The 72089-nt window shown below is 47.1% G+C and overlaps 1 long non-coding RNA gene across 1 annotated transcript; it reads right to left on the bottom strand.

Annotated features, from left to right (window-relative positions):
- Window positions 1-22217: 22217 nt before the first annotated feature.
- On the bottom strand, window positions 22218-49683 carry LOC146870522 (uncharacterized). The gene is made up of 5 exons (XR_014978311.1): window positions 49629-49683; window positions 48945-49009; window positions 48799-48858; window positions 23489-23759; window positions 22218-22324 (listed from the first exon to the last, which is right to left on the bottom strand). It is a non-coding gene; the product is annotated as an uncharacterized LOC146870522 (long non-coding RNA).
- Between the last annotated feature and the right edge of the window lie 22406 nt (window positions 49684-72089).

Here is a 72089-nt window from a genome sequence, read left to right on the forward strand (position 1 = left end):
CATAAGCCTTTAAACATCAGCAACAAAAACTTCAGAATAAATGGTTGGACAGAATAATACACAATGCAGTATAAGATAATAAGCACAGATAGCTAACTGCACTGGTATGGATTAAAAAAAAAACAAAAAAAAAAAAAACCTTCCAAGTGAACAGCAGCCCTTGGTAAGAGAAGAGAAGGGGCCCAGCCCGGCCTCATCCGACCTCGGACGGCCACAGACGGCCCGCCCTTTGCCCGTGCTTAGCCCGGCGCGTCCCGCGACACGGAGGGAGCTTGTCCGCTTTTAGCGCCTCCGGGCGCGGAAGTAAAGTTGGTTGTGGGCGGACCCACAGCAGGGAACTCTGGGGGCTGTAGTCCGGAAGGTCCACCAGCTCCGCTCCCCGCACGCCGCGACCAAGGCTCTGTGCAGCCGCGGGGGAAGCGAGCGACAGAAGAGGCCAGAAACACCCAATTCCACCGGTAAGGAGTCAGCAAGCTGGTCCAGTGAGGAGGCAATCCTTCAGTGCAGATCACAAGTTTAAAGCTATGAACGCAGATTTGTCAGGCATCAGTGGGTCAGGAGACTTCCAACATGCTCACCTGTTTACCATCCCAGATCCTCTAATATTATCAGGAACAACATTTTCATCCATGCAGCTGGGAACAGAAATAGCATCACCTTCCTCTCTATTCCCTTTGTTTAGTCTGAGGACCCAGTTCGTCTGTTTACTTTACAGCCAGCCTCTGCATTAACGGAATATCTCGTTTACTTCTGGGGACCCAGTTCATCAGCTTTGTTCAACGGGGATTTCCGCCAGTCTTCGAGGCAAAAGAAACGCTTCTTCCGTATTTTCTCTTAGCAGCGCTCGGCGTTCACCATACACATCGCCATTGCACTAAAGTCCAGACTCGGCTGAGCAGTCTCTTTCTGAGGTAGTTCAGCCCAATGATGTGAATTGCCCGTAAAGCCAAGGTCAAGGCCTTAAATTCGATGTGTTTTGCAACCAGGAGCCAGTGGAGGCACCTAATGTAAGGGGAAATATGCTGACAGAAAGGCACTCTGTGAATAAGCCTTGCAGCCGCGTTCTGGATCATCTGAAGTCTGTGAATCAGATAGCTGGGCAGTCCAAGGAATAGACCATTAGCATAATCCAGATAGGATGTTACCGCTGCATGAACGACCGTCCTCCTGCTCTCCTCTGGCAGGAGGTGCAAGAATATTTTAATTTTTTTTAATTTGCCGGAGCAAGTGAACGATACATGGCGTATGTGGTTTTTAAAAGATAGGTCTGAGTCCCACTTGACGCCCAGATTTCTAGCTGACTACCGGGCAAGGTGGGATACCCAACTCAGCAGGCCACCAGAGTCCTGCGGATGAGGGGGGGGAGGAGAGCTGGCCAAAAAACATTATCTCCATCTTGTCCGCATTTAATTTCAATTTGTTATTGTTCATCCAGCTAGTGATGTCTATCAGACAACTCCTTAATCTGGCAAATAGGTCTGATGACTAATCCTTAAAGGAGAATATCAGCTGGGTATCGTCAGCGTACGACACAGCCGTAACTCCCAGGTCTCTATCAGATTAAAAAGTGGAACCAAGTAAATGTTTAAAAAGCAGGGGGCTAAGTGCCGAACCCTGTGGAACCCCCAACTCACAGGCTTAGGTGCTGATTGATTTGGAGGGAGAAAAACACTTTGAGTGCGGTCGTAAAGATAAGATTGAATCCACGCCAGGGCAATGCCCTGGACACCAAACTGTTCAAGTTTGTCAACAGTATGGGGTGAGCGACCGTGTCGTAAGCCGCGGATAAATCCAGCAGGATCAACATAGTCGATGCTCCCGCATCCATTGACATTCTTATAGATTCAGCCACCTCCACCAAAGCGGTTTCAGTGCTGTATCCAATTCGAAAGCCTGATTGAGCGTCATGCAGGATGGCATGAGAATTGACGTATGTGGAGAGTTGGCGTTGTACTAATTTTTCAAACATTTTTGCCGGCACTGGTAGCAAAGAAATAGGACTGTAGTTCCCAAGCTCCATGGGGTCAGCATTGGATTTTTTCAGGAGCGGTAATAGTAAAGCCTGCTTCCAGATCTCAGGAAAAATGCCTGTAGACAGAGACATATTCCAGATGTAGTTCAGTACCGGATTGATCCAGTGAGCAAGTGATCTGAAGAGCTTCGGGAGACAAGGGTCAGAGGAGAGCCTGACTTGCACCTCATGATTTCAACTAAAGATTCTTGCAAAGTTATATGGGCAAACTCTGAGAAGGTGCCCTCAGTCTTACACATTATTGAAGCCTGAGGAGCTACCAATGGCTCTTCCAATGTGAAAGCAGAGTATACGATCTGCATAGCGCTGGGGAGGGCATGATTTTTAGGTCTCGCCTAGCTATTGCGTTTACGCAATCGCAATGCAAGACTATAGTAAGAGGGGCATTTCAAAGTGCTCCCAAAAGTGGATTGCATGGCGAGCACGCGCACAATGACGTGCATCGTTCCACCATGCAATCCGTTTGGGGAAGCGCTTCAGCCCACTGGCACGTGTAGCCACAGCCTCGGCATCATACTTCAAAGGGTCCGCTCCCCCGCCTGGAATACGCTCCCCCGCCACAGCATGCCGAGAGATTGTTTCCTCATGGCGCCTCTCACAACTGTCCCTCCCCCACCACAGGGCTAGTCTCACGGATGCATTGCAGTACCTTACTTTTTATTAAATGCATCTTTAAGCCCTTTCACTGCACTCCATAATTTCTAATGCATTAGCTAATACATCTTTAGCTAACTACAAACTTCAATATAGCAGACTCATGCCCTGCAGCACTGTTTACTGTCTGCGAGAAACATTCCTTTTCCTAATCTATCACACCATCTATTGTGTGTTCTCAATTAGCCGCTAAAACAAGCTTGCTCGAGTTCGTATACCTCAAGCTGCGCCTTTAACCCTCCCCGTAAAAGCTTCCATTACAATTACAAACAGCCAGGCTGAAAGGCGCCTTTGGCGCATCTGCCAGTTAAATTTTTTTGGGTAGGCACAGGGGAGATCAAGTGATTTTCCCAGAATCACAGGATTGAGCCAACGCTGGAACCTGGTGACTAAGCTCTGGCCGTTAGCCCACATCCTCTTTACCAGCTGCCTTTGGACATTATCTCTAGCGTTGCAGTACAAATCATGGGCTGATTTTAAATCAGATTTAGAGACAATAAACCATAGCATATTTGATTGGATTAATACTGCTGTGGTGGCGATGAGTATAATCTATTGATCTCAAGTCCAAATCTTGGTACACAAAGGCAACTCCTTATTTGTTTTAAACTGTTTGCACCCTGACTGATTTCTACGAATCACCCCTTACATAATAATGTTAATCGTTTTATATAGCGCTTTACACTTCACATCTGCCATTTCTAAGCGCCGTACCTCTAAAAGATGCTATTATTATTCAACTTAATGGTCGTCACTGGTCTTAAATATGCACACTTTCGAAGGCAGTTTATAATGAAAAATGTATATGCAATATCTGCTTCGATGATTGCATTTTATTTTTTATTTTCGTATAGCGGTGTCCACATTCTGCGTCTACTTCATGGTGTTTACTTTTTATTTTTGTATAGTGCCAACCCTCACCCTCCATTACTCCGTCCCCCTCCTCTCCAGCACACACGGCGCTGCCTCTCCTCCGGGTCTAGTCAGTGCTCCGCTGCTGCCCAAGAGCCACCTTCCTCCACTCTGAGTCAGTTGCAGGCAGAGGCAGAACCTACGAACTTCCTCCCTCGCAGGCAGGCCATGGATGAGGCAGAGGCAGGACCCGTGAGATTCCCCCCTCGCAGGCAGGCCATGGACGAGGCAGAGGCAGGACCCGTGAGCTTCCCCCCTCGCAGGCAGGCCATGGACGAGGCAGAGGCAGGACCCGTGAGCTTCCCCCCTCGCAGGCAGGCCATAGACGAGGCAGAGGCAGAGGCAGGACCCGTGAGCTTCCCCCCTCGCAGGCAGGCCATGGACGAGGCAGAGGCAGGACCCATGAGCTTCCACCCTCGCAGGCAGGTTATGGACGAGGCAGAGGCAGGAACCGTGAACTCCCCCGGAACGCAGGTAAGGAAAGCAGCAAGTTAGTGGGCATATTGAACCAGATTTGGGTAGAAAGCAGTTTTTAAACAACCATGTGTCTTTTCATCCGATCCTAGTGTACTTTGCAAGCGCTTGTGTTTTCAGCTGATCCTCGTTAGTCGCTTGCAAACAAACTAGGATCAGCTGAAAACACAAGCACTTGTTTAATTAAGCCGCTGCCCTTGCAGGGTCTCCTCTCTGTATTGTGACGTCATTTCTTTCTCTTCCGCCTTCTCTCTTAGCGTGTGCACTTGTGTACCTCACACACATCACTTTATCTCCTGCCCTCTACTGTTGTCATTGCTGCACATCTCGGCCTGATCCCTCCACTGCCAAGGACTCTGCTTTCCCGCATCTCACGGGATGTCTGATTATATACACCTAATCTCCCTGCACACAACAGAAAGGCACACGCATCTGACCCCCATTCCCTTGTGAGGGACATATGTTCCCTCCCCTTGCTCTCCCTGCTGCCCCACGAGCTCCCAGGTCTCTGCCCCTGTGTCTTATTCTTCTCACCTCTCCCTTTCTCCTACCCCTTCTGCCTCCACTCGCTAATGTCTCCTTTAGCCCATGCTCCAATGCCCGTTCCCTGTCTCAGCTGTCTCTCCTAGATACTCGTGGTCTTTTGTGTTTTTCCTAATCTTTCTCGCCTTCCTCCTTTTTTCTGTCACTTTTACCTCCCACTTCTCTAACCTCCTCTCCCTCTTTCTCTACTCTCTCTTACCCCCTCGTTCTTACCGTCTCAAACACCCCTCTGCGTTTTGCTGTCTCTTAGCTCTGCCTCTTTTACCCCCTTTGTCTATGCTAACTCCCTGTCCCTTAACACTTCCTCCATCCCCCCCCCCCCCCAACACGCACAGGTTTAAAATATCTTAAAAGTTTACATAGATTCCGACTAGGATATTTCCAATGCAATAGGTCTCACATTTTCAAAACTTTGACCTGTTGGTATTATAAATGACAATTCCTTTTATTATTGAAGGTTTTTTGAAACACATAATTAGAAGGCATTGTCATTTACAATGCCAATAGCTCAAAATCTCCCAAAGGCGAGACCTATTGCATTGGAAATGCTTGTTCCTTCAGCCACAGAATAGTTAGTGAAGGATCTAACAATCCTAAACATTTCTTTGCTTGACTGCACTGCACCCTCAATCTGTTGAACAAAGTACTCTTTCCTGGCCATTTCCATCATTTTACATAGTGTTTTTTAAAGCTCCCTTATACTTCAGCATCGCTTCAGGGTCTTAATCTTTCTTCCATAGCCTTTCCAATCGCTTGCAACCTCTTTTTTCCCTCCTGAGATCATCCAAGAACAAGGGGGCTAAGGGGGATTCCTTCGGGGATTTAGGAATTGTTAGTGGCGCCACCACATCAAGTGAGGCAGAGATTCTGGAATTAAACAGCGCAGCATCCTCATTAGGATCTCCTGAGCAAGGTTGGTCCCCGTGAAGAATCAATGGGCCCACAATGTCCGCGTTCACTCTCTTCCAGTTCCTCCCTGCCGTAGATTGTTTATGGCCCAGCCGCTGCGGTTTACCTATACTGAATGAAAAAGGGACTAGACAGTGGTCTGACCATGTCATTCGTTGCGGGTTCTCAACTCTAATAGAGTGGATATTAGAGAAAATAAGGTTGAGCACATGACCTGCTTTGTGAGTGGAAGCAGACACATGCTGCGTAATGTTTGCTCCCTTCAAGGATTGGACTAGCTGTGAGGCAAGAGGGCAAGAGGGGTCATCCACGTGGCGATTGAAATCCCCTAGGGCTAAGACATTAGTGTATTGTAAAGATTTCTGCGCAATCAGATTGCTCAACTGCCAAAGATGAGAAGTCAGGCAGTCTGGAGGTCTATATATTAATAGGCCTGGGAGAGAAAGGATAGGGGACAGCTTAATGCAAAAAAATCATGCCCTCAATGGAGCCAAGACCGCTCAATTCAGAGAAAGTAATGTCCCATGACTCCTTACAAATGATTGCCAGACCACCCCCTCGCTTCTCACCTGACCTATTGACACAGGCTATCCTGAGGCCAGGGGGGATTGTCGGTCTTAGTGTCGGGAGAATGTCCGCTTTCAACCAAGTTTCCGTAAGGAACACTATATCCCAGCCTTGACCTGTTAGTAAGAGCCAAATATCATCATAATGCCTATGCAGCGATCTACAGTTAATCAGACCAGCTCTTATCCCTCCTCCCGATGATCTCAGTATCTTGGGAGGCTTATCTCGGCTGCTACATACCCCTCCTGGGATTCCCTGCTTAAAACTATTTCCAGGAATTGATTTATTTGAACATTTGAATATAGTACTTGTGAGTCCAATGTAAGATGGGTAACTCAGGCAGAGTCCTGACAAAGTGAGTGTGATGAGATGCGAGAGCGAGTAATCAGACGTAATGAGACGTGAAAGTGAGTGTAATTCACAGACTTTCTTTTCTTAAAACAGTCTAAAACACGCTATTGGACACAGTGGCAATGGGAACACACTACATATCCTGCATTTCTTTTCCTTTGAATCAAATATTTGCTTTATAGCAATCACTGCAAAATAAAAACAACAATCTGTTTTATAAAAACTGACAAAACGCAATTTTGGTCCATTTTAGGAGTTAGGTAGCCGAATAAACGCTGATAAACAGTAATTTCAAAAGGCTTGGAAAACACTGAGAAAACACCCCTGAAACCCAAAAATAAAACACTAAAAACAAAATAGCATATGCACATCGCATTATCTAAGTATAGGCACCTAGTTAAAAAAAGGCAGCAAGCCAACAGATATCAAGCCCTTCAATAAAGAGTAATAAAAGAATTAGAGCAGAACGTGCTGCTATCCTCTGCATATCCTGTCTCTAACTGTTTTACTGATCACAAGGACCAGACCTATGGCAAGTTGCACTGGCAGTAGTATTAGGATGCCTTCTTAAAGAGTTTTTAGCAGACTACATTTTCTATGAAAAAGAAGCCAAAGAAGGGTTATAAAAAAAGGTCCTCTGCCACCCTACCTTTATTTGAAATAGAAACGGAAACATGACTGATTGAAGGCAAAGGAGCCTTCAATACTGTACACCTTTTGTTTCTAGTCCGGGTATAATATGCTTACACTATGTACATAACTATTGGCTTTGTAAATGCATAAACTGGATAATTTTCTGGAGCCGGTGATGGCCACGTTGTAAGAGAGCTCCGCAGTGCCTTGCCCCTAAACCCCTCCATCCGCCCTAAATATCTGTGTCCTGTCTGTGGGACGGACTGCCCCAGGTGCCGCGACACCCTCCGACTGCCTCGCCATCGTCGGAGGCGGCAAGGAGACGACGCGAGGCCCGCGGCAAGTTCCGGCCTACGTGCAGGCAAGAACCACGGCCTGGAGTGACTGCTGGGCCGCTCTGAGCGTGCAGTGAGGCGGGCGCGCAACAAATCGAGGTCGCGGCTTGCGGCCTGGTCCGCGAGTCGCAGAAGTGCAGCACGCCACCCCCCCCGGGGCGCTCGTTGGGGGACAGCGCGCCCGAGGTGAAGAAGTGCAATATATAGAGGAGCAGCAGTTTGAGGACTGCCCAGAGGAACCCGCTTGACCTAGCTAGTGCCAGCCGGTGAGAGATTGAGGTGAGCCCTGCAGGCTTACAGTGGGGGCTGAGGAACAGTATTGCATCACCGGCTGCCCCAATTCACCAGAGTTGATACATCCTCTATCTGGCGCGTGACTCCCTGGGGCATTTGAGTGGCAAAGCCACAGAGAAGCAGACCCTCTTGCGTTGACCAGCTAATCACCTGTAGCCGTTGCGACTGGGGGCCGGGTGGACTGCACTCCCGGAGCACACGCGCGGAATCAACAACGGTGCAGCGGTGTGGTGTCTCCCACGGAGAGTCCGCCTGTCCTTACTGGAGCCAACCGGAGTGGGTTTGAGATGGGCCCGCCTGCTGTCAGTAGGGACCTGGAAAAGTGTGCTGCATTACTAGCTGCCCAGTGGGACCGCCTTGGGCCCGTTGGCCCGTTTAGAAAACTTCTCCTCCTGCATCCTCACCCTCGGGAACCCTCAAGAGGCACAGCGGTGGTGTGGATTTGGTAGACTTGTTCCCCCCTGAACTGGTCAGCAACTTTCCTGTGCCTGCTCTGTAAGGCTGCCCAGGGGGGGGTTGCGCAGCGGCCCGCCCCTTTGAGGGCGGCCGCCTTAGTGCCACAGGAAGGCACAGGGGTGGGAGGTCGTGTCCCTGGGATGGACCAAGGGAGACCCCAGCAGATAGCTGCTTCCGGCGGGGAGGAGCCAGGGGGGTACATATTCTGTCTCCGCCCCCTCCTCGCCCTCTTGTCCGCTCCTTCGCCTTGTGGATGTGACGCGGGAGCTTCCGATCTTTGTTTGCACGGTGAGTGCATCCACCCCCCTCTCGCCCGTTCCTCACCTTCGGGGAGTTGCATCAGGGCGGTGTGGCTTTGCTGTGGTGGGCCACCTTGGGGGGGTGCGGTCAGCTCCCATTTGTTCACGGGCATCCCTGCGGGCTACCCAGGCCCAGAGCGGGCCTTGGGGGTGCTGGCCTTGGGGAAGGTGGGGGGCAGCTGGGTTCGTGTGCCCCCCCCTTTTCTCCTTCGCCCACCGGCAGACGCAGCTCCGGAGGGAACGGGGCCTCTCCCGCTTTACCGGAGGTTTGGCTTGCGGGGTCCCCTGCCTCGCGGGCTCTGGGGGCCCAGGTCTGACCAGGCTGTCACGTTAGGAGGGGGAGTGGGCAGCCAGGCCTGCGGCAGCTGCCGAGGTCGCAATGTCGTCCCCGGGGTACTTTACTCCCCCAGCATGCCTTCCTCGCCACCCGCTTCCACGGCGATTGTCGATGATTTCAGGGGTGGGGGGCTCGACCGCGATGCGATCGCAGTTGCGGGGAGGGTCAGCGGGGTCCTCTATGCTATGCTAGTAGGCGAGTCCCATCCGTCCTGTGGGCAGTACTGGTGGCCAGCCGGGGGGATGTGGGGGGACTCCTGAGATCTTGTGTGAGCAATCGGTGCAGCCATTCCCTGGCGTGGCATGTATTGCGGGGACCGCATGAGCAGGTTGTCGGGGGAGGCCATGGCTTCCTACCCGTCTTGGATTGGGTGCCTCCCGGGGGTCGAGTCGCGTTAGCAGTGGACTATACCGGTGCACCAAGAGTCAAATCTAGGATGCGGCCTCAAACACCCCCCCCCGCCTTTCTCGTTAGTCAGGTCGCGCACAGATGTGAGCGCCCCCCCTCCCCGCGCGCCAACACCTTGTGTTGAGGCGCGCTCCAGTCCATCCCCATTCCTCATAGTCTCCATCTTGCGGGCCGGCCATGCCGACTGGGTCGAACTTGTGGGCGGGCCTACTTTGCTATGCTGCCATGTAGGACCGCCTCCTCGGGTGCCACGGGTGGCGATCTCTGGGTATTGTAGTCGCGAGGCAGAGAGCCCGAGCTCCATCAGGCTACCCCCATTCTTTGGGTCAACTTGGGCGTGATAATGCATGCGGTGCAGGCTGGCGGCCTCATTTTCGTTTCCTGGCCTCTCCGCTTCGCATATCATGTCTCTCTTCAGGCATGGTGCGCAGCGGAGCGTGTTGGCTGCGTGGTGCATCAACTCCCTTCTACGTTGTGGGGGGCAGCGTTTGTGTTAGAGGGCAATGCTCAGCACCGATCGGAGGCCTGCAGTGTCGCCTTTCGATCCCCCGGCGCTTAGAATGATTGTGTTTCGTTTTCGTTGTGCACGCTTCCTCCCTCATGTTAGCAGTCGTGCAGGGTCCGTTTTGGTAGTCAAGCAGGGTCAGGCCTGGTTAGCACTTGGATGGGAGGCCTGCAGTGGTTCTACAGGATGCTGAGATAGCTGGCTGTCCAGAAATCAGAGATAGGACTCCATGCACGCGTCAGGGTCACACACCAGCAGTACTGGCCCGAGCAGTCTGTTCTATATTCAGGGAGTTAGGTCGGGGATAGCCTTAATGTGTGCAAGGGCGGGTATCAGCCCGCTGTGCACAAGAAGTCTGTGCACTGAGATATCTAAGCTGTGCAGAAGTTAGAGATAGGACTTCAGGTACGGGTCTGAGCCAGACACACCAGCAGGCTGGCCCGAGTCACCACCGGGCTCTATGGCCCATTAGCATATGTGCCCGTGAGCGTACTGGAAGGGGCAGGGTCGCCCCACCTGCTGCCCGTTAGGGCGGAGCAAGTGAAGAGCCTGGGCGCGGCGACAACTCAAGAGGCTAAGCAGCGGCATGGGTCTTGACGGCATGGCAGCCCCTCACGTGAGGTTGATGCGTTGGCATTCCAGCGTTGGGTGGCAGTGGCCGAACACTAGCAAATGGGGTAATGGCATAGGGGCAGATTTCTGAGGCAAGCACCTGACTGTGTTCTATAGTAAGGTAGTAAAGTTGCAGAAGCAGTAATTGTATTGCTTTGGTGCTACGGGGGAGACATGTGCAGGGATTAGGAGCCTGACCGGACGGCCCAACCTGGTTCACCTGTGGGCCTATATGGCTGCAGTCCAATTCACGTGCGGGTCATCTCCTATTTCACTCGGCGGCTCCTGTAGCAGTTTCCTCGGCGGGGGGTTGGGGCAGGTATTGCGACTTCCCTCCCTTCGCGCTAGATTTGCTGGGGGGGGGGGGGGGGGGGGACAACAGACTCCTTTTTCTTCCGTAATTTTGGTAGGCATGCTTCTGACTTAGAAGCACATGTACAGTAATAAAGTACAATGTCTTTGCTGGCCTGGTCGTTTGCCTCACGTGGTGTGGCTTCTGACAGAGCAGCCCTGGGGGCGGGCGCCTGGCCCAGTGCAGAGGCTCACAGGCAGGGCGAACCCCGGGACTAAGCGTAGACTCAGTGCTGCATCCTCATGGTAGAGTCTGGAAAAGAAATACAAGTGACGAGTTTCCCCTCGTTACATCGGACGCTACTGAAGGTGGCACTGCAGGGATGCTATGTTTTCATTATTTGATAGGATACAATGTGCTTTATAGGGTGGGGGCCGACGCCAGTTTTTTGACAGCAGTCTGGGGCTTCTGCCTTGCTCGCGAATATGCTTCAGTCTTCCGCCTGGATGTGCGGTCCTCGGGGGTAAGAAAGGCAGCTTAGATCATTTTGGCCTTTAATGGACAATATTTTATACCACCGCAGCCAGGGAAATGTGTTTGTAGGGTGCTCAACATACCGCCCAAGTAACCATGACTTTAGGAAGCTCTCCCTAACAATAGTAGAATTGAAGAGCACTGCTGGTCGTGCAAGATTGAATATTGGAACGCTCATTGGTCAATTGTATCCTTGCGTCACAGCTCAACACATTATGAAACGCGGTGTAGTATATGATTCGACATAGTTAGAAGTTTATGAGAGGGTAGCTTGCCAAATATATGAAGTGGAAGACGATTGGGGATTCGTGAACATGACTATGCCACTCAATGTCTAACATTTAAGTGTCCATGACTCATTGCTTCCCTTCCAGGGGAGGGTGTTGATTTGTCAGGGCCGCCCTCGCCGCTTACCTGGATCTGGCCGGGAGTGCATATGGTCACGTTACAATGAAAGTGTGTTCATGGGCATCGCATTCAGGCTATGGGGCCACACTTATGGGTAGCAGCACATTTCAGGAAACAATGAACATTACGAATATCCTGGGAGCATATCAGGAGGTTCCTACACAACCGATGCTTAGTATGCTCTTTGGTATGGACAACAAGTTATATTTTGCGCGGGGCGAGCAGTTCTGCCGGTCAAGGGCTGCGCTCAGGATACGCAGTTGGCCCAGGGGCCGACCAAGAAGAACTCTGCGTTCCCAAGGAACATTCTTCCAACTAGTCCTGCCCCCTAGAACCCCTAGAAGGGGTATTTATACAGTGTAGTTCGTACATGCCTTCTGTGAGGAAGGCTACTGTCAGTTTATTAATTGGCACTAAGGCTTTAGACCTCTTTTCGCCCCCCAAGTCCTGCCAGCATTCCATCCTCCTGGGGAGGACATGAGTCCACACGTGCATAGTGAAGTAAACACTAAGTTGACCGCAATAGTTATAGGAAAGGAAAGGTTTAAACGTCACCCCTGTAAGGGATTTACAGTGTGAGGTACATGGATGTTTAGGTAATGCGTTTATCTACAGATCAGTTATTTGTTACAACAGCGTAACAGTGTCAGCGACATAGCCTACAGTCCTGGCTGGCCACAGCTCCGGGGTAATAGGATGAGTGACCACAGGTATCAAGAGAGGGAGCTCCTAGCGACAGCAATTTACGGGCTATATTCATTGGTATGCACGGGCAGGAGTTTGTGTTTGACCTCACAGTCACAGGGTCAGAGCTCAGCAGGCACATGCAGTTATTATCCTACTGTGGTCGATAAATTAGTACCAGTAAGTTGGGTTTTGACACACACCTGTAAGCTGATTTTGTCTGAAATTTACAGCAAATGCTTGGTGGGTTGGGTCCTTTTTGTGTGTGATAACAAGGGTCCACCTGACTTAAATTCCTACATCAGGGAAATTAACTAAATGTAATATCACAGTTGGGAAAGTAGCAAATAGTCATGGACCTCCATACTACATGTGACAGACTTGCATACTACCGCAATCAGTAGCAGCAAAAAACATTCTTTATGAATTTTATTGTTACAGTGATTTTACACTGAAAAGAAAAAAAAAAGAAAAAAAAAAAAAACGGCCAATGCAGCGGAGTTTGGCTCCTTAGGGTAGGACGACCTAGCGGCAAGGAACAGCTAGGGTGGTTGACGTGTGCTTTAGCGATCATGAAGAAAGTATGCATCGCGGGCCCTGGCTTGCATGGAAGTGGGTAAATATCACACACACCACAGGTGCCTTCAGAAGCTGTAAGGATGTCCGTTGTGATTTACTCGATTGTGAAACGATTGGTTTTTCCGGGGTCATCCGCGGGTGTAGAGCGTTAGGCTCTGGTTGTCTTTCCATCGGGTCTGTTTGATCTGGGATGGTGGTCTTTGGGCACAGCCACGTGGTGGTCTTTCTGTGTCTGACGGGGGTTAGCCTTCCTTTAATCTCCCTTGTTTGCCACACACGGTTGTAAGACAGGGGGCAAATAGCCCTGTGCTGATTGAGTTGTTAGTACTGTTATGAGTAGTAAACACATCAGGTACTCGTGGTACTGATATTTGCACCCAAACAATAGGTACTATAGGACACATGTCCTCCATAACACACATCTCCAGACAGGACTGCCCCTCCTCCAATGCTTGGAGCACTAGGGGTCCAAATACTTGTGGGTTTGGCAGGCCTGGACAGAGGTTGGTGGCGAGCTCTCACATCATGCGGTAGGAGGATTTCGTAGAGAGCAACCATCACATGGTATATCTGGGCATGAAGGAACGCCAGGCAGGATTGTAGCGTAGGCAGATAGTGGAACTTATTGGGGATTGGATGTTGGCCTCAATGGCATGCCGCCATGCAAGGGGACCATGTACCTAGGTCACGTCGACCAGGCAGTGACAGGTGAACTGGGACCATGTGTACTAGAATTTACAGGAGTGGTTCCCACCACGGTCGGTCAGATGGGAAGCTGTCATATTGATTCTCACTGGTAACCCTCACTCCATCACGCCTATTGTAAGCTGAGGATGCCTGTCGATGCTGTTAGACCTGCTATTAGTTAGTACACTCTCTGTTGTGCCTTGGCCCGGTTTGTCTCGCATCAGGGCCAGTTTGGGGTCACGGGCGAGTTGGTTGCTCTACGGCTGAAGCGGGCGCTTCTAGAACAGGGCAAGATTGATTAGGCCAGGCAGCATGACAAAGGTCTTTTAGGCACTGGCAGAATGGTGCAGGCAGCGAAGTAGGGCCTTCACAGAACATGGATTTGTCAACATTCAGCTAGGAAATGAGTAGCAGCAGGAAGGTATTGAACCATGGTGAGCAATTGCTTCTGGGTTCGTGCTCAACAGGAGCAAGGGAATTGCATTTTGTTCCATCAGGGTACGGGGACCGTCTATAGCACCGGATACTGTAAGCTGCCATTTTCACCCTGGGTGGGGTGTCAATGTCATCCAACTTTGCAGCCAGACTCTGAGCAGGCAAAGGAAAGGCATACTTGCGATGGTGCATCGGGCACGCAGCAGTAGAGTTAGATTCATCATGCCCCGGTAGGACACAGTGATGAAACGTAGGTTGTGGCCACACACGACCAGGCACTCTAGGGCGGCGGGGGTGTGCCAGTGCCAAGAGGGTGCGGGTTGCCTGGGTAGGGCAGCTGGCTTGGAGGGAGCACTACTCTGATCGCCACAAGGGCATGTCTTGTTTCATAGAAGGCTGAATTGTTAATTCTATGGCATGGTGCCAGTTGCTTTAGTTATGCGCACGTTTCTTGGCAGTGTCAGAAACATTCAGAACGCAATGCTGGTAGTTAGCCTGTTGTCATGCTTTCAGAGGTATTTTAGCTCAGGCATGGCCAAGCATGGGTTATAGGCCGGTGGTCTGCCCTGGGATTCCTGTTAACAGGCAGGTGAAGCAGCAGAACTTGGAGGGCCTTGGGTTTGACCTCTGGATACTAGGGCGGCGCATGGTTGCGCACTTAGTAGCCCGCCCTTGAGTTCGACGAAACATGCACCTTGATGCGAGTATCGTCTCCGGGTAGCTTCTCCCGCCCTCCAGCACTGGCTGGCAGCTATGCAGGTTGTGGAAGTGGCCTTCCAACAGGGGCGTAAAACACCGGGGTAACACTTTCGGGCTCTATTCAGCAGGAGAACATTTGGCTTTCCCAGTATTCAATTAGAGAAGCATTTTACAAGTTTTTCTCCTCTGTGGTCACCCTGACCTGTCCCTCCCTGGTATACTAGCAAATTTTGGGAGGGCAAGGCTTTACAGTTGATGGTGACTGATGGAATGCGTTGGGCGTACTCCAACGGAGTGAAAGAGGAAGCAAGGCGGGCTTGTCATCTCTTACCACCTCCCGCATGGGCACTGCCAGGCAGGAGTGTCTTGTCAAAGGGATTGTTCTGTAGCCATGCAAAGGCAACCTTGGACCATCGCTTATTTTGGTGTAGGTCATTTCAGTCAAATCCATGGGAGAGTTTAAAAGGACGGGGGAATTCGTCCTGTTGGTACACGTTGGCCGCCGGCCCGGTTGGGCGTAGACTTGTTTGGCTGGACCTGGGAGAAGCCCGGTACCGGTATGCTGTAGGTATAAAGGCCTACCGGGAGCCATGCGCAGTGGCGCAGAGCAAAGAGGTCTTGGCTTCATCAGGCATGGTCTTATACACGCCAAGTCCACAGGGTGCCTGGAGGGAGATGAAGTGCACCTTTCTAGTTTAGGTATGGATGTTTTCCGACTGGACCTAGGGGAAGCTTTGGCTGCAGCAGGTTGTAAGTACATAGGTCTACCTTGGTGGGGGGGCCCTGGTAGTGACGGTGGCCACTCCCAAGGCTGTGGAGGAGTTACAGGGCGATCCAGGGTCTGCACATACCAAGGGGTATAGCATGCAGCAGCACCGTGTGGTGCTAAGCCAGGATACCCAGGGATGTTTAGCGTGTCCACTGGAAGACCGACGGCGCCCCGCTATCCGACGGGCGGTTGTGGGTCTGAGCAACCGGGGGCTGCCATGTATGCTCCGCCCACCCATCACGGGGGGGCGTGTGTAGCAAGTGGACTGGTGGTCCACAGGTGGGAGGGGGGACCCTCCCAACATTAGGTATACACCAATTGGCGTTGCCATGGTGACTCTAGGCTTATCAGACGGGCAGGCGGCATAGGGGCTGGCCTGCCCTGGGATCGCCCGTAAGATAACCCACCATGTTTGCATATTGCTTATGCTAATAAACCTGCAGCAATATTTCTCCACTTACATTCAGTGTCATGTGTTTTTATTTATGTACTTATGTGTGTTGTGATAACTGTTGCCGATATTGGCACTATGTAAGGCTGCCCGGGGGGGGGTTGCGCAGCGGCCCGCCCCTTTGAGGGCGGCCGCCTTAGTGCCACAGGAAGGCACAGGGGTGGGAGGTCGTGTCCCTGGGATGGACCAAGGGAGACCCCAGCAGATAGCTGCTTCCGGCGGGGAGGAGCCAGGGGGGTACATATTCTGTCTCCGCCCCCTCCTCGCCCTCTTGTCCGCTCGTTCGCCTTGCCCGCCCATCCGCTTACCCGGCGTCCGGAGGGACAACGGGGGGGCCAGGTTTTCTAACAATTCTCACTTTGTGTTGCAGGAGGAGTTACAGGGCGATCCAGGGTCTGCACATACCAAGGGGTATAGCATGCAGCAGCCCCGTGTGGTGCTAAGCCAGGATACCCAGGGATGTTTAGCGTGTCCACTGGAAGACCGACGGCGCCCCGCTATCCGACAGGCGGTTGTGGGTCTGAGCAACCGGGGGCTGCCATGTATGCTCCGCCCACCCATCACGGGGGGGCGTGTGTAGCAAGTGGACTGGTGGTCCACAGGTGGGAGGGGAGGACCCTCCCAACATTAGGTATACACCAATTGGCGTTGCCATGGTGACTCTAGGCTTATCAGACGGGCAGGCGGCATAGGGGCTGGCCTGCCCTGGGATCGCCCGTAAGATAACCCACCATGTTTGCATATTGCTTATGCTAATAAACCTGCAGCAATATTTCTCCACTTACATTCAGTGTCGTGTGTTTTTATTTATGTACTTATGTGTGTTGTGATAACTGTTGCCGATATTGGCACTATGGCTGGAAGCACGGTGGATAAAGGTACCTATCATTACCCAGCCCTCAACAACATCAAGATGGCAAGCAGTAGGGGCACGAAAGCGACGCAGCAGAGCAAGTTGGACAAATATGCATGCCCCAAGAGCTTGACCCCCGACCAACCGGCCAGGCTGGCGTCTGCTGGAGAGACGGAGAGTACGCTCCCTGAAATATCCCTGAAAGATGTAATGGAGGCCATTGCAGGAGTACGTACCTCCATGGACAAGCGCACTGATGCCATCACAGTGGAGGTGACGCTGATTAAAGCGGATCTCGCCAAGACTCATGAAAAAGTTAAACAGCTGGAGATAACTACTCAGAATCTGGTAGATGACGTCTCACAGTTATAGTCCGAAGTCCAGGCGCTGCACACCTTCAAGAAGTTTGCAGAAAGTAAGCTGGATGAATATGAGGGGCGCTCGCGGAGGAACAACGTCCGCATCATAGGTGTTCCGCGAAAATCGGAGGGGCAGACGCCGGACCTGTTCGTTGAGGACCTAGTCCTTAACCATCTTCAGCCGAGGGGACTGTCCGAGTTTTTTGTGGTGGAGCATGCTCATCGGGTGCCGGGGGGGGGGGGTCGACCAAAACCGGGGGCACCCCCCGACCTATCCTAGCGAGACTTCTCAATTTCAGAGACCGAGACGTGATATTGCAGCATGCTAGAAACTCGCCGCCACTTAAGTTCGAGAACTCAACTGTGACGTTCTTTCCGGATTTCACCCAGGCCGTCCAGAGACAACGAAGATCCTTTTTGGCGGATAAAAGAACTTTGAGAGACAAAGGGCTGAAGTATTCTATGCTTTTTCCTGCCAAGCTTCGGATAGAGGCAAATTGGAAGATCTGGGTTTTTGATCGTCCAGAGGTGGGGGTGGACTCGCTGGAGTGCATGAGAGTAGACGGAGAACATTTCCCACGCTGAGCCCGGGGCCCAATATCATGGGTGCGCTATAGGCTCGAGAGTAGCTCACTCTTAGACTGTGACCTGTGGGAGCACTGGAGCTGCTGCGGCAGATCCGGAGGGAGATATCCCACTGCGGACTTGAATATGCCGGCGATGCAAGCAGTATATCCTTATTCGCTGCCCTGGGGTGGTCTTCTCAGACAGGACTGATGTGATGTATAATTTTTTGTATTTTGGAGAGGGGGGTTTGTGGGCGGGCGGGTGGGACCCCTATCCCCCACATTTACTTTGTGTTACCAGTTCTTGGGGCGACAGGCACTCTGCAAAGTTGTTGATGGGCTGGTTCTTGCCCGAGATGCAGGGAGGCAGGGAGGGGGGTGTTAGGACAGGATTTGGGGGGTTTGAGTTGTTTTTTACTGTTAAATCGGCTTTAACAATGTGCATGGCTATGAATATGGGCTCCTCTTCATCTAGGGTTGTGAGGTTCAGCACTACTTTAGTACTTCACCATGGGGGTCACACTGGGATAAAAGTTTCTCTTTGCTCAGTTGGAATGTCAATGGGCTAGGGGACAAGGTGAAATGCACGGTGGTTCGGAAATATATCAAAAGACACTCTCCGGATGTGGTTCTCCTTCAAGTAACGCACCTGGTGGGGAATATGTGCTAAGCCCTAAACAGATGGGGATACAAGCTCTTAGCCCACGCGGGATTCACTAGTGGATCTCGGGGAGTGGGCATCATGGCAAAAGCCTCTTTCCCCTTCTCACCCCAATCTATACAGGCAGATCCGCGTGGGGGATATATCGCACTCACGGGGCAGTGGGAGGGGAGATTGGTGAACCTGATATCGGTATATGCACCACCGGGACAGCAGGCGCAAACATTTATGGATCTGGGCACCTTGCTCCTTGCTTTGCCAGAGGGCCTTCTCCTGGTGGGAGGCGACTTCAACGCTGTGCTATCCGAGGATCTGGATCGCTGGCCCCCACGGGCCATGGGACCCTCAAATGGTTGGCTTCCTGATTTTACTGAGGCATTCGGACTATCTGATGCCTGGAGAACATTCCACCCGGGGGACAGGGAACACACGTTTTTCTCAGGAGCCCAACACAGCTCCACCCGCATTGACTACTTGCTCTTACTGGCCTCTCAGCTACTCCACGTGCGAGAGCTCCGCCACTTGATGAGAGGCATATCTGACTATTCACCGGTATGGACCAAAATAGTACTTGGGGATCGCAGAATTTATATGATTGCACCGATTAACCCGTGGTATCTCCGCAACCCGTCGGTTCGCAGGGGCCTGCAGAAAGGGATTGATTACTATTTTAGTGAGAACCTGGGTTCGGTGGACTCCCCTCAGACGCTGTGGGAGGCGTTCAAGTCCGTCGTTCGGGGGGCTGCCCTCTCCCTGGTGGCTGGAGTCCAGAAGGAGAACGCTAAGGAGCTTGAGGAGGTCGAAAAAGACATAACACACCTGGAAACAGAGGTGGGAGGGGAGGATGTCCCAGAGGCCGAGCACCTTTTGCGCTTAAAAACAGATGAGTATAAGGCCCTTGTTACGGAACGTGCTAAAACCTGGGGAAGGGAGAGAGACGGTAGAGTGTACGAATTGAGAGATAAGGCTGGGAAACTTATCGCCTGGTTGGATAAGAGTGAGAGAGCTAACCGCATTGTTCCCGAACCTGTGACCGTCTCAGGAGCAAGGGTCACAGAACCGGATGATGTAGCCTGGAAATTTGCGGCACACTATACCAAGGTATATAAGTCGCAGTCGTCTTTTGGAGAGACAGACTCGGCTGACCTCCTTGAAGATATTGGACTCCCGTCTCTCTCCGACGACGATCGGAGCTATTTAGACAGTGAGGTGACTAATGACGAACTTGCGCGAGCGATCAGAGCTCTCAAACCGGGTAAGGCGATGGGCCCCAATGGGTTACCAATTGAGCTGTACAAAATGTGCCCTGACAAGCTTGCCTCACATCTGCGCGCCATGTTCGAAGATAGTAAAGAGACGGGAGAGCTACCACCAGACGGCTCGCATCAATCGTAGTCATCCCTAAAGATGGCAAACCGAGGGACAAGTGCACATCTTACAGACCTATCTCCTTGATAAACGCCAAACCTAAGATACTAGCTAAACTTCTAGCCACCCGTCTTACACGAGTGCTCGGTTCCCTTGTACATCCAAACCAATCGGGCTTTATGCCCCATCGCAATACTGCTCTAAATCTGAGGCGGGTTCATGGGGTGATTGCGAGAGCTGGAACGATACAGGAGGATGCAGTCATTTTATCTCTGGACGCATCTATGGCCTTCGATACGATTGAGTGGCCCTACCTGTTTGCAGTACTCTCAAAATTCGGATTTGGCCCTCAGTTCATCTCATGGGTCAGGCTCCTTTACTCCGCTCCCCTTGCACAGGTCTTGGGTAATATCAAACGATCGGGAGCCTTTGATCTCGGTCGAGGCACCAGACAGGGGTGCCCACTATCACCCCTGCTATGTGCCCTGTCTCTGGAACCTCTGGCCTCGTGGATTGGACGGGACTTATCGATTAGGGGTTTGCGCTGGTCGGCAGAATGGGAAGATCGGATCTCCCTTTATGCAGATGATCGGATCTCCCTTTATGCAGACGACATTCTTGCCTCCCCCGCAAAATCGTTCGGATGTGTCTTGGATATTTTTACATCCTTCGGGAGGTTCTCGGGCTACTCCATCAACTGGGGAAAATCTCTCCTGTATATATAATCTGGTGGACCTCCATCTCTTCCCAGAGACTGTATGATACAGGTGGTGTCTGAGGGTTTCAAGTATTTAGGGGTCTTTGTCACAGCTGACGCCCAGCTCCAGTATGAAAGAAATCTTCTTCTGCCTCTGCAGCGCCTGCGGAGGGATGTTGCTGCCTGGGGAGCGCTTCCGCTCTCGCTGCTTGGGCGTGCTGCTCTCTTCAAAATGATGTCGCTACCCCACTTCCTCTATGCCCTTCAGAACTACCCCATCCCAGCGCGTTATTTAAAAGAAATCGAAGGCCTACAGAGGCAGCTACTGTGGAACGGGAGACCAAGAATTGCGCTCCATAAACTGACTCTCAATTGGTATGATGGTGGTATTAGTCTCCCCGACATAAAAAAATATTACTGGGCGGCCCATCTGGCAGCCATCAATCAGGGTACATATCGAACCCCTGGAGATCCGGGTTATGCCATGGATAGGTGGCAATTGCCGGGCGGCTTCTACAATCGGGCCCTATACAGTAATCCCAAAACCCTATGCCTGACTGGGCCCACATCACACTCAGTCCAGGTATGGCATGCGGTTAACAAAAGCCTGGGGTGGGAACGTAGGTTGACGCTCGCGACCCCCCTGTGGGACACGGCTCAGTTGGGTGGGCTTCACTCCTCTAAGGGTTTCGACAAGTGGGACCTTATTGGACTATCAAGAGTGGGCGATCTATGGGTGAAGGGGCAGATGCTCAGTTTCGACCAACTAAAACAGCAATATGAACTCGCCGCTATCTCCAAATCCGTCATGCCTTGACAACTGCCATCAGAGAAGGGCCCCCTTTACCTGACTCTTCCCCACTAGAGGACAGACTGCTAGATGGGCTCCTCCCTCAGAAAGCCATCTTCTTGACCTACTAGAAACTTATCACCAATGCACCAGACCCCCTAACCAAGTTGCGTGAGGCGTGGGATGCTGACGGCCTCCTGGTGGATGACGAGAAATGGAATGAAGCGGTAGCCTCTCCCAGAGAGGTGGCAATCTCTTCTCGCGTCCGCCTGGTGCAACTGAAGATTCTCTACAGAATCTACATAATGGGGCCGCAGCTGGCTCACATGGGGCGGGGAGACAATGTTAACTGTAGGCGTAACTGTGGGCAGGTAGCCACATCATGCATATCCTATGGGAATGCAGGCACATTCAGAAATTTTGGAGAGGAATTCACAGGGTCATGAGTGAAGTCCTGCACAAAACTATAAACCCAGAGGCCAAAAGATGCTTGTTAAATGTGTGGGAACCCACAGACCTGGTAGGGGCCGAAAAACTATGGGTCACACTTGGTGACACAGTCGCCAAAAGGGACATAGCGCAGATGTGGGGAGGGAATGCAGCCCCTGGTGTCACGAGCTGGGAGCGTAACATGGACTGGTGCATGCTCTGGGAGAAAACGGTGTATATAGCACGGGGGTGCCCTCGGAAGTGGTCACGAGGGTGGGCTAGGTGGAATACGTACAGTGGAGACATTTGTGCTGCACCAATTATCCACACAGAGGATGACCCAGCCTCCCCAATGAGTATATGATATGTATGAGTACAAACTCACTTACCTGTAACCTAAGTCCAATATATTTGCCATGTTCCATCACGTCTGTTAAGAAACTGTCGATGTCGATTTTTGTTTGTGTTTTCTTTTTTTAATAAATTCAATAAAAAGATATTTAAAATAAATAAATACATTTTCTGGAGCCGATGGTTAGATGCAAAATTGACTTTGCAAAGATGCAAAATGACACTTGCTGCTGTCAAGGAGCTTGGCAGAAGCACAATTACAATCTGTAAATGCAAAACGTGCTTCCAGTCATAAGTTTGCTTTATTATAATTGTACATTACATACAATTTACATTTACCTGATGAGATTCTTTTGTTGCATTTTGTGTAGTCAGCTGTCCTTCAGGAGGCCTTAAAAATGAAAACAATTTAGTTAATTTGATAATGTTTTTTGCTTGTTCAACATCAAAGAAATAGATCCATTTGCAAGTGGACTGGTTCATAACTGCCAAGTGACTCTATGGTGTTTGTGACATTGACTTCCATTTGCACTTTTAACAGTGCATTTATAGGTTGCCAAGTGCTGTAAAAAAGTCAGGACTGGTTAAAGATGTCACACGTCGGGAATCACTTGGAAGACCATAAAAGACACCAATATTTTTTTACATTTATTTTGGAATAAAAATAAACAGAGAAAACAGAGTCTTTGAATACTGCAAAGCAAAGAGCAAGGCTTGCATGGATAAATATTAAAATTTCTGTCATCTACACAGCAAAAGTAACATGAGAGCAATATTGCCAGATCAGGCAATTTATGTTGGCATAAATTATGGTGAAGGAAACATGCAACCAGATGGGATGGAAGAAGCCGTGTTATTTAGTACAATATTACAGAATTAGCAAATTGTAATGTCTTCTTAGCGGAGACACCGCCAACGGAAGGGAGAAAGTAGAGGTACATTAAGGCAGCAGTTTTAAGTATATTAGATTTAATAGATCTGTTTTTGCTCAATGAACATTTGCAGAAAGCTAGCATGCTAAGATTCTGTATGGTACAAAAAACAGAAATACACAGTGTAGTGTTGTGAGATTATGTGCACTAGGACCCTTTGGGCTCTGGGCGGACTCAACAGAGGAATTACTCAACTTGTTGGGAGGTGTTAAGATGAATGGTTATGACATAACGAAAGTGCAACATGTGATCATAAGCTGAGGAATAAAAACTTCTCTTACAGAGCTCTGCGTATAGTGTATTCACTTGCTTGCTCCCGGGCTGGGGAGGGCGCTACAACTGGCAACGTGTAGGGGGTACATGCCCCAAAGAAACAAAACTGCTCTCCCTGAGACTTTGCAATGGTACAGTAACCTGCTCGTTCGAAGCATCACTTCAGCCCAGACACGGCCCTCTAAGAAGGTGAAGGCTGTGCAGAGGAAAACTGTCGGAAAGCCGGTCAGAACCCACTGGTAAGGCTGAAAGAAGAGATACTGAGCTGCCCCGTAACACAGAGCCTTATTTCATGCAAAGCAAATACTAAAGGAAGCGATAACCAGGTACCAAAGCACAAATATACTTACCGGCAAGAACGAGGGTAGTGCCACACCACCTCAAAATAGGAGCGAGACGACTTGAGCACAAGCAAGAGGTTGTACTTGCAGAAGCTGTAAGCTCCTGTGGAGGCAATACATGCCATCGGAATAGTGAAAGTTTTCAATGGTTGCAGAAGGGAGCGCAAAGTATAATGCAGCCGCGTTCCTGAAGTCACCTCCGGCATTCAACACCGAGAAGCAGAATATTGGCGCCAATTGGACTGCATGGATCGAGACGTTTGATGACTTCATAGATACCCTAAAGGAAGTAGATGATAAGAAAATCATTAAATACTTAACCTTGTCGGTGACAGAGTAAAAGAAGTGCTGAAGAAATTATTTTGGACTGATTCAATATCGTACCATCAGATCAAAGAAGCATTAGGAACCAAGTTCAATCCAACGCCGAATGTCGACTATGAAAGGTACATTTTCAAACAAGCGAGACAGCAAGCTGGTGAAACAATGGATACGTTTGTTGAGAGGCTTGACGTGCTTATCAAACACTGTACGTTTAATGAGTTCAATGACAGAGAAGCCATACACCTCAGTCATCAATGGCTGTCTGTAAGAGCCATTCAAAAGGTGCATGTTGAGAAAGATGCTCAGTTTGGAGAAATAACTAATTGCTGCAAGGGCCGATGAAAGGACGGATCGGCAGGCTGCTAATATGGAAGCTGGAACATCGAAAAGTGAATCAGCGTTGGTAATCAAAAGCAAGTATAAGGTGGATGCTTGCAAGTCGATGTCTCCAAGTTGTGTTTTCCGATGTGGGTTTTTGAGACGTCCAGTTATAGGCAGACGTGCAAAGATTGCAGGAAAGAAAACCCCTCCATAAGAGTTTGCAAAGTAAAAGAGAAACCAACTGCATCACAGCAAGAAGAGAAAATGGATGCCAGAAGGTTCCAGAATAATTCTCGCCACGCCAACAAGGTCAAAAAGCAACATCCGTTACGACAAGTATAAACCAGGCAAAGTCGATCATCATCGAGTTCATCCTACAAAGGCTTTTTAACTTCATTATCAAGCACCAGTAAAGAAGATGGATGTGTGATGATGGTATCGACCAAAGAACGACATACACACATAGGCTTGCTGCTTGCAGAGAAGAACAGGACAAAGACAAACTAACAAATTAAGTATCAGAATTAATTTGGAAAACACCCCAAGATTACAATAACGGTCAACGGTTGCCCCATAAGCTTTATCATAGCAGTGGTGGGTCAATTAACATCATGCCAGTCGAAGGCTTAACAGCCTGTCTCCTGTGCCATGCCTCAACCCATCAAATACAAAGGCATGCACATGGGTTGCCACCAAATCGTTGCAGAGTCCAGGTTCATTCATAGCAACCATGCAACATAAAACAACATCAGTGCAAGCACCAATTCCCGGTCTTCAAGGAACTTCATCCAGTGCATGCCAACTCAGCTTTGATTCTGCTGCCAACATGGGATTACCTCCATACCCAATCGGAAATTGTGAGTCAGTTCCTATAATTGTTTCACACCCTAGGAAGGCTTAAGAAAATGAAATTGCAAAGTCATATTACTGAGGGCATTCTCCCTGTACCTAGCTGCACCGCAGAGTCGCTTTTCACTTGCAAGCAGCAGTTGAGAAAGAACTGGAAACGTTGTTGAAGCATAACATAATTGATCGCTCCACCGGTCCTACGCCCTGGGTCTCGCTCATAGTGCTGGTGCCAAAAAAGGACAATGGAGGTGCGGTGAACATCTGTCTTGATATGCACCAAGCCAACAAAGCAATTAAGAGAGAAAGACATCCTTGTCCACATATAACAGACATAATCATGCAGCCGAAGGGAGCCAAAGTCTTTTCCTGTCTTAACCTGAAGAAAGGATACCATCAACTCGAGCTGGGAGAGAACTGTTGGTACAGTACCACAGTTTGTTCAGATACAAAAGGTTGAGTTTCGTCGGCTGCAGTAATATTTCAGGATATTTTAAATCGACTAATTCAACTTGTTACACATGTGTTTAACTACAGTGATGACATACTGGTATTTGGGACAACGCAAAAGGAGAATGTCGAACAAGTTATTTACATTTGGTAATGCTTATTCTGATGGATAAAGTATCTGCCTGTAGATTCCTTGCCTTTTGAATATACCCCATGCACAGCATTCCACATAAAACCTTTCTCCATACCTCTCGCACGTCGACGAGGATGTCATAATGCCATGGCACTTTATGTGACTTCGCATGACGTCATCAGGGCCATAAGAAGACCTCTTCGGCATGCTGACGTCAGTTCTACCCATTTTTTTGTGCCTTAAGGGTGAACCAACAACATTTCCAACAAGTATACAGTACATGTAATATTAAAGAAACCACATGCATTTGAATTGCCAACTCAACAGCATCTTCAAGAGTTGTATAGAAAACCTCATAAAAAACATTCATATGAAAAATATATATACACAAACACATTTTTGATACAAGCAGACAGGCAATGGGGAGGTGGGTGGGTCAGTGAGGAATCCACAGGCAGATACAGTATACACCAGAAAAAGCGATACCCAAGTTAAGTAACATGGTCTTCTGATGGATACATCTGCTTGTGGATTCCTCACCTTTTGAACAGATTCCCAAAGCAGTCACGCACTCAGAGAAGGGGACCTGCCTGCCTATACCAAAAAATCCTGTAACAAAGAAATTGCAAAATGGCCATACCTCTTCACTTCCGAATCCAAGTAATAATACTTTGCAAAAGTGTGGAGGGGGGCCCAAGTTGCCTCTTTGCAGATTTCAATAACAGGGACACCTCTAGCCAAAGCAGAAGATGAGGATTTAGCTCAGGTAGAATGAGCTTGAATAACTTCAGGTGGCTCCTTCCTAGCCATTGCATAGCAAATCTTGATGCACAGGAGTATCCAGTTGGATAAAGTTCTCTTGTGGACAGCTTTACCCTTCATCTTGCCCACATATTCGACAAACAGCTGGTCGTCTAATCTGAAGTCTCATGTTCTGTCAATATAGAAACCCACTGCCCTCTTGGGGTCCAAGCGATTAAGTCTCTGCTCCTCCTTAGCTGGATGTGGGGGAGGATAGAAAGTAGGCAAGATAATGGAAGGGGAACAGGGTAAGCACCTTAGGCAGGAAAGCAGCTCTGGTCCTAAGCACCATCTCATGTGGATTGAAGGATGTGAAGGGAGGCTTGGAGCTAAGGTCCTGCAACTCACTCACCCTTCTAGCAGACGTAATAACAACTAAAAATATAGTTTTGAAGGTAAGAAACCTTAACATGCAACTATACAAGGGCTCAAAAGGAGAAACCATAAGAAACGTAGGTTCAAGATTAAGATCCCACTGAGGCATTACAAACAGAGTGGGAGGAAACTTATTAAAGAGATAGCGCAAAACAAAGAACATCTGATAAATGGGCTTTCGAAGCATCAGTTGACTTCTCTCTGCACCATTTAATAAATTTGGCCCTCCTCCCAGCATGGACCGTCTTGGTGAAGTGCCTTCTGGCCGATAAAATACCATCCACCACATCAGGTGAGAAGGGAAACAACTCAGGTTGCCCCGTTCAATCTCCAGACATGAAGGTGCAGGTTCTGGAGGTGGGGGTGTGGAACCTGCCCCTGCGGTAGCAAGAGGAGATCTGCCCTGAGAGGGAGATGGAGCGGGGGCACAATGAGAGGCGAAGAACGTCTGTGCACCACATCCTCAGCAGCCAATCCGGGGCTATTAATATGACTTGGGCCAGTCTTGGCGAATCTTCCTCAGAACTCGAGAAATCAAGAGTGTGGGGGGAAACAAATAAAGAAGCTGGGAGCCCCAATCAAACTGAAACTTGTCTCCCAGCGCTCCCTGCAACGGATAGTAGAGGCTGCAGATCGACAAGCAGTGCGCGCTCTAATGAGTGGCAAACAGGTCTAACTGAGGAAATCCCCGCATCCCAAAAATGTGATGTACCATTGTCGATGGAGAAGCCATTCGTGATTGGCTGAATACTGCAGACTGAGACTGTGTGCATGTACATTCCGAACTCCGCACAAGTGATTTGCAATGACACAAGTCTGTTAAGCCCAGGACCAAAGCCCCAGAGCTTCTCTGCAGAGAAGGTACGACCCTACTCCACCCTGATTGTTGATATATCGCATCGCTGTAGTATTTCTGTTAAGACCTGAAATGACTGACCGCCAAGAGAAGGGAAGAAGGCCTGGGGAGCCAAATATATTGCCGCAATTGCAGAAGATTGATGTGGAGTAATCTTTCCCCTGGAGACCAAAGATCTTTGACTTATAAATCTCCCAGATGAGTTCCCCACCCTAGAGTGGAGGCATCTGTTATCACTGCAGCCACCGGAAAAGGAGGGTGAAACGGCTTCCCTTGAGATAGGATGCAGGATACACCCCACCATTGCAGAGCCGCTGGAGGTCCTAACTTCTCGAGATCTCCATTGCATTGAAACCACTGCCTGCAGAGGCACCACTGAAGTGCCTTCATATGCCACAGTGCATGGTTGACCAACAGAATGCAGGAATCTAACAGATCAAGCAGGCGCAAGGCCTTCATGACTGGAACAAAAGCTCCATTCTGAAACAGCAGAATCATAGCCTGAATGTCCTGAATCCTCTGAGGAAATGGCTCACTGTAGTGTCCAGTAGTGCACCTATGAAGAGGTTGCGCTGAGAGGGCTCTAAGTGAGATTTGGGTATATTTATTGAAAATCGCAAGCTGAATAACAGTTGCATTGTCACCAGCCAATAGTCAAGATACAGGAACACTGGAATCCCCGACATTCTGAGATGTGCTGCCACCACTGCCATCATCTTTGAAGACCCGAGGTGCAGAAGTAAGGCTGAACAGATGGACAGCAAACTAATAATGCTGAGACCCCACCGTAAAATGGAGATACTTCCAATGTGATTTCAGAAAAGGGATGTGAAAATATGCATCCTGTAAATCGATTGAAACCATCCAGTCTTCCTACTCCAGTGCAAGAAGAATCTGTGCTTGGGACAACATTTTGAACTTTTCCTGTTAAAGTAACAAGTTCAAAATCCTGAGGTCGAGGATCGGCCGCAAACAACCATCCTTTTTAGGAATCGGGAAGTACCGGGAATAACATCCCTGACCCTATTCCTGCTCTGGAACCAGCTCTATTGCATCCTTCTGAAGCAGAGTTTGCACCTCCTGTTGGGGGAGCAGAAGATGCTCTTCCAAACAAATCCTTTATGTGGAGAGAACAGGAGGGGGAAACTCCTGGAAGGGTAAGACATACCCACTTTCTATTATGTCTAAGACCCAAAGGTCTGAAGTGACAGACCTCCAGTGAGGAAGAAAATACATCACCCGTCCTCCCACAGGGCAAGCATGCTCTAAGATGGTGAAGCTAGAGCTGCTTTCCTGCAACAATGGCTGGGGAGGAGGAGGGGGAGGCTGGTTGATTGGCAGAACCACACTGACAACCTCTGCCTCTTCCCCTGTAGCTCTTATAAAGAGGATCTGAGCCTTGCTGCTGCTACCAATTTCTTGCTCAAAAGGACAGGTTCCTTGAAAAACCTAGAAACCTGCTAAATTGTCTATAGTCCTTAGGCTGGGACTGAAGCCCTAATGATCTCGCAGTCGCCTTGCTGCCTTGAAATCTCTGCAGCACAGACTCAGCATTAGCCTCAAACAAACGAGACCCGATGACGGGCAAACCCAGAAGAGTAGCCTGAATATCTGGTGAGAAGCCCAATCCCCTCAACTAGGCGTCTTCTTGTTGCAACAGAAGAACCCATGGCTCTTGCCACAAAGTCTGCAGTGTCCAGACCTGATTGAATAACCTGGCAGGCCACAGCCTGTGCATCAGTCAACAGCTCGGAGAAATAACCTTGGAGATCTGACTGCAATTTTGGGATGCACTCCCTTGCTCTGTCCATCAATCCATGCAAATTACGCGCCCCAACAAACAAGTAGTGTTTGAAGACTTCAGGGTCATACTCCCAGAAGAAAAGATTGTCTGTGTCGACTGCTCAATCGTCTTAGACTCCCTATTCGGCAGGAGTAGTAGGGAATGATCCAGATGACAATTTAGAGGAGCAAGAAGCCAGAACCACCAAGCTCTCAGGTGCAGGGTGGGAGGATAAAAATGCAGGATCCTCTGGAGCTGGCTTACATCTTCTGGCCACTAATCTTGAGACCGCTGCACAGATCTCAAGTATGGGCTTTGTCAAAGCCTCATTGAAGGGTAATAATGGCTCTGAAGAAGAGGCAGTGGAATATAGCACCTCTGTAAGAATGTTGGACTTCAGTTCAGCCTAAGTGAGAGGCAAGTCCAATATATCTACAGCCTTACTTATCACTGCATGATAAGAAGTTACCTCTGGAGGTGCCAAACCTTTAGGAGATAGTGACTCCCACTCAGGGCAGTAACTCCCACTCAGGGGAGGTATCGAGACCACTATCTTCCTCGAATCCCTCAAAGTCCGGCCCAACTCTATAATCTCTCGTTCTTCCACACATCCATGCTACTCTTGATATCTCTCTTCCTCCAGCAATCTCTGACCTTCTCTATGGAATCTGATCCTTTGCATCTGCAGTGCCAGAGGCGGCGTCGATGACATTGGTACAGGTGCCAAAAGTCGATCCTAAGGTGGCAGAGTCGGTGAAGTCAGCTCCTGGCAACCCAACACTGGCTCAGATCCAGACGGCACCAGAGATGGCTCGTGTGATGCCAAAGAATCACGCCCTTCTTGATGTGGTAACGACTTTGACTGTCTCGGTGCCAGCGGAGGCCAGGCCACCAGATTTATGGGCATGAACGGCATAAAGGTTGCCTGCCGGTACTGAGCCGGAACTTCTCCAAGAGAATATGATTGCGGACCCATGGGGCCCACAGGAGCACCAGATGGATTCACAGCCCTCGTAAAAATGCTGAACATAGCATTAAGAAAGTTGGAAGTATCCGACCCCGGTGTCGGGAATGTCGGCTATACCGGATCCTGGTTCGAGGGCACTGGTGCTGTATGAGGGACCACCAAATCTTGCTGCGGTACTGGCTGTCCTGTCAGAGTCTTTGGCCTTGGAGCAGGAGGCAGAATCATCGGCCTCAGAGTTAGAGGAGGAGTTGGAGGCCTCAAAGTGGAGGACAAAGCTGGAGACATCCTCATAGATGGAGTCAGCAAGAACTCTTCTCTATGCACCGAGGCTCTGGTTTCAGGAACACTGACCTCGGCAAACCACCTTTCGGAGAAGGACGCCGAGACCCGTGTCACCACTTCTTCTTATGTTTCCTTTTAGAAGATCTTGAAGTGTGGGGCAATGGCAACTCCGAGTGAGGATGAGACTACCTCTCTTTTGTCTCTCAGATTTTGCCAAGAACAACTTTGCCTCCTTTTCTTTCATGGCTTTCAGGTTCATCTGGCGACATGATGTGTAGGCTACAAAGTCATGGTCCGACGACAAACACCATAGACAGTCTTCATGGGGGTCAGTGATGGACATCTGACCACTGCATTTCCTACATGGTTTAAAGCCCGAATTCCTCAGTGGAGACCTCTTCAATGGCAACAAAGTTGCAACAACAGAATCGGAGAAATCTACTACAAACTAAAAAGCCTGGAAAAAAACGTTACGTGTTCTAAGTCTGCTACATGTTTGAGAGTAGTTTCCCCTGGCCTTTGAATTTCCCTTCCCATCCTATTGTCTTCAAGGTAGATGTCCACATCTGGAACACTACACACATGACAGGGGGTAGTGTTGGTGGGAATTTCCCTTTGCAAAGTAAATGTAGCATCGGTATGTCCCGAAGAACCTATTTCTCAGCATTACCTCGGTCGCCCTGTGTGTTATGTTGTTAATAACTATTAGTTGGGAGGCCCTGTAGTAGGATTCAATGTCTGCAGCTGCAATTCTCCTTTCATAGGTGGATTTGAAGCATTTGCTAAGGGCAATGCATGGGAAGGGTCTGGTTCCATAGAAAGATCTGGACCCTAGAGTTGATTGAATGCGACCTTGCCCTTCTAGATGATGGGTACTGGGCGGAGGTGAGAGCATCCCCGAGGTACACAGCAATAGCTTTGCAACTTCCACTCATCCAACTTCACTATCACCTGGAAATCAAGCATTCAACTAAAACTACGCAGACTAGTGACCGATTTTAAAACTTGGTCCACGCTTCCGCATTTTCGTCTGGAAGATCAGCCATTTTTAATATGGTATCACTCCCCCGTTTTCTGTACTACTACAGAATTACCCATACCCTTTGTCTGACTCTAGTCACTGACAGTGAGGAGGACTTTGAATAAAGTAATTTAAGGGATCTAAATCCTGGAGAAGGCCTACCACCAATAGTGGCGTTAGGAAAGCCGAAACATATTGATAATGGGAGAAAGGCGGACAGGGCGCTAATTACCAAGGTACACCCTAAACCACCGTTTTTAACCTTACCAAGGGGGGCCCAGAATAAAGTAGGGAGGAAAGCCTCTTAGGTAATTTAAAGTTTATTCTGCACAGTGGATCTCTTATAAGGCTGGAGTAATAACTCCATAAAACATACTTTGCTCCATCCTGAGAGCTAGTCTGAACCAGAGTGTTTTAGGACGCCCTTTGATGAAGCATGCCACTATCTTTTGGATGAAGCAATATTAAAACCACTTAGGGTTTCCCAGAGGGGGGGTTGTCTTATTTTTTAGATTTGTTTTCTTCTTCCATATCTTTTGTATGTTAGTATATTCGTCTGGGAGGACAAGGGTAGAGTGCAGAGGCGGCTCCTCCATTAGGACAGAGCAGAGCCGCCCCGCTGCTTTCTCGCAGTGCGAGAAGCAGAAAATAAAATGGTATTTTAAATACCATTTTATTTTCTGCTTCTCGTGCTGCGAGAAAGCAGAAGGCAGGGGTATGCCAGATTGGGGGCGGGCGGGAGGATATGCCTGGTTGGTTATGGGTCGGGGAGGAGTGGCTTGCACCACTCTGAGTACCCTGACTGTTTGGTTGGCCCTTTTGTGCCGACCAAAGCAGTCATGCGCACTCTACATTTTCTCTATGGGGGCTGAATGCAGCCTACATAGAGAAAATGGCCTCCCTACAGGTGCCCAGCTGGGCGCTGTCTGAGACTCCGCACCAATCATAATGCTGCCATTACAGCGTTGTGATTGGCTTACAGGAGGGGAGGGAGCATGCCTGTTCCTGTTCAGGAGCAGGAAAACGTGAGACACGGCCCAGGAGCAGAGGCGGCGCGCGACCGTTCTGGTAAGTTTTATGTTTAGTTTCATTTTATCCCCCACTCGTGGTAACCCCCGCGCGACCAATATGCCAGAGTCTCGAGCTTGAGAAGTAATTGGAAAAAGTCATGCCTGTATCCTCTAAAATAAGAGTGTTGTAACGTACTGAAATGGGAACTAAATACTTTTACTTATTTGGAGGTACAAACTATCACTCACAAGATACCCTGAAGGGGAATGTCACAAAAGAGCACACACAGTGAAGAAGCAATAGAGGTCTTTTTTTGGCCCCACTGCCACTTTCAGATATTGGTCTAAAAGCACTGATAAAAATAGTGGTACTGTCACGACTCTTATATTACTGGATTACTTTACTCCTGAAGATCCCCCGGAAATCATTTTGGGATATAGACAGTTTGATCTTCACCCTAATCTGGTAGCGTCTGAATTAAACTGTCTAGACTTAGCTATCATCGGATGATGGGAGAGTGTGTCCCCCGGACATTGAGAACTATTATCTAGCTGCACGACTGCAGTGATTGAGAGGATAGCTGGTGGACCATCCTAGAGCTGAAGCATTATATGCTCAACTGTAAGAGAAGCTCCACTCAGCCAACAATCACAATGCTTATCCGTGTGAACCCCAAAAAGTCATAAAATTAACCGGTGCTTAACCTTCTGGTAACTGGCACAAATGTAGTCAGACTTAATTTAGAGGCAATGTGTAAAGTGTTAATGTAGCACACAAACAGTAATAAAGTGAAAACACAACACATGCAAAATCCCAAACCAATCTAGAGAAATAGAGTTGCCCAACCCCCACATCTGGTTCTGGAAAGTTCTTCCCCTGTCCCTTATTACTTTGATTCTAGACTAAAGCATTGCACTCTATCTTGGCATATCAGATCATTTGATGCACCACTCGCAGTTGATTCAAAAGTCTTCTGCTAGACTTATTCTCTTGTTAGCATTGGATTGATTTATAAAAAGATCCACCTTTTAGGAGCCCAGCACACCGCAGAGCAACTGTTGCCTGCGCAACCCAAATTCACATAAAACACTTGTTCTAGTTTCAGAGTCACCCTTTATCAGATCAACATAACATAGCTGCCCTCTGTCTATCCCTAGCGCTTCCTGTGATGGAAACACCAGATATGGACCAACCTCAAACACACCTAGAAGACTGCAGCAGTAAATCACAAATGGCCCAAGGATGTATTGTCTAAGAAATTAGTCAGATGCACATATTCAAGCACAAATGCTCAGCAGTGCTCAGCAAAGGGTCTGCATTCAGCCCAAGGACACGATAAAGTCCAAACAATGCGTAGTAGTAAAGCGCACCCCAGATTTAACACACACACAACACATACAGCTACTTGACCCTCTTCAGAATGTGACCTCCAGTTGGTATTTGTGGCCCCTTCTATCAGGTTGGGATCAAGATTTCCTGCGCTTCTCTTTATTGCACCCGCTGTACAGTATAAAGTATGCCATGTACCTAATGCAAGCTGAATTTTAGCACGCACTGTAAGAGATGGGACTGCTATTCACAGTTGTTATTGTTTAATTAAACTTAAACTGTTCCTGATTGCCAAGCCTTGATGTTCTCCTTTTTGATAGTCAGAACCTGCTTACAACATTTGGCGAGCCAGCCAGAAGCTGATCACAGCGGATACTCAGACAGCAGCCTGGGGACAGAAGGATTCAGCCACCCAGGCCCACTCTGCGTGCATGTCTGAAGAAAAAGGTGTAGCAGACAAATAATTGAGCATACCAAAACACACATAATTACCAAACATAAATGACATAAGAGGGAAAGGAGGGAGGCAACTCCTCACCTCTGGACTCTGTTCGAAGAAAGGATAGTAAAGGACTCCACAGCTGGGCTCACTGTCGAGGCTTCAGCACCTCCTCCTCCATACACCGGCACGTGTGTGGTTACCCCTGCAACGCCAGCCTTGGGTACTGCAATCATCCCACAGTTGAAGAGAAGGTGCCACCCACTTAAAGGAGACCCCAACCACCGTCACCCCTAACTACTTCACATAGCCTAGGCCTGCTCCAGTCCATGGCCACTCCGCACAGGAACCCAACTTGCAGCGCACCACAGCGGAGCCAGACCTTAGCCCCTCCAGAGTCATATGAGGGAGTTTGGCTTTCTGGGCGATTCTTAGCTGCATGGGGCATAAGAGTAACAGGAGAAGAAACACCCAGTGGGGGGAGCACAGGAAGGTCTAGGACAGAGGTAGGCAGATCCAAACACAGGGACATAGCTAAGAAACTAATGGAGGAGAAGAGAACTACCCATTCCCTCGAAGAGGAAGAGAGAAGTGAGGCCAGGCGCAAAGAGTGAAGAGAGTAGGAATTGGATGAAGAGAGGCTAATCACCAGCCTATGGCCATATCCCCAAGACGTAGGGCAGACAAGGAGATCAGGAGGCAAGGTCATCTGATCCTTACTGAACCTCAATGCTCAGATACTGATAGCATAGGGACGTATTACCTTCCCAGAAACAGAGCTGAATGACAAAGCATGGGCATTTCGGATGGGTAACCACACCCCAAAGGAGAGAATTACACTCGCAGAAGGCAAATTCTATGTGAACCCTTTTTGTGGTTTGCTAGCCCAATGGACAAGGGGAGAGAGCGAGTGTGCTAGGCCCTGGCCACAAGAGGGGTCTTTTGAGCCAGAAGACATGGCCATGGCAGAGGATTGTATCAGGAATGAGGGAGAAAATCTAGATTGGTACTTCCTCTACATGCAGCAACCCCTTCAGCAGCAAGGCAATTTCCCTTACTTCAGTGGAGCGCTGCAGGGATTGTTTATGTCCTTTGGGCCCAGATAGACAAAGAAGGGATTAGGACTACGTTTCAGTCCCTACTTAAGGGAAGTGGATAACCTGCTTTGAAAATAACACAGCAGGCATCGCACTCACTATAGGGTGTATTAAAAGTCTACTAAGTAGCCTAATAGGCGACCAGACTAATGGCGTGTTTGTCCAAGCTCATTAACCAGCAATAACCCTGACCAATACACAACACGATGGGGCAGTGTTTAACACTTGGAGACGTCAGATCTGCAGGGCCCTGAGAGAAATGTTCCCTGACCGCCCCAACATTTGGGACTGATGGCAGAGACTATTAAGCCTAACAAAGGGATAAACCATTACCTCAGCATAATGAAGGAAAGATGGGTCCAGGAGACAAGACAGCCATGGGTTAATGCAGGTCTACAGCTCACCTTCTTCTTCAATATCTGATGGCACACCACTAATGCACAGGGATCTGTTAGAACGCCTCATCAATGCACTGACGCTGTCGAAATGAGTAGCAGTCGTCAAGAGAACCACACAATCATGAGGCCAGGACTTTATCTCCCTGGAAAACACACTCATTGACTGGGCCATGAAGTAGGCAGCCTACGGGACCACAGGCGCAATCCACGAGTTCCCAGTACAGGAGGCTGAGAGGAAACCTTCAGAGGACTCCTCACTACATTCCGAACTACCATACACTGAAACTGAGACAGCTAAGTTGTACCTTAGGGAAATACAGGGTGTGGCTCTCCCACATGAGGGACAACTCTGGGAATCTAGGGGATGCACACAGACCCCCTACTATCTCATCTACAGGGACACCTCTACAGGGAAACCCGTCATGCCCCAAAGCCTATTCTACAAAGCCCTGAACCACCTCCACCTCCACTCGCACACCCCTGAAGAGAGAATGCTCGCTAACCTACAGCTAGACTGGTTTATTCCCCATGCAGGAGAAATGATCACTATGTACCTAAAGTAAAAGTTACTTACCTTCGATAACGTAATATCTGTTAGAGACACAGTCTAGCTGCAGATTCATTAACTTTTGAATTCTCTCCAGGCGCCAGTCTGGATCCAGAATTTTTTCAGCAGTACCGATGCGTTCCGGGGGACTGCGTTGTACAGTTCTGCCATGATGTCGGCTCCAGACCTGACGTCAGTGGAGCCGTATAAGTCCCCTCCGGCGCGTGGACATCAGTTTCTTCTGTGAAACCTTCTGCGCCAGAACGCGCAACCACTAGAGAAACTTGTTGAGGAAACAGCGTGCCAAAAAGATCAAAAATCTTTGAAACAATGATAAAGAAGGACATCAAATGGTATGTTAATACCAGACATGGACTTTTAAAGAAAACCCTCAAAAGAATCAACAAAGCACAGAGTTAAATGAAATCCTACACCCTGGTGAAATACCACCAAACAAGGGAAGAACACCTTTTACTCTATAGACCATTCATCAAACATCTTTGAAACCCTGTGCCTTGGTAAATAATCCCCAGGTAAAGGAAGAAAACATTGCACTCTGTAGCCCATTAATTAGTGGTAATGAGTGGCATGATAACAGGAAAACAAAACCAATAATAACAGCACCAAGCTGATTGTTGAATTACACCATTTTGTGACATATTGATAGTGCCAATATCAGGTATGATGATATCAAACAAAGACTTTCAAAGAAAGAACAATTAAATCAATACTGCCCACTGGTGTCCAATCCAGTGTGAAATAGAAAAAAAAAACACCACACCGACCACACACATTTGGAAATAGACAATATGACAACATCCCAACACAACCTATGTGGCCAAGCCAAGTGGTCTGTTGAATCCCAACATAAGTTGAGATAGTGATCCCCGGTATATAAAACGAGTACTGAAAAAAGGAATAACCTTTACCTCATATGTCATTTCCAGAGTGGGGAGGATGGGCCGGGAGTTAATGAATCTGCAGCTAGACTGTGTCTCTACCAGACATTACTTTAACGAAGGTGAGAGACTTTTACATCTGATAGAGACATCTAGCCGCAGATTCCTTAACTTTTGAATTAAATACCATAGTTATACCCCCCTGGAGGAGGGTCTGCGAACCAATCCTACAAAAGTTCTCAATGAGAACCAGCTGGTCATAACTAACAACTGACCAAATGTACGTAGAAATAGCTAAACAAGAGCTTGGCTCTCAATAGAATCCACGATAACTGTCACAGAACATATAAATAATAAACAACCCTACAGGCCTGAGAGAATCGGCCCTTGAAAGAAAAGGGGGAAAATCCCCAAAAGAACCATCTGTCAGTTATCAGACATTAACCTCTATCCCCCAAGGGAATAGAAAACTCATTGACTAAAAGGGCTGAGTCCAAGACAAAAGTCATGTAACAACAATGAAGAAATATCAGGGAAAAGAGCTGCCTTTATAAAATCCAAAAGAAGGACTCTCAGGACCCATTCCATTATACCGAGATGAATGAACACCAAAAGAAAGATGAACAAGAATACCTCCATGGTATTGAGAATTTAGTTTGAACAAAATGACCACTCGAAGGTTACATAATGCACTGTAAAGAGGTTAAATGACAACGATAGATTTTAATTTAATATTGATATTCATCAATTTATGTCAGTTGTAAAATAAATTCACCACAAAGGTGTTATCACTTGGACATATACATAATATATTTAAAATTGTGTCCCACTAGACTCCGAGTGGCCTGACAACACATAGAGCATTACTGCCCCACATTTACTGCAGGACCGCAGGTATCTACATGGCCTTCAGTGTCATGGTCCAAAGTTACGAACACGACTCCTAACAGTGGGTACGGTCAAATTACCAAGACAAGCGAGAGAAGAAAAGGAAACACACCTATTAGTGCCCTATCAAAACATTAAATAAGGAAAAGATTAAACATTAATGGGAAATAATATATGAAATCAATCCTTGTTATCAACAAGAGCATGCAACAACACTTGTGAAATGAAACATAATTTGATCACAAGCCTGCCTCAAGAATTAACAGCTATGAATCGCAAGGATTTTTAAAGCACAGTAAAAATAGACACAAACCCAAAAAGACAGGTAGAATATACCCTCCAAACAGATGCAAAAGGCATTGTGGGCGAATAACAAGAGCTTCTTATAATGCCTAAAAACTCCATAATTTGAATGACAGAAAACAGGTAAGGAAACTGCAGCTCAAAGTCTCCATCAGTATGTTCCCAACATTACCTATCACTCAGCGTAGGATACAGAGTTCACCCCATATATTCAAGGAATAAACAAATGAAATACCTATCCCTTCCACAGTGGTGAAGGTAACTAACGTTTGTATTCCAAAGACTCTGAGTTTACTCTCACAATTTTCCAAAAAGCGAAGCACATACAATAAAAGTGTAGATTTGCAGTCTACCCAGAAGGAGAAGACAACTACACCATAAAAACACATAGTCCAAGACGACTTTAATGAAGGATGACCACAAGAACATGTACTCAAAAGAATACAAAATGTAGGACTTGAATATTGCCATAATAAATATACATACTACAAGATTAGTGAGGACATCCCACGTTGAACACGATAACGAGGAAAGACCAGAGGTTCCCTATATACCAGACTTACCACTGGCATACTAACATGTCCCTATGAGAGACAAAAAAATGTTGAAAACATGCTCATTTTTGAAAATGTAACTGCTTCAAAGAAGCCTGCATCAGATAATCTTCCCTACAAGAAGACACATCCTTTGACAATAACCTCTTGAGCACAAAGCTCATCCTCGGAGGCCAAGGGAAACCTCCTTTGTTATCTAAATCAATACCAGCCTAGGAAAAGGAAACAATTAGTTCTGAGAATAAAACAACTGCTCTCACAGGACACCAAGTGGTCAAACCAATAACGGACATGTAAAATGCCCTAACAACGCTTACTCGCTTTGAAAGAAAACCTACATCTCAAGTATGAGAACAAACAACAAAAAGCTATGACTCTGAAGACCTCTGTCTTATATGGAAGCGTCTCAACGCTGCATCAGCTTGCCTCTCAAAAAGATGGGGACCATCGAATGGCATGTCTCAAAAGTCGACTTGACGGCCTCCAAGAAACTTAAGGTTACCAACCAAGCTCTATGCCTTAATGCCACTGTCGATGTCATTGCGCGACCTACAGAGTCCGTGCTGCCAATACCACACCTTATGGTAAACCTAGCAGCCTGTTGAACATCTTTAATCAAATCACCAATCCCCGAGCTGACATTGTCCGGAAGAGATGGTAACAAATTCTGTAGCGAATCCCATAAAGCATGGGAATATCGCCCTAGCACACACGATTTATTTGTGGATCTCAAGGCTGAAGTTGCTGAAAAAAGATGTGTTTATCACATGCATCACGATTCCTAGACTCCTAACCCACTGGATTTTTAGGAACAGAATCTACATCCTGAGAAGATGTCGCAACCAGGTGGAAGGGCGTCTATGAAGACACACTGGGTGCCCAGGTGCAGGCAGGTGTCTACGTGCAAAATCTCGTTTCACAGAGGCCCCCAACTCAGGCTTAGCCCAAGAACCTTATAAAATATCAAAAGGGCATTCCCAAATGGAAGAACAGGTTCTTCCCCTGGTTGTCCCTAAAAAAAAAAGGACCTCAATCAAAGGGTCTGTAGACCTTTGCACCATAGGAAGCAACAAGTTTAAAACTGTAGCCACTTTTCTAAGCATGTCTGCATAGGAGGAACTTGCCTTTGTAGCAAGGCCAGGGGGTGAAAGCAACCCTGAAGCTGGAGATGAATCCAGGCCACTAGTCTCTCCCAGAGCAGACAACCAGCTCTCCTCCATCTGAGGCACATTATTGTTAGAAATGGGCTGGAAGGGCCCTGCCTCAATCGACACAGGCTGTCATTATCAACCTCTTCCTGAGAAGGAATCAAAACCTGCATATTCCCCTCAGTCTGAATAGTTGACTGCATCTGACGTCGTACGACCCCCTACGTGGAGGAGGAGAAGTGACTTCGACCTACACCCTGATGTCAGTGTTGCAGTCGGCTGATCGAAGTCGGCATGGTAGGTCAAGATCCCAAAGGACTGTGGACCTGCGCCAAAGCGGGCCAACAGACATCGACCGCGCCTACACCTCGACACCAACGGCTCAGCCGTCACCAAGGGCAAACCCCCTGACGGCGCCCCACTCATCTCCTTGGGGCCTAAAGGAGCTCCAGAGGTAGATGGGGTCCCAAAAATAAAGTGCAAGGAATTACGATATTCCTTAATCTGAGCCATTGACACACCGGCTCCCGGAAACACGGCCTACTCATCCTTCGAGCAGAAGGAGCCATGGGAGACCCCACATGGTGAAGCCCGGAATGCTGCGATTTCAACAGCCCCTTACCTTTTGACTTCCCTGGAGAACGACGTCCTCCAGACAGGCTTCGGCTCCTAGATTGACCTCGCTTTTCTTGGGACGACAAAGACCGAGGCTGGAAAGCCTCAGAGGATCATGGCACAAGCGTCGCCATTAACTTCAAACATCGTCCTTTAACAACTTCAGTTTTAGCTCCTGGCAGGAGCCATTACTTCGGCGTCATGGTGCTCAACTAAACACCACATACAAATTTTATGCAGGTCCCTCTCCAACATATGTCAGTTACAAGACCCACAAGGTTTGAAACCTGTAGACATCAGTCAAAGGCACACTGTTCCACCGACACAAAGTGTCGAAACAGGTCAGGAAAAAATCGACCCGAGGAACTGCTTCTCCAGGTCCATGTTACAGTGCGGAAAAGAAGAAACTGACTTCAGCTCAGGACCAGAGCCGACGTCATTGGGGAGTGGTATGGCGCCATCCCCCAGTGCGCAGTGGTACTGCTGAAAAAGTTCAAGACTGGTGCCTGGGGAGAATTCAAAAGTTAAGGAATCTGTGGCTAGATGTCTCTATCAGATTGAGTGCACAGTATATCAGCTGCACTCACCTAATCCCACACTGAAGGTCATAACCTCATCTATCCCGAGACCTTCTGGGCCATTCCAGGTACTACACACAGACTGGATCGACATGATTGACAGATGTGCCACTGACCAATATCTAATTGTGTTGGTGTTAAATAGATGAATCCTTAAATGAAGACAGGAGATGAAGGTATTCCGTCTGGATATTTATTCTTGAGTTTGTAGGTTAAACAGCTCAGCCACCCAACCGCCTCTGGCTCAACTCAGCAATCGGTCTGCCAAGATTCCACTCTTGAGCCAGGGCAACTCTACAGTTCTAGAATACATAGATGTCAGCACAGAAAGATATAATGAAGTAGCATTACAACAGTTGGTCTGCCCCTATTGTATCTAGGTTGATAAAAGCTGGCCCCTGCACATACTGCAACACTAAAGCCGTAGCTGACTTTCTGGTTTAAGAAGTAATACCGCCATCCGGGTGGGGGGTACCAGACGTCATCCAATCAGACAAGGGGCGACTTCTGTAGCCTGATGAGCATAGCCCACAAGCTAGTCTTAGCATACCACCCCCAAAACAATAGCATAGTGGAACACCTCAACGGACTGCTAAAAAAGAGGCTACGCAAACTGTGCACCACCATGAGTAAGAAATGGCTGCAGTGCTTGCCCCTAGCCCTGTTCGCTCTAAGAAACTCCCCTCGCAGAGACCACCACTTGACCCCACTATTAGCTAGTTACTGGTAGGTTAACTTGAATACAAATACCTCAGAGCAGAACCAAACTAATCACAGAGTCCAGCTCTGAGGCCCTAGGTAATGAAATATATATATGTAAATTCGGTATCAACACTACCAAATATAACACTCCATTTAGAGAAAATGGGGTAGACATCAAGGGCAATTACAACTGTCGTACTGATTATGCGATATATGTACTCACATGCACCTGTGGACTTAGGTATGTGGGAAGTACCAAGCTCCAGGTGCATGTGAGGATACTGCAACATCTTCGCGCTATCATCAACAGCGATCCGGCATATCCGGTCACTCGTCATGTCAAAGAAGTTCACAACAAAGATATTAATTGCCTTTCTTATTTTGTAATTGACTCAGTTTTAGCTTTACGCAGAGGAGGAAATCGAGAAAAAATACTTAGACAGCGAGAGACGAAATACATTTTAGAACTTGACAGTAAATTTCCTAATGGTCTGAACAACACAGAAGATATGCACACCTTTTTATAATTTTAACTGGGCTCAGTTTTAATTTGCATGACATTATATGACCTCATTAGGATATTACTGATACACAACATTATATTTATTTTCACATATCTATGTGGAGATATGGTTATCGTATCAGCAGGTTCATTAAATCGCTGTGGGTACTCAAATTTTCTTCACCAAATATCTGTCTAAACTGCTTCAATATATTTTCTTAAATACTTTTTTTCTTAAATAGAAATGTTTCTTTGGGAATAGATTTTAGAGATGAATTTGCACTAGACACTTTAATTCACTAGTAACATCAAGAACATTTAGGCTATTATGAATGTCAAAAGGAATATCTCAAATAATAAGTCGGTGCACTTAACAGTTGTAATTTAACTTTTATGCGAAACTGAGCATATATGATTGCATTTTTTGCACAGCAAATCCACATTTATGTGGAAACTTGCACATCTCAAATAATTTGCACTTAATATAGCATACTTTGCACATGCGTAATTTGCACATTTACGTTGTGTATTTTTTGCACACATGCTCTATGTCGCCAAATAATAATATGAATAGCAAATATGATATGCATTTATCTAGGCGCCATATGACAATTTGCAGATTTTTGTTGTATTAATACTGAAGATTTACAGCGTACTTTGCACATGCGTATTTGCACATTTGTGTCGCGCATGTCATGCACAGTTGTGTGATACGTGCTGTATAAATAATACGTATGGCAAATATGATATGCATACATCAGGTTACTAAATGTCAATGTATATTTATGATGCACCTACATTAGAGATGTTGACACAATGTGTTTATTATGTATTACAACATAGTAAGAGAAGAAAGAAAAGGAAAAAAAAAGCCTACACTGTTAGTATTTTGTTACTTTCCATTATCACGTGGTGTAAATGCAAAAAAACAAGAAAAAAAGAGAGTATATATGTTTAAATTGTACCGCTGTTTCGCTATGTGATCAAGGGCACTGGATGCCCGAAACGCGTCGTGAGGAGTGATTTAATGAGAAAATAAACTCACCTGTGATTGTGAACTTCCGTGTGGGACATTGTCTTTCGTGTTCGCCGCAAGGAGGTACAGGAAGTGTTGTGATATATATATATATATATATATATATTGAGCAAAGCTTGCGAATTCCTCTCTAAACAGGTTACCCAAAGGAAGGAGGTGAGCACCTCCATTTACTTACCCAACTGCATCTCGCAGCCCTGTGGCAGAGTCCTAATCCGCAACATCCTTCACAGATGGAGAGATAGCAAGTTTGAGGGGACTTTTAATGTAATCTTTTCAACTCCTACACCTGTCAAAGTCAAAGGGTCATGGATACACCTCTTGAACATTCGCTTGGGCCCATCACTACCACAACCACCAAAGGAGTCACCATCACAGACTTTTCCAGCATGAACTATGAGCACTTTGGGGACTGAAGCGCCCTTAGCGCTTCCTCCAGACGTTGCGAACACTTTGTCGATAGGAGTGCCCATTGGCTTTTTACCCTATGTGCTTTGTTGTTTTATCAGCTGTGTATAACCGACCAGGAACAGGTCAAGTTTCAGCCAAGGTCACCAGGTAAAGTGGTCCAGCATGAGTCCCAGGATCTAACACATTTAACATACAACTTCACCGCACACAACAACTGCATCCTACATGCATTACACAGTGCACTACTACACAACACCTGGTATCAGCACATGACCTCAGTGGGAAGCCAAATATCTTCAACTCCTGCTACATTTGCTGATTGCCAATACAGTAGTTACAGAAAGACTATACCTGTCTCAGGAGGTACCACCCAGCAAAACCTTGTGCCTTATACACTTGTATCTATGCCGAACAGGAGCCAAACTCCAGCCCATCATTATAACACCAAGTCCTTTAAGTCCTGACAGATCAAGATGAGATCCAGTCCGAGCTAGACAAGCTCAAGAAAAAGGACCAGACATGGTATTGGCACACAGGGCCTAAATTCAGCCCCCACAAGGGTTTCTTGGAGGTCACCAAGCCCTCAGCCCAGTGCAATAACGTGTCCACACATTCACCAACCTGTTGACCAAGGCGAGCCCTTTTTGTAACTATAGTACATTGAAAAAGCGGTCGCGGTAGCAATAGCTTAAGAAAAAGAATACATTCACCACTTTTGCTTATCTGGGATGCTCAAATCTAATTTAATTCCAAAATTGAGAAGCATCGAATGCAATTTCCAGTCAAAGCATTACTTATTGGCAACACAGTTGCTCCACAAAAGTTTGTAGTGCCATAAATATTTACAGTGCTCTTTGTGTAAGGGGAAAAAGAGAGAAGGTTGGGTAGATGATGATGGATCTGTGAGTGAGGGACAGGAAAAAGGTATAGTGGCATGTATACATCATGTGTTAATCAAATAAAACCTTTTTCAGCATAACACAGGTCAGTTGTTCCTGAGTATATACATAGCTCAGAAGTACATATTAATTGTCTTTATCTTAGAGCTTGTAGTAGGGTTGTATGGTGTCAACGTTTCGACCCCTATGGTCGAGGGTAGATACAGTCCTCACGTTGGGGTCTCCTCCAGGATAAGGCTGAGAAGAGCCAGGGACATCTTAAGGATTTTGGGGGCCCTGGGCCAAACATATTTTGGGGGCCCCTGTTCAGAACAGATTTGAATTTGATCCAATTTGAGCCCCTGTTTCCCACGCAGTTTCTGCTTCCTCAGCTGCATTAGCGATCCAGTTTGCATCATAGGCATTAGCCTATATATTACCGATGTAAAAGGTCGCGCGCAGCTGACAGCTGTAGGATTTAGTGTTTCCTGCCCTGCTATATTAATACTTTTTAAATTGTATATGTGTGGCTGAATTACTCTGTGCTTTTTAACAATTTCTCCTACCTACGCACACTTGCACTTTTCTTGATTCTGCTTGCCTACACATCCTTAGCTGCTTTGATTCGCATCTTGCTTTTCCTCCAGTCCTGGTCCGCTGCGGCTGATACTCCGATTGTGCGGAGGGCTGGGGCTGCTATCGGGCTCCTCACTTCTGGCAACGCAGTTTCCACTTCCTTAGCTGCGTTAGCGATCCAGTTTGCATCATAGGCATTAGCCAATATATTCCCGATGCAAACGAACAAACGCAGCGAGCGCGCCAAAGGCAAGCCTGATTGTGCAGTGAAGTGTCCCGGAGGCATCCGCCGCCAGCCATGCTGCCCATTTCCCCTCCGGTGAGTTTCTTCCACTATATTACAATAGAAAAAAACTGCTTAGCCTTAGGCGGCAACCATTATGTCAGTGTATAGCGGCTGATCCGAGCTTGGAGGTAGACTTTCGATCCTCCCACGCAACAATAAGTGTAAAAACAATAAGAAAATAGAGGACTTAAAGGCCACCCTTTTAAACTGTCACTCTATGCAAAAGCATGAACCATACATTTATGGCCTACTTTTAGATGAACAGCCTAATTTTTTATTTCTACTGAGACCTGACTGTCTGAAGCCTCTAACCCTACTATCGCCTCGGTCATCCCTACGGGTTATAAAATCCTTAGGAGAGATTGGGAAGGGGGTCGGTGTCGCCCTAATTTACAATCAAAAACTAGACTGCTCTCCCATCCCGATGGAAAAAATCGAGAGCGCAGAGTCCTTAGGCTTCTGCCGTACCTTATCCCCCCCATCATAGCACAGCTGGTTTTCTGATTTACAGACCTCCCAGTGCAATTGGAAATTTTATAACTACGCTTAACACAGCCACCACATCCCTGGCCTTAAAATACAACAACTGACTTATTCTGGGAGATTTCAATATACATATGGACAATGGAAAAGACCCTCAAACAATTTCCTTGTTGGACACGCTGCAGGCCTGCAACACGTTTCCATCTATTTCTTCGGCCACCCATGAGAAGGGCCATACTCTAGACCAAATCTTTCACAACTTTGACATATCAGTAAACTTACCTCTTCCCATTATCTGGTCTGACCACCTCCTATTAAAATTTGTCTTTCTCAACTCTGCCACAGCCCTCGGGCTAACGCAGGGCAGAGGGACCCTAATTACAGGACGTTTCATAAAATATCCATCCCGATTTTAGCAGATGACCTTGGTCGTTCCTCACCAGAGCTGTCTGGCTGCCCTGACTCGGACACCCTCTCAATAGATTCATGGCTCTGAACCAACATTGATGCAGTGGTACCAGTTGTTTCCCGCTCCTCAAAGAGTTCGGTCCCACCAGCTCCATGGTTTAATGATTCCCTCAGATCTAGCAAAAGAAATTGTAGAAAGATGGAACGGAAATGGCGTAAATCCTATCCACCTGTGGATAGGAAGGTGTATAAAGACAACTTAAAAGCTCATTACATTCTCGTGAAGGCAGCCAAGAAAAACGTCTTTCAAACCAAGATAGAAATTGCCCAAAATAAGAGTAAGGAAATCTTTAGTATAGTTAAATCCTTTACCGCCCCGAAAGCCGGCACAAAGGAAGGGCCATGCACGGAAGAATGGTCTAAGCAAATAGCTCAATTCGTCCACAAAAAGATCTCCGTGATCCAACTTCAACATGCCTTCACTAACAGCTCAGAGGAAGAACTGGCCTTCTCCCTTGGTTCTAATAGCATATTTCACCTCTTGGATCCTCCATCTTCACTAGCTTTCCCTGAGTTTCAGCTTGAAGAGTCACTGACCCTTCTCCAAAGCATTAAGTCTGGCTCTCCTACCGACCCATGTCCAGCGAATATCGTGAACCTATTAGCTCCCACCATAAACCCCACGGTAAACCAGCTCTTTAATGCTTCCCTTGCCTCAGGCAACATTCCGAAATTATGGAAGAATGCTAAGATTCTTCCACTGATAAAAAAGGCTACGGCCAAACCGACTGACCCTACCAGCTACAGGGCAATCTCCTTTCTTCCGACCCTCTCCAAAGTATTAGAGAAGCATGTAAACCAGGCTCTCCAAAAATACATAGAAGATGGGAAGCTCCTTCATGAGTCCGGTTTTAGGGCTAACTACAGTACGGAAACCGCTCTGCTGGAAGTGACTGAATTTCTCAAGGGTAAGCTGGACCAGGAAGGCAAGGCTCTTCTGATACTGCTCGATCTGTCAGCGGCCTTCGATACGGTCCCAGATGAGAGGCTCCTGGAGAGACTTGCTAACATCGGCCTGGGGGGACCATTTTAACATGGATATCATCCTTCTTGGCAAATAGATCTCAGGACATCTGGCTCCCCCCTTTCTCATCCCCGGTTCCGGCCATGAATGTATGTGACGCATCTAGGCAGATGCGTCACTTTGTAAACCCCTGCACCACATTATACCTGCCCGAGGTATAATGTATGCAGGGTGGGTGTTGCCCTGCAAAAAGCTTTGTAGAAGTGATCCATTGAAATCTATGAGAACTCAGTGCGCCACTTCTATGATGCCATTGCGTCAATATCTTACACCTGCCTCACAGCAGGTGTAAGACTGATGCAGTCAAGCCCCATGTGAAAGGACACATTGCTGGAGTTGCGTCTATTTTCAGACACACCCCAGCAATGCATCACTTTTGCGCCTACAGATATGTCCGAAATACTGACGTATCTGTACCTCCTTGCAACATGATGCATCATACAGTAAATATGACGCATCCGTCATGCGATGCATCACTTCTCATAAATAAGGCCCTAAATGTGTTTACATCTAATATTCAGGGATCGTTATGTGTGTTTTCAATATTGTAACACAGCAGCAGCTCACCAATATTACTGCAAATAATTTCTGTGATGCCCTCCCATTTCTTATATGTTAGGCCTTGTTTTGATCTAAAAGAAACTTTTTTTTATGTATATTGCATGAAACAAGCACAACATTTCTCTGCAAAATGGCTGTACTAGACTTTCACACATCAAGTACATAAAAACTAAATTAAAGGAAAACAGTATTTAAAACAATCTGTTTAAGCAATATTCGAGGTCATTAGGGCAAGACTCTGGAGAACAGAGCTGACTTTGTCAGGGGGCCCCCTGAAAGGCTGGGGCCCTGGGCCAGAGCCCACTTTGCCCATGCATTAAAACGTCTCTGAGAAGAGCACCTGAGAATAATCAGAGAGATGTGTGAGAGTGGTTTATAATTCTAAGCAAAAGGGGTGAGTGATTTAAATAAAAGTGGTAACAAATACCTGCTTGGGCAACAGCAAAAGTGTTGTGCATTCAGAAGAAACCGAGATCAAAAGTAGCTCCTATAAAGATGGAGAGGGAAAGGTCAGTGATCTAGTTATCAGGTGTAATGTCTCATTGAAAAATCAGACAAGTAATAGGGACTTACTCAGTCACGATAGATATCACGAGGTGAAAAATTCTCTTGTAGAGAGGAACACATCCTGACAATATCTGTTGGATAAGGAGCAGATAAGGAGATGACACGGGTCAAATGATTCACAAAACGCAAATGCGTGTCATTAAGGCACCCTCAATTACTGGTTGGACTCCACAGTCCCATGCATAGCAGTGTAAGGTTAAAAATAACAGCCATATGAAGTACAATCAAAGGAGTGCAACTCCGATATCTTTTTCTATGTAAGTTCGAACTCTCGTATATTTACAGTGACTATCGTGCTCAAACGATTGCGTGCCGTGATCACAGCTGAGAGGCGCCCGCCATACATATCATGCGTGGTGGCATCCTCAAATACTCGTTGGACTCCACGGTCCCATGCATCACAGTGTGAGGTTTGAAATATGAATAGCATGGAAAGTAGTGTCACTCCGTTAACCGACTCCGTGCTCGGTCGGGCGCTCGTGTGTTTACAGTGACTGCCGGTTGTCTCGTGCCTAGGTTGAAACGGCTTCGCTAAATTGCTAAAATCAAAAAAAGGCAGTGTGGATCTAAAATACGCCTATGCGCCGAAAAAGGGGTATTATTAAGATGTTCCGTAATCCAAGTGGATTCTGAAACGACATGCATGATTGTCTAATCTCAAGGACCAAATCTTAGAGGGTGAAGGCTTACCTCAATGACGGCCCTAAAGTGATCGCGGATCCTTGGTCTCACGCTAAATAAGGTGACGACTCAAGACGTGCATGCAACCCAACGCGCAGCCGCTAGATGCTAGGACGGAGGCCCGTCAGCCGACGGCCAATGAGAAAGTAGAAGGCGTCATCCAGGTGTGGATTGACTGCTGCGTTCAATAGTCCATACGGAGGCTGTTGTTAGCCGCAAAGTATCTCCGTATGTAAAACGAAGGTATTGGGCTAATGTCATAAATAGAAAGTAAGCCTGTGTGTACCGTGCTTGTTGGAATAACCATCGAAGGTTAAAGACATCCACTAATCAAACAAAAACATTGAAAAGGGAGGGCATCATGTGTTCTTACAGTCTCATTTATACGGTGGCCTGTAGGTGCTGCATTGATGATAGTTAACAGTAATTCAGTATGTTTACACATTCTTGTCTGCAAAATGACTTGGAGGTACAGCATAGATGATAATTAACAGTACTAGAATCATCACATGTACATTAAAAAAGAGCATTGTAAAAAATGCAGAACCTCATGGTGAATTATGAGGCATTACTCTCATCACATCAGCGGTCAGATTGTGCAGTTTGTTGACACATGTATATAAACAGCTGAATGTATAAAGGACCCCATAACCATCTAGGCTAGTGTACTTGATCTAGGATAATGGAGAGTCTTCTGGTAAACTAGTACCTAATTTATCTCATGGGGCTATTCAATTGACAGACCCGCTAACTGGGCATTTGTACCATCTTGTTCATTCAGTCTATTGGTCACAGTCTCCAGACGCTGCATCCATTTACACTCCCTCATGTTTAGGATATGCTCAAATCCCCACCCCGTTGTCCAAGGGATACTTTCTCCAGTACCACCCACTTGACGGAGTCAGGTGTATGCGCATGATTTTGGAAATGCTCAACAAGAGGGGCCCCTGTGGGGTTACATCGGATTCTGCTACAGTGCTGTAGGATTCGTGGTTTGATTTTTTGTCTTGTTTGTCCAACGTACAGTTGGTTGCATGGGCAAAGGATCGCATAAATGACGTCACATGAATTACAGTTGGTTTGTGCTTTGAGTTCTATGGTGTGATGCTTGGAGCTAAATGTTTTGGTTTCACTGGTCATCTTGCATGCCTTCCATTTGGTACATTTGTAGTGTCCCATCACTTCGGGCAGGTTCCACATTGTTTGGATGGTCTGTTCGGGTGGCATGTCGAGGAGTGATCGGATGACATGATCTCGGATGTTTTTGGCCTTCTTGAAAGCATGCATTGGCAGATTCTGGGCCTCCAGATCGTCTGCGATTAACCCCCAATGACCATTGATTATCTTTTTGATATCATTGCTCCTGGTGCAATAGGTGGTTACACAAATCATTCTGGTGTTGTTGGTTTGATGTTGTTTCGGTATCAGTAATGTCTCTCTGTTGTTATACCACGCCCTCTTCCGGGCCCGTTTCACCAATCTTTTAGGATACCCCCGTTCCAAGAGGCGTGTGATCATGTTGTCTGATTCTCGGACAAAGTCGTCCTTCCGCAAGCAATTCCTCCTTATCCGAAGAAACTGGCTGAAAGGCAGGTTGTCACAGAGTCCACGATTGTGGTGGCTTGTGTACCTCAACAGGGTATTCCGATTGTCAGGTTTTCTGTATAGGGTGGTATAGAGGTGATCTCCTGCTGTTTTAATACTGATATCCAAGAAGTCAATAGTATGTCTGTCCCAGTGTATGGTGAACTTAATGTCGTTGGAACAGGTGTGCAACTAATCAAAGAACGTCATCAATTCTGTCTCATCTCCTGTCCAAATGAGAAGCCCATCGTTTATGTATCGTCTCCACTCAGTGATGTGCCCCATGTATGGATTGGTGTTGGAGAAGATGTACTTGTCCTCGAAGTTGTCCATGAAGAGGATCGCTAGGTCTGGGGCAAAGGCTGCCCCATGGCTACTCCTTTGCTTTGAATAAAGAATTCGTTTTGAAAAATGAAATAGTTCATCATCATAGCCACCCCCAAAATTTCTACTATGAATTCTGTAGGGACATTGGTAGGTTGAGGTCTTCTATCAAGGGCTAATCTCATGGATTCCAAAGCTGGTTGTTGAGGAATACTTGTGTAGAGTGAGACAATATTGAGCGTCACCAGTAGTTGCTTGTCTGGGTCAAATTTCATCTCGTAAACCAGGTTGATCACTTGCATCATGTCTCGGAGGTACGTTCTTGTTGTTTCAGCTAATGGTTTGAGAAAAAAAATCGACGTATTTACAAACTGGCTTCAAAAGTGAGCCACATCCCGAAATGATCGGTCTTCCCGGTGGTTTGTGCATGTTTTTGTGAACCTTGGGCAGGGTATATATAGTCGAAAAACGTGGGTGGTTTGTGTTCAAGTATTCAAATTCTTTGTGTGCGAGGAAACCGGCTTCTTGACCTTTTTCGGTGGTAAGTCTGATTTGTCTTCGGACTTCCTTAGTAGGATCCGTACTGATAACGGTGTAGCTTATCCCGTCCCGTAGTTGTGAGTATATCTCCGCTTTATAATCCTAAATACCTTGCACCACAATGGCTCCCCCCTTGTCTGCTGGTTTGATTACTATGGTCTTGTTGTTCTTCAAGGTGTTTAATGCTTCACGTTCACCTCTAGTGATATTGTGTTTCACATATGACTTAGTCGCACAGGCCTTCATGACATCACGGAGGACCATGCTCTCAAAAGTCAAGATCTTGTGGGACATAGTGTGTGCAGGAGGCATAAAGGTAGAGGGTGGTCGCATCCCAGTGTTTATGTAGATGATATGGGTAGCAAGTGTTTGAAGAAGTGTCTCAGGCGGGCCTTCCGGAAGAAACGGTGCAGTACTGCTTTTACATTGAAGCGGTTGGCATGGGATGTCGGCACACACGAAAATCCTTTGCTCAAGATGCTGGTTTCTTCAGTGGATAGCGTGTATGCAGACAAATTGATGATGGGACTCTTTCCTTGGATCGCCATCTGTATGTCCTCCTCTGGGTATTGATCTCCCGCTGGTTCTCTGGTTGAAATCTCAGTTGTTTGGAATTCTGTCCTTGTTGGCGTCCTGCATCCCAGTTTTGCTGGTTGCGCCCTCTGTGCGTTGGTCTGCTCCAGTTGTATCCTCGTCCTCTGGGTGGTCTCCATTAGGTGTTCTCTAAAAAAGGCGAGGCCCCTGTTTGTTGACCTTGAGTCTTGATATTGGTGACCGCTGCTAGGTCCTGCCTGCTCGCTGTCACTGCCAGTGCTGTAGGATGAATCTGAGAAGTTAGTGAACCTTCTGTTGCCTCTGTAGCCTCCTCTGCCTCTATAGAAGAAACGGCCTTGGGTATCCAGTTTGAAATAATCCTCCTGAAGGTATGGATATGTTGTTCCATGACAGTCTTCTCCAGTCTCTCTAGTGCCTCCTTCGCGTTGGTCAGTGCAGAGTCACCATTAATCTCTTGCTTTAGATCACTGATTTCTTTTATCAATTTCTCCCCTTGTTCAAGTGACGTCCCAACACCCAGCACCATCCAATGGCGTGAACAGTTGTTGGCTACATAGCTAAATCCTTCCTTAAATTTCGGATTGTCTACGAAGATTGCCGGTTCGTCACGGACCAGCAGGCCCATGGGTATGATGTTAGCTTGGAGGTATTTGGTCAATAAGTGTGCATGGAGACGTGTTCGAATGAGTTTCTTCTCTAGAAGTTCCAACTTGTTTATGTTTTCGTTAAGAGAAAAATCAATGTTGGGAGTATTTGATGATAGAAATGTTGACCAGGAGTCTCCTTGTATGAGTCTATTAATGTATTCCTCAGTATAGGAAAGTGTTTCCCTCTCTGACATGATAGGACACACTGGTTCTAGACAAAGGAAGAAACCCTCGCAAGTGTGCACTTGCTCTGAGAGTGTTTTTAGAGAACACCCAATGGAGACCACCCAGATGACGAGGATACAACTGGAGCAGACCAACGCACAGAGGACGCAACCAGCAAAACTGGGATGCAGGACGCCAACAAGGACAGAATTCCAAACAAGTGAGATTTCAACCAGAGAACCACGGGGAGATCAATACCCGGAGTAGGACATACAGATGGTGATCCAAGGAAAGAGTCCCATCATCAATTTGTCTGCATACACGCTATCCACTGAAGAAACCAGCATCTTGAGCAAAGGACTTTCATTTGTACCGACATCCCATGCCAACCGCTTCAATGTAAAAGCAGAACTGCACCGTCTCTTCCTGAAGGTCCGCCTGAGACACTTCTTCAAACACTCGCTACCCATATCATCTACATCAAACACCGCGAAGGAGGCACTAGAGAGACTGGAGAAGACTGTCATGGAACAACATATCCATACCTTCAGGAGGATTATTTCAAACTGGATACCCAAGGCCGTTTCTTCTATAGAGGCAGAGGAAGCTACAGAGGCAACAGAAGGTTCACTAACTTCTCAGATTCATACTACAGCACTGGCAGTGACAGCGAGCAGGCAGGACCTAGCAGCGGTTACCAATATCAAGACTCATGGTACCAACCACCTCAAGGTCAACAAACAGGGGCCTCGCCTTTTTTAGAGAACACCTAATGGAGACCACCCAGAGGACGAGGATACAACTGGAGCAGACCAACGCACAGAGGGCGCAACCAGCAAAACTGGGATGCAGGACGCCAACAAGGACAGAATTCCAAACAACTGAGATTTCAACCAGAGAACCAGCGGGAGATCAATACCCAGAGGAGGACATACAGATGGCGATCCAAGGAAAGAGTCCCATCATCAATTTGTCTGCATACATGCTATCCACTGAAGAAACCAGCATCTTGAGCAAAGGATTTTCGGGTGTGCCGACATCCCATGCCAACCGCTTCAATGTAAAAGCAGTACTGCACCGTTTCTTCCGGAAGGCCCGCCTGAGACACTTCTTCAAACACTTGCTACCCATATCATCTACATCAAACACTGGGATGCGACCACCCTCTACCTTTATGCCTCCTGCACACACTATGTCCCACAAGATCTTGACTTTTGAGAGCATGGTCCTCCGTGATGTCATGAAGGCCTGTGCGACTAAGTCATATGTGAAACACAATATCACTAGAGGTGAACGTGAAGCATTAAACACCTTGAAGAACAACAAGACCATAGTAATCAAACCAGCAGACAAGGGGGGAGCCATTGTGGTGCAAGGTACTGAGGATTATAAAGCGGAGATATACTCACAACTACGGGACGGGATAAGCTACACTGCTATCAGTACGGATCCAACTAAGGAAGTCTGAAGAAAAATCAGACTTATACCTGAAAAAGGTAAAGAAGCCGGTTTCCTCGCAGACAAAGAATTTGAATACTTGAACACAAACCACCCACGTCTTCCGACTATATATACCCTGCCCAAGGTTCACAAAAACATGCACAAACCACCAGGAAGACCGATCATATCGGGATGTGGCTCACTTTTGGAGCCAGTTTGTAAAAAATTTCTCAAACCATTAGCTGAAACAACGAGAATGTACCTCCGAGACACGATGCAAGTGATCAACCTGGTTGACGAGATGAAATTTGACCCAGACAAGCAACTACTGGTGATGCTCGATATTGTCTCACTCTACACAAGTATTCCTCAACAACCAGCTTTGGAATCCATGAGATTAGCCCTTGATAGAAGATCTCAACCTACCACTGTCCCTACAGAATTCATAGTGGAACTTTTGGAGGTGGCTATGATGATGAACTATTTCATTTTTCAAAACAAATTCTTTATTCAAAGCAAAGGAGTAGCCATGGGGCAGCCTTTGCCCCAGACCTAGCGATCCTCTTCATGGACAACTTCGAGGACAAGTACATCTTCTCCAACACCAATCCATACATGGGGCACATCACTGAATGGAGACGATACATAAACGATGTGCTTCTCAATTGGACAGGAGATGAGACAGAATTGATGACGTTCTTTGATTGGTTGAACAACTGTTCCAACGACATTAGGTTCACCATACACTGGGACAGACATACTATTGACTTCTTGGATATCAGTATTAAAACAGCAGGAGATCACCTCTATACCACCCTAAACAGAAAACCTGCCGAACGGAATACCCTGTTGAGGTACACAAGCCACCACACCCATGGACACCGCAAAAACCTACCTTTCGGACAGTTTCTTCGGATAAGGAGGAATTGCTCAAGGAAGGACGTCTTTTTCCGAGAATCAGACAACCTGATCACACGCCTCTTGGAACGGGGGTATCCTAAAAGATTAGTGAAAAGGGCCCGGAAGAGGGCGTGGTATAACAACAGAGAGACATTACTGATACTGAAATAACGTCAAACCAACAACACCAGAATGATTTGTGTAACCACCTATTGCACTAGGAGCAATGATATCAAAAAGATAATCAACGGTCATTGGGGGTTAATCGCAGACGATCTGGAGGCCCAGGATCTGCCAAAGCATGCTTTCAAGAAGGCCAAAAACATCCGAGATCATGCCGTCCGATCACTCCTCAACATGCCACCGGAACAGACCATCCAAAGAATGTGGAACCTGCCCGAAGTGATGGGACACTGCAAATGTATCAAATGTAAGGCATGCAAGATGACCGTTGAAACCAAAACATTCAGCTACAAGCATCACACCATAGAACTCAAAGCACACACCAACTGTAATTCATGTGAGGTCATTTATGCGATCCTTTGCCAATGCAACCAACTGTACATTGGACAAACAAGACAAAAAATCAAACCACGAATCCTACAGCACTTTAGCAGAATCTGATGTAACACCACAGGGGACCCTCTTGTTGAGCATTTCCAAAATCATGCACATACACCTGACTCCGTCAAGTGGGTGGTACTGGAGAAAGTATCCCTGGGACAACGGGGAGGGGATTTGAGCCATATCCTAAACCTGAGGGAGTGTAAATGGATGCAGCGTCTGGACACTGTGACCAATAGACTGAATGAACAAGATGGTAAAAATGCCCAGTTAGCGGGTCTGTCAATTGAATAGCCCCGTGAGATAAATTGGGTACTAGTTTACCAGAAGACTCTCCATTATCCTACATCAAGTACACTAGCCTAGTTGGTTCTGGGGTCCTATATACATTCAGCTGTTTATATACATGTGTCAACAAACTGCACAATCTGACCGCTGATGTGATGAGAGTAATGCCTCATAATTCACCATGAGGTTCTGCATTCTTTACAATGCTCTTTTTTAATGTACATGTGATGATTCTAGTACTGTTAATTATCATCTATGCTGTACCTCCAAGTCATTTTGCAGACAAGAATGTGTTAAAATATTGTATAGTACTGTTAACTATCATCAAAGTAGCACCTACAGGCCACCGTATAAATGAGACTGTGAGAACACATGATGCCCTCCCTTTTCAATGTTTTTGTTTGATTAGCGGATGTCTTTAACCTTCGATGGTCATTCCAACAAACACGGTACACAGAGGCTTACTTTGTATTGATGACATTAGCCCAATACCTTTGTTTTACATACAGAGATACTTTACGGCTAACAACAGCCTCCGTATGGACTATTGAACGCAGCAGTCAATCCACACCTGGATGACACCTTCTACTTTCTCATTGGCCGTCGGCTGACGGGCCTCCGTCCTAGCATCTAGCGGCTGCGTGTCGGGTTGCACGCACGCCTTGAGTCGTCACCTTATTTAGCGTGAGACCAAGGACCAGCGATCACTTTAGAGCCGACCGGCCGTCATTGAGGTAAGCCTTCACCCTCTATGCTTTGGTCCTTGAGATTAGACAATCATGCATGTCGTTTTAGAATCCACTTGGATTACGGAACTTCTTAATAATACCCCTTTTTCGGCGCATAGGCAGATTTTAGATCCACACCGCCACCTGTTGATTTTAGCAATTTAGCAAAGCCGTTTTTCAACCTAGGCATGAGACAACCGGCAGTCACTGTAAACACACGAGTGCCCGACCGAGTACGGAGTCGGTTAACGGAGTGACACTACTTTGCATGCTATTCATATTTCAAACCTCACACTGTGATGCATGGGACCGTGGAGTCCAACGAGTATTTGAGGATGCCACCACGCATGATATGTATGGCGGGCGTCTCTCAGCAGTTGTGATTACGGCACACAATTGTTTGAGCACAATTAGTCACTGTAAATATACAAGAGTTCGACCTTACATAGAAAAAGATATCGGAGTTGCACTCCTTTGATTGTACTTCATATGGCTGTTATTTTTAACCTTACACTGTGTAAATGGCACGCATTTGCCTTTTGTGAATCACTTTAACCCACGTGTCGTCTCCTTATCTGCTCCTTAGCCAACAGATATTGTCAGGATTTGTTCCCCTCTACGAGAGAATTTTTCACCTCGTGATATCTATAGTGACTGAGTAAGTCCCTATCACTTGTCTGATTTTTCAATGAGACATTACACCTGATAACTAGATCACTGACCTTTCCCTCTCCATCTTTATAGGAGCTACTTTTGAGCTCGGTTTCTTCTGAATGCACAGCACTTGTGCTGTTGCCCAAGCAGGTATTTGTTACCACTTTTATTTAAATAACTCGCCCCTTTTGCTCAGAATCATAAACCACCCTCACACATCTCTCCGATTATTCTCAGGTGCTCTTCTCAGCCTTGTCCTGAAGAAGACCCCAACGTGAGGACTGAATCTACCCTCAACCATAGGGGTTGAAACGTTGACACCATACAACCCTACTACAAGCTCTAAGATAAAGACAATTAATATGTACTTCTGAGCTATATATATATACTCAGGAACAACTGACCTGTGCTAGGCTGAAAAGGTTTTATTTGATTAACAAATGATGTATACATGTCATTATACCTTTTTCCTGTCCCTCACTCACAGATCCATCACCATCTACCCAACCTTCTCTCTTTTTCCCCTTACACAAAGAGCACTGTAAATATTTATCGCACTACAAACTTTTGTGAAGCAACTGTGTTGCCAATAAGTAATGCTTTGACTTGAAATTGCATTTGATGCATCTCAATTTTGGAATTAAATTAGATTTGAGCATCACAGATAAGCAAAAGTGTTGAATGTATTCTTTTTCTTAAGCTATTGCTACCGCGACCGCTTTTTCATAGTACTGTATTATGACCCAGGTCAGGTAGTTTAACGTGGGTTACCCCGTTATAACTTAACACTTAGTGTAACTATAGCAGTATTTATGAACAACAAGTGGAACCCCAAAGTTCAGTTTTCCAACAGGGCCATCAATTTGGGGAACAGAAGTACAATGGGTCCATTGGGGGCGGATTGAATGACACCCTTCTGAAGCAATGTCAAGACACCTGTGTAGGAATGTGGGTTTCTGTTGCAGTAACCCCCCACCTTTTGCCTGACTCTAATGCACCTTTGACTGAATGCACACTGGATTCCAGCTAACCAGGTTCTCAATGTCTGGTTTCTTTCCCAATACTGTACCTTTGTATCACAAACTGGCACACATATATGCCCCTTGTACAAGCACCAGTGGTATTAAGGGCGATACATAAACGATGTGCTTCTCAATTGGACAGGAGATGAGACAGAATTGATGACGTTCTTTGATTGGTTGAACAACTGTTCCAACGACATTAGGTTCACCATACACTGGGACAGACATACTATTGACTTCTTGGATATCAGTATTAAAACAGCAGGAGATCACCTCTATACCACCCTAAACAGAAAACCTGCCGAACGGAATACCCTGTTGAGGTACACAAGCCACCACACCCATGGACACCGCAAAAACCTACCTTTCGGACAGTTTCTTCGGATAAGGAGGAATTGCTCAAGGAAGGACGTCTTTTTCCGAGAATCAGACAACCTGATCACACGCCTCTTGGAACGGGGGTATCCTAAAAGATTAGTGAAAAGGGCCCGGAAGAGGGCGTGGTATAACAACAGAGAGACATTACTGATACTGAAATAACGTCAAACCAACAACACCAGAATGATTTGTGTAACCACCTATTGCACTAGGAGCAATGATATCAAAAAGATAATCAACGGTCATTGGGGGTTAATCGCAGACGATCTGGAGGCCCAGGATCTGCCAAAGCATGCTTTCAAGAAGGCCAAAAACATCCGAGATCATGCCGTCCGATCACTCCTCAACATGCCACCGGAACAGACCATCCAAAGAATGTGGAACCTGCCCGAAGTGATGGGACACTGCAAATGTATCAAATGTAAGGCATGCAAGATGACCGTTGAAACCAAAACATTCAGCTACAAGCATCACACCATAGAACTCAAAGCACACACCAACTGTAATTCATGTGAGGTCATTTATGCGATCCTTTGCCAATGCAACCAACTGTACATTGGACAAACAAGACAAAAAATCAAACCACGAATCCTACAGCACTTTAGCAGAATCTGATGTAACACCACAGGGGACCCTCTTGTTGAGCATTTCCAAAATCATGCACATACACCTGACTCCGTCAAGTGGGTGGTACTGGAGAAAGTATCCCTGGGACAACGGGGAGGGGATTTGAGCCATATCCTAAACCTGAGGGAGTGTAAATGGATGCAGCGTCTGGACACTGTGACCAATAGACTGAATGAACAAGATGGTAAAAATGCCCAGTTAGCGGGTCTGTCAATTGAATAGCCCCGTGAGATAAATTGGGTACTAGTTTACCAGAAGACTCTCCATTATCCTACATCAAGTACACTAGCCTAGTTGGTTCTGGGGTCCTATATACATTCAGCTGTTTATATACATGTGTCAACAAACTGCACAATCTGACCGCTGATGTGATGAGAGTAATGCCTCATAATTCACCATGAGGTTCTGCATTCTTTACAATGCTCTTTTTTAATGTACATGTGATGATTCTAGTACTGTTAATTATCATCTATGCTGTACCTCCAAGTCATTTTGCAGACAAGAATGTGTTAAAATATTGTATAGTACTGTTAACTATCATCAAAGTAGCACCTACAGGCCACCGTATAAATGAGACTGTGAGAACACATGATGCCCTCCCTTTTCAATGTTTTTGTTTGATTAGCGGATGTCTTTAACCTTCGATGGTCATTCCAACAAACACGGTACACAGAGGCTTACTTTGTATTGATGACATTAGCCCAATACCTTTGTTTTACATACAGAGATACTTTACGGCTAACAACAGCCTCCGTATGGACTATTGAACGCAGCAGTCAATCCACACCTGGATGACACCTTCTACTTTCTCATTGGCCGTCGGCTGACGGGCCTCCGTCCTAGCATCTAGCGGCTGCGTGTCGGGTTGCACGCACGCCTTGAGTCGTCACCTTATTTAGCGTGAGACCAAGGACCAGCGATCACTTTAGAGCCGACCGGCCGTCATTGAGGTAAGCCTTCACCCTCTATGCTTTGGTCCTTGAGATTAGACAATCATGCATGTCGTTTTAGAATCCACTTGGATTACGGAACTTCTTAATAATACCCCTTTTTCGGCGCATAGGCAGATTTTAGATCCACACCGCCACCTGTTGATTTTAGCAATTTAGCAAAGCCGTTTTTCAACCTAGGCATGAGACAACCGGCAGTCACTGTAAACACACGAGTGCCCGACCGAGTACGGAGTCGGTTAACGGAGTGACACTACTTTGCATGCTATTCATATTTCAAACCTCACACTGTGATGCATGGGACCGTGGAGTCCAACGAGTATTTGAGGATGCCACCACGCATGATATGTATGGCGGGCGTCTCTCAGCAGTTGTGATTACGGCACACAATTGTTTGAGCACAATTAGTCACTGTAAATATACAAGAGTTCGACCTTACATAGAAAAAGATATCGGAGTTGCACTCCTTTGATTGTACTTCATATGGCTGTTATTTTTAACCTTACACTGTGTAAATGGCACGCATTTGCCTTTTGTGAATCACTTTAACCCACGTGTCGTCTCCTTATCTGCTCCTTAGCCAACAGATATTGTCAGGATTTGTTCCCCTCTACGAGAGAATTTTTCACCTCGTGATATCTATAGTGACTGAGTAAGTCCCTATCACTTGTCTGATTTTTCAATGAGACATTACACCTGATAACTAGATCACTGACCTTTCCCTCTCCATCTTTATAGGAGCTACTTTTGAGCTCGGTTTCTTCTGAATGCACAGCACTTGTGCTGTTGCCCAAGCAGGTATTTGTTACCACTTTTATTTAAATAACTCGCCCCTTTTGCTCAGAATCATAAACCACCCTCACACATCTCTCCGATTATTCTCAGGTGCTCTTCTCAGCCTTGTCCTGAAGAAGACCCCAACGTGAGGACTGAATCTACCCTCAACCATAGGGGTTGAAACGTTGACACCATACAACCCTACTACAAGCTCTAAGATAAAGACAATTAATATGTACTTCTGAGCTATATATATATACTCAGGAACAACTGACCTGTGCTAGGCTGAAAAGGTTTTATTTGATTAACAAATGATGTATACATGTCATTATACCTTTTTCCTGTCCCTCACTCACAGATCCATCACCATCTACCCAACCTTCTCTCTTTTTCCCCTTACACAAAGAGCACTGTAAATATTTATCGCACTACAAACTTTTGTGAAGCAACTGTGTTGCCAATAAGTAATGCTTTGACTTGAAATTGCATTTGATGCATCTCAATTTTGGAATTAAATTAGATTTGAGCATCACAGATAAGCAAAAGTGTTGAATGTATTCTTTTTCTTAAGCTATTGCTACCGCGACCGCTTTTTCATAGTACTGTATTATGACCCAGGTCAGGTAGTTTAACGTGGGTTACCCCGTTATAACTTAACACTTAGTGTAACTATAGCAGTATTTATGAACAACAAGTGGAACCCCAAAGTTCAGTTTTCCAACAGGGCCATCAATTTGGGGAACAGAAGTACAATGGGTCCATTGGGGGCGGATTGAATGACACCCTTCTGAAGCAATGTCAAGACACCTGTGTAGGAATGTGGGTTTCTGTTGCAGTAACCCCCCACCTTTTGCCTGACTCTAATGCACCTTTGACTGAATGCACACTGGATTCCAGCTAACCAGGTTCTCAATGTCTGGTTTCTTTCCCAATACTGTACCTTTGTATCACAAACTGGCACACATATATGCCCCTTGTACAAGCACCAGTGGTATTAAGGGCCTTGTGACCAGAGAGGGTCTCTAAAGGCTGCATCATGTAGTATACCACCCACAGAGGCCCCTCACCAAACACATAGAACCTGCTATTGCAGACTGTGTGTTTTGGTGAAGCTAACACTGAAGATGCGACATGGCACACATCCCTATGTGCCATGCCTACAAAACACTGCCTGTGTCATAGGTAAGTCACCCCTCTTGTATGGCCTGGCAGCCCTAAGGCAGGGTGCACTATACCACAGGTGAGGGCATAGCTGCATGAGCAATATGCCCCTACAGTGCCTGAGCCCATTCTCAAACATTGCAGTGAAGCCATATTGAGTATATGGGCTGGGAGTTTGTGTTTACAGACTCCACAGCTCCATAATGGCTTTACTGAATGCTGGAAAGTTTGGCATCAACCGTCTCAGCATAATAACATCGATGCCAGTGTTGGATTTATTATACAATACACTCAGAGGGCATCTTAGAGATGCCCCCTGAAAAACTACTACCTCTCCAGTGTGTAGCTGACTGGTCTGCCCTAGCCTGATACTTCCAGACATGTTTCTGACTCCCTGAGGTGGAATCTTTGTGCTCTCATGGGTCAGAAACAAAGCTTGCTCTGGGTAGAGGTGCTTCACACCTACCCCCAAACAGGAACAGCATTCAAGGGTGGTGAGCCTCAAAGGCTTCCTTCCCTTTGTTATGCTAGACAGGTCCTCTCCAGCTAGTGAATATGCCCGCCCCCCTGAGCAAGCCCCACTTTTGGGGGCAAGGTCGGCGGAAAAATTAGTAGTCAGGAGAGGTGTGTATCCTCTGAGCCAGAACCACCCCAATGTGTCCTGAGCTGAAGTGACCCCCTCCTTAGAAAATCCTCCATATTGGATGGTGGGATTTTAGCCAATAGGGTTAGGGGATGCCCCCTCCCCAAAGGGAGGGGACAGACAAAGGGTGTAGTCACCCTAAAGTTTAGTACCCCAATGGCTTCTAACTGCCAGTGCCTGTAACACCCCTAAATTGATTATTTAGGGGCACCCCGAACCTTGATCCTCAGATTCTTGGCAAACAAAAGAAGAAGAAGGACCGAAGAGCCATGTAGCAGTGAAGACTCTAGAAGACAACTAACTTTTCCCCAGCCCTATCTGCCTGTCTGCAACCCTCGAAGAAACCTACTTGAAAAGTGACTCGTCTTGCAGGTCCAGCAACCTCCACAGCCATGGGAGGACTACCTGCTTTTTCCAACGACCAAGAACTCCCAAGGACAGGAGCCCTGTCCACAAAGAAACCAACACCAAGGACTCCCTTGCCTACTGGATCCGCGAGTCCTGTCCACTCTGCACCCAATGCCCACAGCCCAAGTATGAGTGGCCACTGGTCGAGTGAAGTCTTCCAAAGCAATCCTGACCTTGAAACCATTGGTGGCTGACCTCTCCTGGACTCCACAAAGCCGCCTGCAGCCTTAACACGAAGGGTCCCCTCTGACCATGAACGGCTCCAGTGAAGATTTACTGACTTCTAAAGGTACCCTTGCATCCTCAATCCCCGACCTTGGGGAGCCCTGCTGATGGTGCCCAGTCATCCACCGAACCCCCAACTTACAAGTCCAGTCTACTTGTCCGAGCCTGCAGCCTCTTTGTGAAACCGAGTCCCTCCATCCGCTTGCATTGGGCGCCCGATGCTGTCTTTGCACCCTGCACCTGGCTGCCCCTGCGCTGCTGGTAGTGTATGAATGGTGCTGCCTTGTAGCTCCCACCCTTGTGCTCGCTTAAACCAGTGGGGCCTGTGCCCTGAAACCATGGGTACCCACCTGCAACGGGCACATCTTTTCGTGCCCCAGTCTCCGTTGACTAACATTAGGCCTAGTGACTGAATTTGACATCTTCACCCAGCCGCTCCAGTGTAGCTGGTTGTGCAGTCTATACATTTACCTGACTTTAGCCCAATGTTGGTCCAAAACCCCGAAGACTAGATTTGTAAGTCATGTACTTACCTGTGAAATTGTGTGATTGTTTACCACCCAGTTAACATTCAACTGTTTGAAAAATGTTTTTTTAGTGCCCACTTTTTACCGTGATATTGCAAAACGTATTTTACTGCAACTAAGTATCTTTGATTCTGTGTAATAAACATACAAAAAGTAATATTTAAAAAAAAAATTGGTCTTGGATTTAGTCATTGAGTGTGTGTAGTCATTTCTTGCCTGAGTGTGTAAAACAAATGCTTAACACAACCCTCTGATAAGCATAACTGCTTGACCACACTACCACAAAAGAGGACATTTAGTATTATCTACCTTAGACTCTGTAAAGCCTCTGGGGATCCACTGGACTCTGTGTACACTATACCTTACTTTGGTATAGTATATACAGAGGAAGCTTCCTACAACCTGGAACTTAGAGGCAGGAGTGTACACTGGCTAGAAGGTAAGGAGACACCCATAGTAGTCAGGTACAAAGGTGGATCGCAGGCATATACAAATGCATAGCTGTAAGTGGCACTCTAGATTGCACACGACACACCCGGCCACCTGGACCACCTCAGTTGTTATTTATGGCACCCTTTATCAGGTTGGGATCAAGGATCTAACATGTAATTTATGGCCCACTGTACCAGTATTTCCTGCCCAAACTGGAAAAAACTTCTCATTATTGCACCCGAAGCACGGTATAATGCATGCTATGTACCTAATGCAAGTTTAATTTCAGCAAACAACTGTAAGAGAGGTGGCTGCTCTATCTGGCCATTATTGTTTAGTTAAATTTAAACTGTTCCCGATTGCCAGGCCTCGCTGTTCTCCGTTTTTGATAGTCAGAACCTGCTTACAACACTCTCCCTCCCTGCTCGCTCTAACCTTTCTCAGCAATTTAGGGTTCTGCACAGGCTCCCTGTGCACAAGCATTTTCTTTTCAAACGTAGTTTTTGTAGCACAAAGCCCTTTGTACAGGAATACTCAAACTGGGAGGCAAGCCCCCCTAGGGGTGCCGCAAGTGATCTCCTGGGGGGGGGGAGGGGGGGGCGCCGGGATATAGCCAAAAGAAGCATTATGCTGATAATAGTGCATGGTTTTCAGCGGAAAAATATGAGCTACAATTAGCTGTTCTGTAGTGGGCCATCCCTAACATTTTTTATATTTATATCCTGGCTGGGAGGAGGTGTCAAAAGGGAAGAGACTCCAATTATTATTCTAAACCTCCTCCTGTATTTCTGATAATCTCACTGTGGATACTTGTACATGTTAGTAAGGCCTCCCTGACCAATAGTATGTTTGGCAATCATGTATTTGATTGCATTTTTAAATCGGTAACAGAAATTGTAGGAAAGTAGGATCTGCTTTCTTGGTCACCTGCAATTTTTGCTGGTGCCATTATGTTTTCCTGACTAGTCTGACTGGGATCCTCCTAATCAGGACCCCAGTCTTTGTGCTTCTTCCCTAAATTGGACATGGTGAGTACCTAGGTACCCGCCAGTTTGGCTACAGGTGTACCTTTGCAAGTCCCTAGAATATGGTGTGTGGGTTGCAATGGGTATTAGGCTTAATACCCTTAGGCTACAAACTACATACAATTATTACTCTATGAAGATAACTGTGAATCCTTATGTAGCCTAAATATGGACACTATGTAAGCTCCAATGGAAATGTAGGTCAACATCAGGCTTCTGCGATAACACAATGGTACCTTGAACACCCTTAATCATCAGACTGTAATTTATATGTCAACATTATGGTTGTAGTACTGTAGTCTTAAAAAGCCTAATAAAATATTGTGTTAAAAAAATATATGGTACTAAGGTACCCAGGGCATAGGTACACCAGGGGTCTCCCATGGCCTACAGCTTGTATTATGCCACCCAAGACAGGCCACTCAAATTGAGCCTACAGGCCTGCCATTGTAGCCTGTATAAGCTGGTGCTAATACCACTTATGACAGCCATAGGTTTTCCTATATCTGAGGTCACTACGCTTAAAACCTATAAGACACCCCTAAGGCAGGCATTTCAATCCATCCTGAAGGCAGGGTGCTGGGTTCTTGGTGTGAGGGTGCCCCTGCATGAGCAGGGTTCCCCTACAACCTTCGGAGTACAGTCTCTCGGGTTGTAAGTACAACAGCCATAATGACATATGAAGTGGCTATGCGTCATTAAGCGATGGTCATCTCCAAACTGGCTGTAACAAACCCTGTCATGTTTGGTATCAAACATGTTGGAATCATACCCCCACACCGTAAATGGTGTGGGAGGTATGGTTTCATTCACTGTAAAGCTGCTCCGGGAGGCCCTCAGTGCTCCCGGGACCAGTCTTTCAGAATCGGGCAGCAAACTAGGGCTGCTGCCGGCCAGAGACACATTTCTGACTTCCTGCAGTTGAGCCAAGCTTGTGCAGGGGAAGGCAGAACAAAAGGTATCCTGTCACAGGGAGGTGCGGCCACCTCCCAGATAGGGTATAGTGTATTTGTACATGGTGGGGGCGCTAAGCAGCCCCACAAAGACTGCTTGAAGGACACATTTGGTGCCCTCCTTGCATACTCCAGTTCAAACCAGTTGAGGGAGCCGTTGGCTCCCGCTCTGGCATGAAACTGGACAAAGGACATGGGAGTATCCTCCCCACTGTCCATCCCATCCTCTTGAATGAACCCCTGGATCGTCCCAACCCTTTCCTAAGGGTATTTAAGGACTTAGGATTTGTGGAGTGATGCACTACTCGTTATCGCGACAAAATGGTGGTCAATTAGTCAATGAGTCTTGATGTTTAAAGAGTCTTGAGTGATTCTTTATTTTCAAAAAAGAGTTGCCAGCCAACACGTTTCATTCATAAAATGAACTTCTTCAGGGCATATGTTCACATTCTTCGTTTGAGTAGGGCAGTGGAATGCGGTGGTGGTCCACGCTTAGGGGGCCGCCTTGATAAGGGCCTGTGAGCGTATTATCTGGAAGTAGGGCTGGATATCGACTTGTTAACTTGCTAAGGCTTGTTGGCTCTCTCCTCCATAGATCTTCGGGCTCCAAGAAGCTCCACCCTGCAGCAACTCCTGCAGCCAAGATCCTCACCCTCACTGCTTCCTATGAACCGTGGGCCTTCTTCATTGGTGAGCTGCTCAAGGTCCTCGTGCGACTTCTGTGCCTTCGGCCTGTGGGTGATCCTGAGGTTCTTCTTTGGCTTCAGTGGGCTCCCCTGCATGCTCAGGGCCATCTGTGACTTCCCTGCTCGTGGTGACTCACTTGGACCTTGCTGGTCCCGACACTGCACCTTTTTCGTTGACTACATTGCTTGCAGTGGCAAGGCTTGTTGGTGTCCCTGCCGGACACTAACCCCTTGGCTCTCGACATCCGATGGCTTATGAACGGATCCCAGTCTTCCACAGTGTCGCCTGGTCCGCACAGCTGCAACTTCAAGGGCGCTGTCAACCTCACCTGCATCTCCGACATCGGTGGGCATTCGTCTTCCGTGCCTCCTGGTCACTCCTGAGTGGCATAGACTCTGTCCCCTCTGCTTGCAGGTACCTCTCATCTTGAATCCACCTTTGGGTTCCACTGGACTCCTTCATCCTCTTCTCCACGGCATCTTTCTGGAAGTCCTCCTTTGTGGTCTATGGCGGTTCCCGACATCACTTGACACCTATGCACCCTGATTCCCTGGTGTAGGTATCCTGGTTCCTGGGGTATCTATGGGCAGGGTGGCTCTCCAACCTTCCATCTTCCACAAGGTTTCTTCAGGGTCCACTGGGACGGGTCCTTTCTCTTCAAAATTGCAACCCCACTTACCTATCGACTAATATTAAGCTCGCAATCGTGTTCCCACTATGCACACGACCTCCGTGGGGTTCCTAGATACTCACCTTGGGTTATTCCATGGGTCCCCGGCTCTTCTACGTCTTCTGGGTCCATTCTTGACTTGAGTCGTTATTCACATTCCTTTATTTTAGTATATGGTTTGGTCTCCCCCTGGAGACCACTGTGTATTTTTGGTACTTACATGCTCTATTTCCTGAGTATTGTGGGTATTGTGCATCTATCTCCGGTTAGTGATTCTTTTTCACTTAACCTATACCATAAGATTAAGTACTGGTAAAAGAAGCTGCTTTACACTCCCTCTGGACTAAGCCTGAAGGCTGCTCTCCATAGCTACCACTTTAAGATCTTTCTAAGGTTGTCTAAGACAACTAAAATCACTGTAAGGGTTGTCTGGATTAGTACATGATTCTTCACTTACATAAGTGTCCACCAAATACTAAGCTAGCCTCTCACAGAACTGCAATGTTTAAGTGAGTCTAGACTAACTTAAACATTGCCAGTTTAATAGAATAATTGTGAACATTTTTGAGATGGGGCCCAATGATATTTTTTTCCACTGAGCGGGAAAGGGGGAGGTGTAGCATTAAAAAGTTTGAAGTCCACTGCCTCAGTAACACGTGCTCCTCCTATCCTAATAATAAGCTGAAACATTGTCATTCAGTTTGTGCTTTACGTTCTGCCAACCTACATATAATGCCTTGCATCTCTAGCCACTAAAACTGGAAAACCCTACCAATCTCCATTCGCCAACTGTCTGACGCATGCCTTTTTAAAAACAAAATCTTAAAACAAGCCTAATTCAGCAGAAAAATACTAAGGGGTCCATTAGGATGTCGGGCGGTGGCACCATAGTGGTGCTGGCGGTGAGGAAAAATGCTTTTTTCTGCCCGCGAGCAGCGGTCCTCACGTCTGCCATATTAGTATGGCCAAACATAGCCCATTTCCCGACCGCCGCGGTGCGACGCACACCGCCATCAAAGTGCGCTCGCGGCGGTTGAGCCAATGGAGACTCTCTGCCGTGCGGAATGACATCCGCCCCGCTCCACAAATTAGGATGCACCAAACAAGCAGACACACCGCAGCGGAGATACCGCCCACCCAGAGACAGCAGAAGCTCGACAGCGGAGCGCGAAACCACACCACCCGGTCACGACTGCCATGGATCCAGCTCTACACGTCTTTCCGGTGCTGTACCTGCTACATCACCAGAAACTAATGGACCGCCGCGGACGCCGCCGCAGGTACGCAATAACACAAACAAAACACACAACACATGGGCAGACACAGGGTCCAAATCCACATCAGACACCCTGGTGGGGACAGGGACACATCCACAAGGGCACCCACACATCACCCACCTGCCACCAAGTCACCTCTCTGCATCCAAGTCACCTCTCTGCATCCTGGACACACAGCTACCGCAACCATGCAGCAATGTCCCGGTCACGTCACCGCAGCGGTGAACACAAGAGAATACATGTGCACAATGCAGAAGGCAGGGACAGTGCCAGGCATGGGCAGGGCACAAAGACCACAGAGCCACTCACCCTCCCACCACACACTAGCATACCCCATGAAGGCACATGCCACGTGCCCCTCCTATGCACCCCATGCACAACAATAAGCCAGGTGAATAAACATCCTGCACCACACAACAAACAATCATGGAGACGGACACTGCAGGAGTGGCTGCACAGGAACACACAACACACAGCAAAGTAGCACAGGGCCAGGGAAACACACACACCACCACAACACCACACTCAGGGAAACAAAAATGAGGACAAGCACCAAATGAACAAATACAAGGAAGTAACATCCAAATGGATACACAGCCTGCATAGTCAAACATACATACCACAGACTGACACACAGACACATACACACCCGACATGCCAACAGCAATGGAGCACAACAAATAGGGAAACCAAAGTGGGCTGCACACAAATGGAAGGCCATGGAGACACACAACAAGCATGTGTACATCACATGCAAGACAAGGAACAGAGAACTACACCCTCAGAACATCAAAGCACACATGGCTGGTACAGTCAGTGAGGTCAAGTCACAGTCATCATAGTGCAACAACACAGGGAGACAGCAAGGCAAACCATGTATAGGCACAAGGATGAAAGGAAGGCCCTGAAGTCAAACTGTGAACAGGCCCACATCTATACAACTACTTCACAGGAGTACACCAGCAGCACTACACACAGGGCCCATTGACACACTCCATGACTGACAAACACCAGTAGGAATCTACACACATTCCCCCAACACACTGAAGGCTGGCAATACTTGCCAGTCAATACACACACAAACAATCACACACCCTGGGGGTAGCCACTAACATCACACACACACAGGGATGCCAGAACAAATGTCTGCACAAAAACAACAGACAAACACATAACCCAAAAGAAACACACACAGAACCACAACAAGAACAGACATGCCCTGTTCAGCTAAACACAACAGGAGTGCACAACCTCATCACTCAGGAACAATGCACAGACAACATACCACAACACACGCAAAAGGTGCACCATCACAGAACAACACAGCCACATCAAACAAACAACAGATGCGCAGGCACAAAATTCACATAGCAAACACAGCAGGACATCAGGGGATGCACACCAGGCAATGACAAGGCAACATAGACACACAGCACTGCATGCACAACAAGCAGTGTGTGCACACCAAGCATACCAGCCACACACAGACATCAGTGACAGAACAGCAACCCACACAACACCATACAGCACAACACAAAGACAACAGCACACCCAGGAAGTGCAGCAATAACACAGACAACACACATACATCCAACACAACACCAACAGATGCACAAGTTTGGGACACAAAGTTGGAAACAACTTGACCAGAGGACTGAGCAGCACACACAGTTGAACAGCATAGGAGCAACCATGACTGACAAACAGCACCAGAACATCACATACAACCCATTGGTGAAATGCCCTGAGTGACACATTGACTCTGGCCAAAGAACTGCACCACAAAGCACAATGTCACAAATGAAGTGATGGGGAGGCACACACACATGTAAACCAAGGGGACAGCTGACACCAAAGTGAAGTGTACTGCATGTCAGTAGGGGACATGGCAGGAGTGTACCATACACAAAGAGAGGGAGTGCAGGCCCACAATGGGTAGGCATCTGAAGCACAGATAGGGGATGGTATGACAACACACACAACATGCCACACTGGAGGCAAGAAGGCACCATGTGACAGCAATGCATGAGAAAACACAACCACAATGGCAGTGTGGAACAGCAGGACTGCACAGCCTCCACAAACAGCAACAAGACACATGGATATGCAACAAAACACAATACTGAATTGCTAGTCACACACTCTGCATACTCACAAGTGACAAGTAGGAGTCAGCCGGAACTGCAAGGACACACCAAGACACTGCACAGTGCACAACATACAACTCACACATGTGCATACAACCACATCCACAGGGCTGAACAATCAAAACAACAGGCATACAACTCCTAGGTGACATGTGTGTAGTTGACAATGCAG

The sequence above is a fragment of the Triturus cristatus genome, chromosome 1_1 (assembly GCF_964204655.1).
Source record: "Triturus cristatus chromosome 1_1, aTriCri1.1, whole genome shotgun sequence".
Lineage (NCBI taxonomy): Eukaryota > Metazoa > Chordata > Amphibia > Caudata > Salamandridae > Triturus > Triturus cristatus.